The following is a 53,956-nucleotide window of genomic DNA, read 5'->3' on the forward strand; positions in this document are numbered from 1 at the left end:
CCGGAGTCTGCATTATAGTCAGGAGCCACAGCTGGGTATTGAATTCAGGTATTCTGATGTGAGACCCGGGTCTCTTCACAGGCATCTTAATGGCTCGGCCAAGCACTTGCCCCTCATTGCAGCTTTTGTAACAGCAAACGATAAGCCACCAGTGCATACAAGGAGACTTCAAAAAATTCATGGAAAGGCCGGCGCCGCGGCTCACTAGGCTAATCCTCTGCCTTGCGGCGCCAGCACACTGGGTTCTAGTCCCAGTCGGGGTGCCAGATTCTGTCCCGGTTGCCCCTCTTCCAGGCCAGCTCTCTGCTGTGGCCAGGGAGTGCAGTGGAGGATGGCCCAAGTCCTTGGGCCCTGCACCCCATGGGAGATCAGGATAAGCACCTGGCTCCTGCCATCGGATCAGCGCGGTGCGCCGGCCGCAGCACGCCGGCCATTGGAGGGTGAACCAACGGCTAAGGAAGACGTTTCTCTCTGTCTCTCTCTCTCACTGTCCACTCTGCCTGTCAAAAAAAAAAAAAAAAAAGATAAAAATTCATGGAAAATACCTGTAAAGGAAAAATTACGCATGGACTTCAAAAATTTTCTTGCACCAAGACAAACTTTTTTTTTTAATTCCATATTCCACAAGCATTTTTAAAGTCCCCTGGAATAGGAACAGGAATATGTTACATCCACCGACATTATGCTGCTTCAAGTACATGTTAACACACGTACTTGTTAAAAAGAAGGAGCTACGACGATACAGAATAAGCTCTCAGATACATCAGATGAAGAAAAGCAAGGTGCAGAACAATATATAGTATATATTACTGATGGGGTCCTGGACACACTATTCTAAAATATGGTGCCTTGGCCTATTGAATGTTTAGTAGAAGGAAATTGAGAGGTCTCTCTCTGACCTTCCTCCAACCCCTCTCTCCTAAAGGAGGCCATAAAACCTGGAAAGGATTTTTTGACTTTCTACTGCAGCAGCTCCTAAGAATGTGAGATGTCATCTTCCTAAACCAAGAGGCAAGGAACCTCCTTACCTCTGAAGGTCAAGAGATGAGAAGAAGAATCTGAACAAACAGGCTTTGCTAAGTTTCCCCTTTTTTTTAAAGATTTATTTATTTATTTGAAAGGCAGAGTTACAGGGAGGGAGGGAAGGAGAGAGAGAGAGAAAGAGAGATTGAGAGAGAGGTCTCCCATCTGCTGGTTCACTCCCCAGATGGCTTCAATAGCCGGAGCTGAGCCGATCAGAAACCAGGAGCCAGGAGCGTCTTCCAGGTCTCCCATGTGGGTGCAGGGGCCCAAGGACTTGGACCATGTTCTACTGCTTTCCCAGGTCATAGCAGAGAGCTGGATCGGAAGTGGAGCAGCCAGGACTCAAACCGGTGCCTATGTGGGATGCTGGCACTGCAGGTGGCGACTTTACCCACTACGTCACAGCGCCAGCCCCTCCCCTAGTTTATCACATTAGATCATACCTTTTTGCCCTATCATATTTCTCCATGATTATCCATTCTTCACCAAGTAGAAAAATTTCTCAGCATAGCTGTTTGAGTCTTCATTTCCTTATGAAGTCTCCCATGCCGTTAAGTAGTTATAAATTCATATGCTTTTCTCCTGTTAATATGTTAAAGGACCTCAACCTAAGATGGGTAGAAGAAGGAAAGATAATTTTTCCTTCCCCATATCATCATTTATATTTTTTGAAAGTGATGACAGGGGCCTGTGCTGTGGCGTAGTGGGTGAGGCTGCTGCCTGCAGTGCCAGCATTCTGTAGGGGCACCAGTTCGAGTCTCAGTTGCTCCACTTCCAATCCAGCTCTCTGCTATGGCCTGGGAAAGTAGAAGAAGATGGCCCAAGCCCTTGGGTCCCTGCACCCGCACGGGAGACCTGGAAGAAGCTCCTGGCTCCTGCCTTCGGATTGGCAGAACTCTGGCTGTTGCGGTCAATTGGGTAGTGAACCAGTGGATGGAAGATCTCTCTCTGCCTCTTCTCTCTCTGTGTAACTTTGACTTAAATAAATAAATCTTAAAAAAAAAAAAAGTGATGACAAAGAGTATGGGATGTGTGTGTGATGAGTATGAAATACTTTGCAAAGATAGCCGTGAAACTGCCCATACTGATTGGGGGACGGAGCTGAGTGCGTGGGGACAATGGTGTCATGCCTAGGGCTTACTATTGTTTTTGAGCTACAGAAATACAGTACTCATTCTAAGTAGTACTAGTGATGCTAATGAAAAAGAATGTCTTTTTGGTTTTAAGTTGGGGAGACAAAATATATGTATACTGCTTTCCTACAAGATGGGAAATGTTAAGTGTCCCCAAACAGGCAAAGATGAGATTGGGCTTGGCTACAAAGACAGGGTTGGTGAAAAGTTAGGCAGGAGTGTGAATTTGTATGTTGTTTAAATATACTTCAATAAAACTGGAACGAGGGCTCTAATCTCCAAATTCGGGTCATGTTAGTCTCTAACAAGTTTTTTTGTTTGTTTAAAAGCAGGAGCAGAAGATTTGAAGAGTTCCAAAAGAGCGCTGACACCATCTGGTCGAAGTCAAGAGTCTCAGGTGGCTAGTTAACATGGAGTGCTCGTCACCCTCCTCTGACCTGTTCCAGCGCTGAAGTAGCTGTGCTTACCGCCATGGCGCGCCAGCAGGAGCTAGGAAATGCATACTATTTTTAGATCCTAATACAAATGGTAGATGTTCCTGGCCTCTCAGCTCCTGGGAAGCCAAATTTATTGAAATTGCCATCCCTGTCTGTCATCTCAAATGGGGAAATGGACTTTTCTAGATTCCTCACACTGTGATGTGGTGGGTGAACAAAACCCCAAGGTGGCACCCTACTGGGGCTGGATTGAGAGCTCCAGGGTTTTTGCTTCCTTAAGTAGGAACACAAAGTTTCAATTCAGACTAACCACACAGAGCCCTTTGCCCTTTATATTCTAAATAGAGAAACCTCAGCAGCTCATTAACTCTAGCCCTTTCTGTATCATCTACTAGAAGCTATCTTAAAGAAAGATTATGGCATTATAACTTAAGAGGAAGAAATTATATTTCACTATTTTATTGGCTGAACCACCAAAAAGTCTTTTTAGAAATCCTTCTTTACTGTTCTTTTAAATGTATTATTTTTTTATCTGCAAGGGTCTTCAAAATGTTCATAGGAAACATGTTTTATTTAAAAAGTTTGCATGGATTTTGAAGGTTTCTTTGCAACAAAATAAATCCATCCTGACTTGTTATAACACACCTGAACAGGAGCAAGCTGGAGGCACCAGGAAGAATAAAACATCAGTTTGAAAAGAGCCTCCTATCAGAGCAACATGATTGCTAAAATCGGAGTAAGAAAAATATCAAATATATGGTGAAGCTTGGGTCAAAGAATGGTTAAATAATTGGTCTTTGCACAAAATTTATGGGGACCATGACCGAGAGAAATCAGGAGTTTACAAATGGATATGTTTGAAGAGAGCATGAGATGATGTTGAAGACGAAGCCAGCAAACCATCCACATCAATTTGCAGGGAAAAATTAATTATTCTGCCCCCTAATTGAAGAGGAGGAATGATTAACAGCAGAGACAAAAGCCAACACCATGGACATCTCAATTGGTTCAGCTTACACAATTCTGACTGAAAAATCAGAGAGGAGCAAATACTGCTTGATGGGTGCCAGCAGTTGAACCCACATCAGCTGCACACGAGAGCAGAACTTTCAGTGGATTTCAAGCAAGTGGGATCAAGACCTTAAGGAATTTCTTTAAATACTTGTAATAGGAGGCAGAATGTGGCTTTTGCAGTCAGGCAGAGCTCAATCAAAGCAATGTGGTCCATTCAAAGCAAAAGCGCACCAATCCCAAGCGAGGGTCTTGGTAACAGCTTTTTGGGATGTGCAGGACATTCGGCTCGCCTTTCTGGCAGGCCAGGCAACGCTCACCTTTGCTTACTTGGAGGGAGTTTTTGCGAAAGTCAGCCCCACAAGTGTCCGCAGGGAAATGCCTGGGATGGCATCCCAGAGACATTACACCACCGCCCCAGTGCACCTGCTCAATCCTCCCATCCAACAAGGGCCATTTTGTGAGCGTTCTGATGGGAAAGCATTAGGCATCCACCTTTGCAGTTCGGATTTGGCTCCTTCTGACTTCTTTTTGTCTCTTAAGCTTAGGATATCTTTCAAGGGTGAGTGAGTTAATGATGTAAAAAAGACTGTGTGTGATGTGGTTACATTCCTTACGGACTGACTAAATGGCTGGCATCGTCATTCACAAAAGCGCCTTGAACTTGATGGAGACTGTGTTGAGAAATAAAGTTGTATTTTATATTTTTAGCAATTAATTCCATTTTTCATGAATCATTTCAAGTCTCCTATTTCCCCTCATACATATACCTCTCTGCTTTCTTGCTCCACTCTCCAGAGGTAATTACCATCTTGAATTCTGTGCACTTGTAATTTCTGGTTTGTAGCCCGTCTTTTCACATTCTCCACAGGTCATTTTAGTTCTTTCTTTTCATAAGCAGAAGGTCTTCAATTCAGTGCAATCACACACATATCGGTGGTTTCTTTTATGAGTGTAGCCAAGTCTTGCTGTATTATGTGCTTAAAAAAAAATCCTTACAACCTGGAAGTCAGAAAGATTTTATTCTATATTTTCTTCTAAAAGTTGTAAAGGTTTCCTTTTCACATTTAAACCCTTAAGCCCTGTGGAACTGTTTTTCTGTGACTGGGGTGGGAAAAGGGTCCAATTTCAATTTTTCACCTTGTTTGTATTTAGCAACAATTCTGGGACAACTTTCTGATTCGTCTCTTCGTTTGGAAATGTCGCCTCTGTCACATAGCACGGTTCTGTAAATGCATGGATCTTTCCATTCTGTTTCATTGGTTGATTTGCCTATTATTAATTTAAGTACATACCTATCTTAATTATCATTATAAGATTTCTAATAAACTGGAGACCCCACAGGACAAGTTCCCTCCACCTCACCATGTTTTCTATTAGAGAATCCCGGCTTTTCTTCACCTGGATTCCTCCTAGAATTAGCTTGTGAAATACCACAAAAACAAGGTTGGCATTTAGATGAGAATTGCTTGAATCTACAAACCAGCACAGGCAGAACTGAAGTCTCTGTAATAGAAAGTCTATTTATAAACACAGGAACCTTTACTTTTTCAGGTTTTTATTAGTGTTTTCCACTACATTTTATAATTTTCTACATAGAGATCTTACACTATTTTGTCAGGTTTATTTCTAATTACCTCATAGTTTTTGCCATCATGAATATGCTTTTCCAAAATGTTTTCTAAACTGTTGCTGATGTACAGAAATATAGTTGACTTTTTTGCACTAATCTTTGTATTGAGTTTTCTGATGTATAATAAAGGCATTGGATTTTTTATATTGACCTTGGAGCCTGCTTATTTTACAGATAAAATCATTATCTACAGGTTCTTTTGAATGTTAATATAGATGACAGTATTTGTAGATACTGATAACTTTACTTTCTAATTTCCAAATATCATGCTTTTACCTTTTCTTGTATATTATACTTGCTACAAATTCCAGTACAATGTCGAACAGAAGCATTTAAAACAGAAGATTTTAATGAAATGCTTTAAAGTTTCTCCTTTGAGAATAACATTTGCTATTGAATTTTTGTAGATATCTTTTATCAGGACAATGAAGCTCTGGATCTCTCTGTGGTTTGCTTATTTTTTTTTAATCATGAATAGGTGTTGAGTTTTGTCAAGTGCTTCATTCTCCATCTATTTTAATATAATGTGGTTTGGGGCCGGCACTGTGATGTAGTAGGCTAAGCCCCTACCTGTTGCACCAGTATCCCATCTGGGTGACAGTTCATGTCCCAGCTGCTCCTCTTCCAATCTAGCTCTCTGCTTATGGCCTGGAAGGCAGTGAAAGATGGCCTGAGTGCTTGGCCCCTGCACCCTGGCTTCCTGGCCTCGGATCAGCTCAGCTCTGGCCACTGAGGTCATTTCAGGAGTGAACCAGCAAGCAGCAGATGGAAGACCTTTCTCTCTGTGTGTCTCTCCCTCTCGCTGTCTGTAACTCGACCTCTCAAATAAATAAGCAAACTTTTAAAAACAAATTATATATATTAAACTTTCTCCTTTGAGAATAACATTTCCTGCTAAATTTTTGTAGATATCTTTTATCAGGACAATGAATATATATATATGTATATATATATATATATACACACACAAATACATATACACATATATATATATATAATGTGGTTTTCTCCTTTGACTCTATTAATGTGATAACATGTATAGATTTTTTAAAATGCTAAATCACTCTTGCTCTCCTGTGGGGAGCAACTGAGACTAGACTAAGTTACTGGAATTAAGACTTATTCTATGCATCTGCTCTCCCACAATATGGCGCTGGGGAAGAGTAAACTTCTACGCAGCTGCCTCTCGCCAATTTGACTGATGAGCTTCAGGAGCTGATCCTGCTCCTGATTGGAGGAGAGCAGCGTGCTCGGCGTGTGGGTAGCAGAGTTGGGATTGGTGGAAGAGGACTATAAAGGAGGAGAGAGACAACATGCACAGGGAACATCTGGAGGAGCACTTGTGCAGCCCCCGAGAGAGCCGGCCGGCGGTGTGCCGCTCCTCCGAGGAAGCGGGGAAAGTGGCAGGGGGAACCACCCTTCCACGGAGGTGGAGGGGTCGGCAGCCAACCCGGGAAGGACCAGCAGCAAACCCGGGAAGGGCTGAGCAGACAAAAGAACAGCGCAGGGTCCAGTGTCGTTCCTCCGCGAATGGGGGAGCGACACTCTCCCTAAATAAACTCCATTTAGATACAGACTACTAGCTACTTCTTATACATTGGAATGATACATGCATATGTTCCTCAAAAGTTTAGACTTCACCTGTAAAACTGTATGGCCCTGGGGCCGGCACTGTGGTGTAGCTTCGGATCAGCACAGCCCTGGCCACTGTGGCCGTTTGGAGAGTGAACCAGTGGATGGAAGACCTCTCTCTCTACTTTTGCCTCTGCCTCTCTCTAATTCTGCCTTTCCAATAATAAATAAATTTTTAAAACAAAAACTGTATGGCCCAGGTATTTTATTCTTTAGAATATTTTATGTTATTACTTAATTTCTCTGTCCTGGAAATGTAGGCTTTCTATTTCTTCTTTAGGTACTTCTAGTAAATTATATTTTTCTAGGAATTTATTTCCAAATCACCTAAGGTTTCAAATTTATTGGTATGAAATGTTCCTAGTATTGTTTCATCCCTTTAACTCCTGCTATCCTGCTCTTATATTCCCCTTACATTCTTGATGCTGTTTGTGCCTTCTCACTTTTCAACTTGGTTCATCTCACCAGGGTTTTATTATTTCAGAAGAGGCTTTCAAAGAGCCAACTTGGGCTCTGTCAGACTTCAGTACTGTATATATCTTCCTACATTTAATTGATGCTTATTCTTTATTATCACCTTCTTGTTTTCCAAGGATTTATTTTTTATTCTTTTTTTAAAATTTATTTATTTATTTGAAAGAGTTACACAGAGATAGGAGAGGCAGAGAGTGAGAGAGAGAAAGGTCTTCCTTCCACTGGTTCACTCCCCAGATGGCCACAATGGCTGGAGCTGTGCCGATCTGAAGCCAGGAGCCAGGAGCTTCTTCCGGGTCTCCTACGCGGGAGCAGGGGCCTAAGTACTTGGGCCATCCTCTACTGCTTTCCCAGACCATAGCAGAGAGCTGGATTGGAAGAGGAGCAGCCTCTCCGGACTAGAACCAGCGCCCATATGTGATGCCGGCACTTCAGGCCAGGGCGTTAACCCACTGCACCACAGCGCCGGCTCCTTTTTATTCTTTTCTAAACTTATAAGGTTGGGTATTCAGTTGCTTAATTTTCATCCTTTCACATCCCACACTGCAGTTCCTGGGGTTAGTGCCCAGTTCTGGTTCCTGATTCTAGCTCTCTGCCACTGCAGACCCTTGGAGGTAGTGGAAATGAGTCACGTAATTGGGTTCCTGGATTGCAGTCCTGGCTCTGGCTCCTGATCAGTCCCAGGTATTGTGGACTTTTAGAGAGTAAACCAGCAGAAGGGAGCTTGTGTTAATAATTTTTTTTAAAAAAATATTTATTTTATTTATTTGAAAGAGTTAGAGAGAGAGAGACAGAAAGAGAGGTCTTCCTTCCACTGGTTCACTCCCCAGATGGCTGCAACGGCCGGAGCTGTGCTGATCCGAAGCCAGGAGCCAGGAGCTTCTTCCTGGTCTCCCACGCAGGTGCAGGGGCCCAAGGACTTGGGCCATCTTCCACTGCCTTCCCAGGCCATAGCAGAGAGCTGGATTGGAAGAGGAGCAGCTGGGACTTGAACTGGTGCCCACATGGGATGCTGGTGCTTTAGGCCAAGGCTTTAACCTGCTGTGCCACAGCGCCGGCCCCTGCTAATAATTTTTTTTAAAAGATAACCTTATTTTGGTGCAGTTTTGAAATCTAAGCATAGTTTTTCATAATATGCAATTTCACAATCTGTTGAAAATCCCTTATAAATGGATTTCATAACTTTTTACACCAAAATAAACTTTTTAAAAAAAATTATTATTTGGGAGACAGAGTTACAGAGAGAGAGAGAGAGACAGAGAGAGAGAGAGAGAGAGAGAGAGAGATCTTCCATCTGCTGGTTCACTCTCTAAATGGCTGCAATGATCAGAGCTGGGCCAGGCTGAAGCCAGGAGCCAGGAGCTTCTTCTGGGTCTCCCACACCGGTGCAGGGGTCCAAACACTTGGGCCATCCTCCACTGCTTTCCCAGGTGCATTAGCAGGGAGCTGGATTGGAAGTGGAACAGTCAGGACTTGAACTGATGCCCATATGGGATGCTGGTGTCGCAGGCCACAACACCAGCACCAATAAACTTATCTTTAAATTCCATTTCCCATGAATTTTTTGAAGTAGTCTTAAATAGCCGTTATTTTGGTTTTATAACATCATAAATAGCATAATTATTATATTTTTATACAAATAACATTTGTCTATTTAGATAACTGTTTGCCATTTTACATCCTTTTCTTATCATCATGCATCTCAGACTACCCTTCTGGGATAATACTTTCAGAAGTCCTTCACTGCCAGCTTGTGGTGGTTTGAAACTTCTTCTGTTTTTAAATTTATACACATACACATATATTGTATTCTTCTGCTTCAAAGATAGTTTAACTGGGTACACAGATCTAGTTTGAGAATTATTCCCTACCAGGCATTTGGAGATTATTCTCACATCTTCTGGCTGCCACTGCTGCTGTTGGAAGTTGGCCATCATTGTCATGTGTAGCAATATGCCTCTGGCTGCTGCCAAGGGCTACCATGGTATCCTCGAATTTTCCCTTTGATAAGTCTATGATAGCTTTTTTGTTATTTATCCTGCGGATTTGTCTTTCATCTTAAATTTTTCAGCCATTATCTCTTTTTTGCCTCTCATCCAATTTTCTGGGGTTGGGAGAGGATTCCAGTTAGGCAAAGTTAGGCCTTCTCATCATTCTACTTTTTTTTTTTTAGATAAATGTTTTTATTTGAAACAGTTACAGAGAGAGAGAGAGAGAGAGAGAGAGAGAGAGAGAGAGAGGTCTTCCATCCACTGGTTCACTCCCCAGATGGCCACAACGGCTGGAGCTGGACTGATCCAAAGCCAGGAGTTTCTTCCAGGTCTCCCACTCGGGTACATGGACCCAAGGACTTGGGCCATCTTCTACTGCTTTCCCAGGCCATAGCAGAGAGCTGGATCAGAAGTGGAACAGCCAGGACTTGAACCTGTGCCCATATGGGATGCCAGCACTGCAGACGGCAGCTTTACCTGCTATGCGACAGGACCGGCCCCTATTCCATGTATTTTATTATCTCTGTCTTATTTTCCATTCCATTTTCTCTCTTTTCTACAGTTGAGGTAATGCCTTCAGAATTGTCTTTCAAGTCAGTAAATTTCTTTTTAGCTGCAATTGTTGATTTTTTTCACTTCAACAATTATATATATTTTTTCACTTCCAGAAGTTGCATATTTGTGTTTTCAAGTGTGCCTATGCATCCAAACAGTCATTACTTGCTCTTTGTGAGTCTTTGAAACAGTTCATGCACAGCTGTTCCACGCTCCACATCTGCCAATGCAGCACAGCAGTCCTTGGGTGGATAATTCTCAATCTGTTAATCCCACTCGGACTGTGTCACCTTCTTCTGGACCTCACATGCTGAATGAGTTTACTGCTTGCTTTTAATCTAGAGGAATCTTGGAGAACTAAATCCCCCTCCCTCAATAGGGCTCTAACATAAACCAGTGCACTGGGCCTAGGAGCATACTCCCCATAGCCTTTTTTTTTTTTTTTTTTTAAGATTTCTTTATTTATTTGAGAGAGTTAGAGAGAGAGGGAAAGGCAGAGAGAGACATCTTCCATCTACTGGTTCACTCCCCAGAGCTGAGCCAATCCGAAGCCAGGAGCCAGGAACTTCCTCTGGGTCTCTCACGCGGGTGCAGGGGCCCAAGGACCTTGGCCATCTTCCACTGCCTTCCCAGGTTATAGCAGAGAGCTGGATCGGAAGCGGTGCAGCAGGGACTTGAAACGGCGCCCATATGGGATGGCGGTACTGCAGGCAGTGGCTTCAACCCCTACGCCACAGCTCTGGCCTGCCCCCACCTCCTTGGCATTTTTAACTCTATCTATCCTCATGAGTGAGGAGTCACAGAAACCCACTTCTCATTGAACAATCATAGCCTCAGCACCAGGATCTGCTTTGAGTCCAGCAGGACCAACATTCCTGGGCCTTTTATTCTTGTTTATGTCAGTTACCATTTAAATCTCCCGCAGGTTCTGTGCATCCCTATCTCTGCCCCTTCTACCACTCTCTTCTAGTGTCTGAACCCTTCTACCACATCCCTTGGAATTTACAGTTCATTATCAGCAAAACTGGTTTATTTTCCCTTTTTTTTCTGAGGGATCCCTTCACCATCTTGCTCTCACTGCAATCTGGCTCTCGCCTGAGAGCAGTCCCCTCTGCAGCTTTCTGGATGCTGGCCAGGTTTCTCTCTGATACCGCTTATCGCCAGGACCAGAGGCAGGGCACTGTCTGTGTTCCTCACTGCCACTTCCTCCCTTCCTTCTTCCTAAGGCCCCAAGCTTTGATTTTTCAGGTCACGGATGACATCACCCACCTCCTGTCATTCTGACGTCATCTACAAACCCTAGGGTTAAGGCACCCTCTTCACTGCTCAATTTTGGCTCCTGATTTACTTCCACTCTCTCCAATTCTCTCCATGTCCTAGTTACTGGCAATTTCAAGACACGTGGAGGTGATTCTTTCAACATGCGGGCCTCTCAGTTCCTTAAACTTCTCTTGCACAGGGATCCTGCTCTGCACCTCCCTCGGGAGCTCATCCCCAGCACAGTCCCTAGCTTCTGTCACGATCAGTAACTAACTCCTAAAAGCTGAACTTCACCCATTTCATCTTCTGATGACCATCTCCTTCCTCTTCCAGCTCACTCCCCCTGGTTCCACAAAACCCCATTTCCACTTCAATCTCACCTCCAACTCATTGACCATTCACCGTCACTCAGCTGAAGTTTCATTAAAAATCACCGTAATCATTCCCTTGCACATAACACTGACCTTAGCTTGCGAATCTCCTTCTCAGCAAAACCGCAAAGCTGGAGCATCCAGCTCTCCCTCAACTCTGCACCTAAGTGGCCGGATAAAACGTTAAGACCACGTTGACAAGTCATTGACTGTCCGTCCTATGTGTATGCCTTTCACACTGCAGGATATCATACTACACACATCCAGTCCTCACTCTCCTGATTTTCTAGAAAATGACTTCATAACTTTCTCAGTCCATGAGCCCCTCCTCATCCTCCATCTCAGATGATGGAACTCCCGGAAGTCTTGCCAACAGTAACCTCTCTCTAGTAACTTCCTCTCTAGGGATCATTTCTAGTGGTACGCCATCACACCACCACTTTCCTTGCCTGCTATTACCCCACTTTTTTCATTCCTCTTGCAGCAAAATTCCTCCAAGAAATTGTTCATACTCTCTGTGAACAATAAGTGAAGTCCAGTCAAGCTTCACCCTGTCACTCTGCAAGAACTGCCCTTGGCGAGGTCATGGAGAGAACTCAACATTGGTGACTCTGTCCTCATTTTACTGGACCAACAGGTAGCACTCTATGCAAATGACCACTTTCCCCTTTCATGCACTCACTTACTTCCAGAACACCACATTCGGTTTCCCTCTTCCTTGTCCCTTCTTAGTCTGCTTTGGCGATTCCTATTCTTTGCCCTGAACCTCCTTAATGCTGGAGTGGCGCAGGGCACAGCCCTTGGTCATTTGTTTGTCTACACTCACTACTTTGGTGATCATGTTGTGGTTCACCCTATGCTGGACCTCTCTCCCAAACTCCAGAATAGCATGGCATATTCAACAGCCTCTGTGCTATCACCATTCAGATGCCTAAAAGACACGCTAACTAAATGTAGCGAAACTAAACTCAGATATTTCCTCCAAAACTGTTCTACCAACACCTTCCCCATCTCAGTTGATGGCAATTTATCCTTCCAGTTTATGAAGCAAAAAATGTCATCCTTGACTCATATCCCATATCCAATCCATCAGGAAATAATGTTGACTCTTCTTTCAGAATATGCTAAGACTCCAAGTACTCCTCTCCAGTGTCACCACCATCTTATCTTACCCAGATGAATGCAAGTCTCCTAACTGCTGTACTTGCTTCTGCCCCTCTCTTTCTGCAATCTCTTCTCAACACAGCAGCCAGGGTGATCCAATTGAAACTTAATTCATTTCATGTCATCACTCTGATCAAAACCATATAATGGCTCCCATTCCGCTGAGTAAAAGCCAAGGACTTTACTATGCCCTATAATGAGCTTCATGATCTGATGGTTCTCATTGCTTTAAAGCAGTCTGACCACTCTTCTGCCACACCTGTCCTTCATTCTCTAGGTACAAGTGAGCATGCAGACCCCCTTGAATATCACCAGCCACGCCCGATACATTCACTGTGCTGGGAACACTGTCTTCCCGGATAGTTATGTGTGAAGTCTCACCTTTGTCAAACCTTCCCTTGACTCCTACTTTCTTCGTGAGGCTTACCCAGTGAGGAGGTAACAGCAGATGTGGTGGGAACAGCAAGAGAACTAAAAGTGAAACCAAAGATGTGACTGCATTGCTGCAATCTCACGATACAACTTCAGTAGGTTAGGAGTTGATTCTTCCGGATGAACAAAAATAGTGTTCTTGAGATGGAATCTACTCCTGGTGAAGATGCTATGAGCACTGTTGAGATGACAATAAAAGATTCAGGATATTTCATAAACTAAATTGATAAAGTAGCAGCAGAGACTGGAGTGCTGTGGGTAAGATGCTAACAAACAGTATCACATGCTATGAAGAATCTGTGAAAGGAAAAGTCAATTGATGGGGCAAACTTCATTGTTGTCTTATTTTTTTTTTTTTTTTAATTTGACAGGTAGCGTTATAGACAGTGAGAGACACAGAGAGACAGAGAGAAAGGTCTTCCTTTCGTTGGTTCACTCCCCAACGGCTGCCACGGCCAGCGCTGTGCCAATTAGAAGCCAGGAGCCAGGCGCCTCCTCCTGGTCTCCCATGCAGGTGCAGGGGCCCAAGCACCTGGGCCATCCTCCACTGCACTCCCAGGCCGCAGCAGAGAGCTGGACTGGAAGAGGAGCAACTGGGACTAGAACCTAGCGCCCATACGGGATGTCGGTGCCGCAAACGGAGGATCAACCGAGTGAGCCACAGCGCCGGCCCCAGCCACGGTGCCAGTCCCCATTGTTGTCTTATTTTAAGAAACTTTCACAACCACCTCAACCAACACTCTGATCAGTAGACAGCCATCAAATCAAGGCTAGACCTTTACCAGAAAAAATATTAGGACTCACCAAAGTCTCAGATGATCATTGGTGGGTTTTAGCAATGAAGTATTCCTAAATAATGCATTGTTTTCTTATAATGCTATTGCACTTAATAGACTATAGAATTAACCTTTTATAGATCACAGGAAACTAAAAAATGTGTAACTTGCTTTATTGTGCTACTTGCTTTATTGCAGTGGTTTGGAATTGAACATGTAATAACTCCAAGGCATGCCCGTAGCCTTCTAAATTCCTTAAATATTTTGAAGATATGGCTTCGTTGTTTTCTTGCAACCAGAAGTACTTACAAGAATTGTGATTCTCGGGAGCCAGTGCTGTGGCACAGGTTAATCCCTCGCCTGCTATACAGGCATCTCATACAGGTGCCGGTTCTAGTCCCAGCTGTTCCTCTTCTGATCTGGCTCTCTGCCTGGGAAAGCAGAAGAAAATGGCCCAAGTGCTTAGGCCCCTGCATCCGTGTGGGAGACACAGAAGCAGCTCCTGGCTCCTGGTTTCAGATCAGCTTAGCTCCAGCCGTTGCTGCCTTTTGGGGAGTGAATGAGTGGATGAAGACCTTTCTGTCTGTCTCTGCTTCTCATTGTAACTCTGCCTCTCAAATAAAAAAAAAATTTGTTTGAAAAAAAGTCTGATTATCTTACTTTGCAGATAATTTTTTCCTGCCTTTAATAATTTTCAGGATCTTTTAAGATCTTCTCTTTATACTTAATAGGACAAAGCTTGAGACAATAGGTCTTGGTGTTGTTTTTAATCTTATTTATGCTAATTGGCCTACAGTGGGCCTTTTCTTTTAGCAATTCCTCAATTCTAAATTTGTTTTAAAATTATTTACTTATTTTTAAGGCAGAGGCACAGAGGGACATCCACTGGTTCATTCCTCAAGTGACTGCAAAATCCAGGGCTAGGAGCCAGGCTGAAGTTAGGAGACAGAACTCCATCTGGGTCTCCCTTGGGTGGCAGGGATCCAAGTATTTGAGCCATCATCTGCTGCCTCCCAGGGTATACATTAAGTAGGAAGCTGGAATCAGAATCAGGGCTGACACCCAAACTCAGGCACTCCAACATGGAATGCAGGCATTCCAAGTTGTGACATAACTGCTGTGTCAAATGCCTGACCCTTCATTTTTAAAATGTGGCCTCTACCATCACCTTCAGTATTTCTGGGAGTTGAGGTAGACAGGTGCTTAGCACTGTATCCTGAAAGCCAGGTTCCAGGTTTCTTTCCATCAGCACAACAGCAAACTACTTGGCATGCTATAACTATCTGCTTTTCCACCTCTCCCTCATGAGGATCCCATGTTCAAATCATGAAAAAAATTTTTGAAGGTTTATTTGAGAGGCAGAGTTATAGACAGAGGTCTTCCACTGACTGGTTCACTTTCCAAATGGCTGCAACAGCTGGAGCTGGGTCAATCCGAGGCCAGGAGCTTCTTCCAGGTCTCCCATGTGGATGGAGGGGCCCAAGCATCTGGACCATCTTCCACTGCTTCGCCAGGCCATCAGCAGGGAATTGGATTGGAAATGGAGTAGCTGGACTCGAACCAGCGCCCATATGGAATGCCGGCTCCAGAGACAGAGGCTTAATCTACTATGCCATAGCACTGGTTCCCAAGAAAAACTGCTTCATTGCTCCATTTCATTTCAAATACCTACACATTAGCAAATTCTGTTAATTTCCTTTTCCCCATTTAGTCTATTTTTAAATTTTCTCTTTATGGCCCAACACATCTTTATATGAAATTATCCCAGACTAACCTTATTTTCTCTCTCCATAAAAAAAGTCAGTCATCCATTTGTCTACTACTTCATGGCATTTTTGTTGTTGAGAAATAATTCACACACCATAAAATTTACCTTTCGGTAGTGTATACTGGTAGCCTTGGGATCCGCATGGAAGGAAGGCCTATACTTCCAGGGAAGAAAAGTCCTTGTCAAGGTCCCTATGGGTGCCTAAAGGTCAACCAATGAGGATCAGACCTGCCTCAACCTTTAACCCCCAGGCCCTGGATCTATAAAACGAGCTCTCCCAATCTCTGACGTGCGACTTCCCCGGCCCCCGCTCTGTTGCTCTGTTGGGACCGGGGAACCTTGCCCGGGAGCGGAATCCTAATAAAAGCCTGTGAACTAATTGATTCGTCTGCCTGGGAAGATTTGTTATGCGCCAGACACCTTGCATATACCTCTAAGTATACAACATAGTGGTTTTTAACATATTCACAAGGTTTTAAAATCATCACTAGTTCCAGGGTATTTCCATCATACTTAAAAAAGGCAGCCTGTACCCAGTTAATCCTCCAACACCCCATCCTGACTAACTGGTAACTGCTCATCTACCGTCCCTGCTGTCTTTTCTGGACATGTCACATACAAATGGAATCATTTAATATGTAGCCTTGCATGTCTGGCTTCTTTCATTTATGAAACACTTTCAAGGTTCAGCCCTGTTGTGGTATAGGCTTCAGCACTTCAATCCTTTTGATGACTGAATACTACTCCACTATGTGGATGTATCACATTTTGTTTACCCATCTGTTGATGGACATTTGGAGACTTTTACAAATAACGCTTCTGTGAACGTTTGTGTGCAAGTTTCTGTAGGAACGTGTTTTCCATTCTCTTATGTATAAACCTAGGAATAGGATTGTTGGATCCTATGGTAACTGTTTAACTTTTTGAGGAACTGCCAATTTGTTTTCCCCAGCAGCTGTGCAATTTTACATTCCTGCCAGCAATGTATGGAGGGTTCCAACTTTCCCACATCCTACCAATACTTATTTTCCATTTTTTTTGATGACAGTCACACTACTTGGTGGCAAGTAGTATCTTTGTGATCTTGATTTGCATTTGCTAATGGCAAGGATGTGAAGCATGTTTTCGTATGTTTATTGACCATTTGTTATTTTCCCTGGGAGAAATATCCATTAAAATCCTTTGCACATCTTAAAACTGAATTCTTTCCATTGTTGCATTTTCAGAGTTCTTTTACACACACACAGGTCTTCAATCCACTGGTTCACTCCCCAAAGGACTGCAACAGCCAGAGCTGCGTTGATATGAAGCCAGGAGCCTCTTCTGGATCTCCCAGGCAGATGCGGGGGCCCAAGGATGTGGGCCATCTTCTGCTGCTTTCCCAGGTCATAGCAGAGAGCTGGATCGGAAGTGGAGCAGCGGGACTTGAACCGGCACCCATATGGGATGCTGGCACTACAGGTGGTGGCTTTACCCACTATGCCAAAACGCTGGCCCTGACAGTGTTCTCTTAATGCAGAAAGACACTTTTCTTTTGGACTTAATTCTGATGAATTCTAATTTATCTATCCTTGTTTTGTTCATGCTTTCAGGACCTAATCCTAGGTCGCAAAGACTTTTTTTTAAAATTGTATAGTTTTGGTTCTTTCCTTTAGGTCTTTGATCCATTTGAATTGATTTTGTTTATCGTACGAGGTAGGGACCTGTAGTAAGTTTGTGCTGCTACAGCAAGAAACCTGACTGGACAATGTATAAGGAATAGAACTTTTATTTCTCATGGTCCTGGAGGACGGGAAGCCCAAGATCAAAGTGCTGTATTCTTCAGAGATGGCATGCTGTGCCCTCACATGGTGGAAGGGATGGAAGGGCAAGCGAACACCCCTTCAACCGCAAGCCTTCCTGGAAGGGGTGCGCTGCCTCATCACTTAGTCACGTCCTCAGAGCCACACTTAGTACTGCTGCACTTTGGGTCTAACTTTTAATATGAGTGGGAGGGAATACCATCATTCAAACTGTAGCGGGTCCAAATTCTTTTTCTTTTATGTGGATATCCAGTCATACTAACACCTTTGTTGAAAAGACTGTTCTTTTACCCCTTTTATGGTTTTGGCACCCCTGTCAAAAATCAACATGACTTTATTTATGGAGTCTCAATTCTATTCCATTGATCTGAGTGTGTCTCTTTATGTTTAAGAACACGTTTTATTAGACACATGCTTGTTTATTACCCCCATAATTTTATTTCTTTGAGGTCAGGAACCCCATCTTTATTCATCTTAGTATTTTAACCCAGCATTTAACAGATCCTTAAAACATATTCATTGGACGAATAAAATTAACTTCTTATTTTTTATCAGAATGAGAATGGAGTCCACCTGGTCTCCTTTTCTCAGGGAATACTTTCCCTGATGAGATACTTTTGAAACTATGGCATCCCTTCTCCATCACCTGCAATACCAATTATTCATTCTAATGTTTACTGAACGTTTTCTCATTCACAAAAATATAAGCACCTCAAAATTTTCCACTGAGCAAAGGAGGTATGTCCTAAACCTAAACCAGCATTCAGTACGGCATTACTGTACAACTTTCACTGCTTCTGACTACAGCTTTTATAAGAGGGAGTTAGAGGGAACAGAAATTATAGTCAACAACGATATCAATGAGCATCCCAATCACTCATAAAGTCTTCTTGAAGGGTAATTAATATTTTCAATTCAATGCCAAAATAATTTGAGACAGAATCTGAATTATATTAATATGGTTTAGGGATTATTATCTCTAAAAGGAAAGATAAGTCATTCTAATAAATCCATGGAGACTACTGAAATTTTCATTTCCTTTCCTTCCGTTTAGACCTACACCTCAGACATCCAACTACAGTATTATTAAAATTTTAAACATAACTTGAAAACAGAGGATCAAAATCAGATGACACAGAACAAGACAGGTATCTGAAGCCATGGGTATGAATTATAACTTTAGGCCTGTCTTCCTTTTTCTCAGCCAACCCAAAGATTAACGTGCTAATATTTCAGGAGGATAAAACGGCTTCAAAGCTCGGAAATGAGATTAAGAAAAGCCTATTTGAAAATAAACAAACTTACAGCCCATGAGTTGTCTCTTATTCAGAGATCTAGTATCAGAAATTGATGAAAGGGAGAGGCAGAGCAGCGTGGTGCATTAGGAACATAGTCTGTGTGTGCACAAGAGACCTGCTTCAGAATAATTGTGACTTTAATCAGTAGCTTTGTGATCTGAGTCCTTGATTTATTTATTTTTGGTCTGTATATCTCTTCCTTCTTCAGAGCGGTGATAAGGATTTCACAAGGTATCATACAGAGCTGCTGCAGGGGCCAGCATTGGGGCACAGCAGGTTAAGCCACTGTCTGTGATGCTGGCATCCCGTGAGTGCTCCACCTGTAATCTAGTTCCCTGCTAATGTGCCTGGGAAAGCAACAGCAGATGGCTCAAGTCCTTGGGCCCCTGTCATCCATGTGGGAGACCTGCATGGGCTGCTTCCTAGCTTCAGCCTGGAACATCCCACAGACATTTGGGGAGTGAATCAGTGGATGGAGCCTTTCTCTCTCTCTCATTCTAACTCTGCCTTTCAAATAAATAAATCCATTTTTAAAAAATATATAATGTCCATGAAGTAGATACTCAATAGTTAGAAAACAATAATATGGCTAAGAAACACCAGATTCCCATGACAGACAGGTGCTTCTTCGTAATCAGGACGAAGGTTTTAGTTGGACAGAGCTCAAACAGAATGCTGTCTCTGCTGCTGCCACATGTGTTCCTGTTTGTATGTAAAGAGGTTACTATCTGTTTTCCTCCCCCCAGAACACGAGCTGGTTAACAGCAGGAATGCATAGGGTCAATACCCAACTCCATATATCTACTTGGTCTAAGTGCTTTGTGGTCCAATGTACCTGGAATTTGGTTACCATCTAGCCTTATGATTTGAGGTAAAACACATAACTTTTTTTGACTTTGGCTTCTCACCTTTCGAATTACTCCTTTTGCCAAAGTAATAAGTTTATTTCAAGGATTTTTAAAGTAGCAAAAAAATTTTTTTTTTATAAAGACTAACTTTCTTGGTTATTAGCAACAAAAACAATGTATGGGCCTTTAGTGTAAGGTTCATGTATCATAATGGGAGGAAGCAGATTAACAATGTTTTATAACTTTCCTAGGAGACAGTCAATACATTTACTTTAGATGGGAAAATTACTAATATAACATTTTCAAAAGCACAACTCTGAAAATAACAGTTTTATAAGGGACTCAAAACTTTAATGGCATACTCATCATACAGTCAGGAAGCAGAACAAGCCCTCAAGAAAACAAAAATACCAAGATCTTCTCTAACCACAATTACTTTTAATCTATGAAACAGTGTTTCCTTTACAGATTATATAGTTTTCACAGTAGTTCCATTCATCATTGATGTGATGTTTAATATGACTGTAGTCAGAAGGGGAAGTTGGGCCTGTTATTTTTCTAGAAATTGAAAAAAGTACCATCATTATGAAAAGGAAGAGAAAGATTTGTACCCATCTTTTTGGGACATGTAAGGTGAGAGTGAAGTCTCACAGTTGGAGAATTTGTTGATATTGCTGGAGGAATTGGAAATGCTCTCTAGCAAGCGGGTAATCCCTCTTCCCCGAACGCTGCTGTTTTGGCCAGAAATCTTCACCCCAGATGGGTAATCACCTATGGAATTGAAAATATAAGAGAAGTTTAGAAACTTTATGATTTTATTGTGGAGACACTTCATCATTAACTGGCCATAATCATATGAATCATGAATAGGAGAGAAGTAAAGGTCAAGTTGGACAAAAATGTTTCCTTTTGTTTTTTAGCTAAGAAACTAATTTTTTTTAAATTTATTTTTATTTTATTTGAGGGGCAGAGAGAGAGGGAGAGAGAGAGGGAGGAAGAGAGGGAGGGAAGGAGGGAGAGAGAGAGAATCTCCCCATCTCTGATTGACTTCCCAAATGCTTGCAATAACCAGCACTGAGTTAGGTCAAAGTCAGGAGCCTGGAACTCAATCCAGGTATCCGACATGGGTGGCAGGGACTCAAGTACTTCACCCACCCTTTGCTACTTGGAGGATGTGCATTAGCAGCGAACTGGATTTGAAGAGCAGCAGCCTTGACTGAAACTAGGCACTCTCAGTATGGGATGCAGGTATCCCAGGCAGCAACTTAAGCCATCGTGCCAAGTACCTGCCCCAGACCAGGAAACATCAACTGAAGTCTTCAGGTACCATTTGAAATCTCATACCACTCGCTTTGAAAGTTTATTTCCTAAAAGATATCATCACATCAAAACTATAAAACTGCAGTGCTACAAGAAAGACATGTTTTCAGTTAAGTGCCCTGAAAAAAAGTCTGAGGAATAAGTTACATGGTACCAGGGAGATGTAAAAACATACACATCCCAATTGCTTAAGGTGACAATGGACAACCAAATCCCCAATTCTATCAGCTTCTTCTATACTAAGGCTAATTTACAAGGATCTGTTTAAACACCTTGGGATCTTAAGGCCCTAACCGCCTTAAGGCGCATTCTTAAAATATTCATGAACTATCAGATACTTACCAGTGGGTGTGTATGATCTTTGGTCTTGATTAGAAGAGTTGAAATGAGAGAATCCTGGACTTTCAACCCTTAGCTTCTGTAAGAAAAATACCAAGAAAAAATGTTTATTTATTAGCAATTATTGGATGTACACCTTAAAATGCAAATTGAGAGGGAAGAGGAAGAAGAGTGGGAATGTGGGCAGAAGAGAGGGTAGCATGGGAAGCATCACTATGTTCCTAAATCTGTATATATGAAATGCATGAAATCTGTATACCTAAAATAAAAATTTAAAAAGTAAAAATAAACTAAAAAACTGCAAACTAACAACCAAATGCCTTTCCAATGTTTGATCTACTTTTGCTGTAAAGAGGAGGAGAGAAACATGGTAGACTTTGGAGAGGAATTATAAACTACAGGGTTTGCCTTTTATAATAAAAAAAAAAAAAGCAGCAGCTTGTTTGCTAAGAATGATTCAGAACAGAGAGAAACCACGATGATACAAGAAAGGGGAAATTACTGATGCCATGTCCTTCAGTGGCAAGAGAACAGATATGATACATGAATAGACCGGTTTTAGACACACAAGATAATCCACTCATTCAGCCAACAGTAAAAGCAAAGGATATGTCAGTTACAGGCAAAGGAAGGGGTGGAATACGTGGAAAATCTGATTGTTTCTATTTTCTCAGAGATGTAGAGGGCAAGACTACCAGGAAAAGTAAAGGAAAAGTGATGGAACTGTGAATGGGAAGAAGGTAAGAAATAATGGTCCAGGATGAGTGATTAATTAAGGAAATGGATAAAATATCCAAACACTAAGGGCCCACTTCAAGTTGGTGGTGATCAATATTCAAGTAAGACCAAGTCAGCATGGCAGTTTCTTCCTAGCCTTATTTAGCTTCACAGGTATATAGGAGAGAGTAGGTTAAGAAATTTAATCAGTGTTAGGATTTGTCAACCAAATATGATGAAGAACAGAGGGCTAACGATGTTGACAATGAATACAAGGTAGCAGAAATGCTAGTCCAAGGAATCTAAATTGGACAGGAAGGCAGTGAGCGGTGGGGATGGATGAGGCAAAGGAGAAGACCAGGGGCTACAACTTTAAAGGCAAGAATGGCGCTCTAGGGTTGTGAAATGCCAAGCCCTATAGGGGAAGGAGAAATGAACTGGGTCTAGTAGAGGTCAAAGAGTTGTAGGCACTGGGGTACTAGAAAGAAAATGGTGGTAACCAGAAAGGAGGATGTTTGAAATTGAGGTAACAGAGAAGGGACCACTGGGGTATGGGATATTATCACGGGAGTGTAAACTTGTATGACAAAAATAATACAGGAGGGAAGCCAAGGAGCTGAGAGGTCAGGCAGCTAAAAGGGTTACCTATGGAGAAATTGAAATAAAGAATTCTGATAGGAAAACTGTTTGCTCTCCTAAGAATGAGGAGGAACAACTTAGGTGGCTACTGACTCCAAAGGGGGGGGTTTATCAGCTACTCTAGCACAAATGGCATGAGATTCAAAGCCCAGCAATCTTAGGGAGAAATCTGGAAGGTACAATAAAGGACAAGTATTTAAACTGTATGCCCATGACAATGCGGGAGAAAAAGATGCTGTTGTTTGAAAGGGCTAACAGAGAAGCAGTGTCCTTAGAGGAGAGAGACAAATTTTCGTTCTAATCAAGAAAGCAGTCTTGGCCGGCACCGTGGCTCAATAGGCTAATCCTCCGCCTTATGGCACAGGCACACCGGGTTCTAGTCCTAGTCAGGGAGCCAGATTCTGTCCCGGTTGTTCCTCTTCCAGTCCAGCTCTCTGCTGTGGCCAGGGAGTGCAGTGGAGGATGGCCCAAGTGCTTGGGCCCTGCACCCCATGGGAGACCAGGAGAAGCACCTGGCTCCTGCCTTCGGATCAGCGCGATGCACAGGCTGCAGCACGCTGGCCGCGGCAGCCATTGGAGGGTGAACCAACAGAAAAGAAAGACCTTTCTCTCTGTCTCTCTCTCACACTGTCCACTCTGCCTGTCAAAAATTAAAAAAAAAAAAAAAAAAGGCAGTCTTTCACAAAAGTGCGTTTTAAGATACCTAGAATTTTGCTGATAACTAAGACTCCTTACCTGAAAACGTCCTGCATCCAACACAACCATTTTGGGTGTCACACTATTGCTGGCCTCGTAATCTTGTAGTGGTACATGAGCCCCTGTGAGCTGAATTCCAAAGAGAGTGGCCAGAGAATTACTGATGCAGTACCTTTAAAAGGAAAGAAGAAAAGGCTTGCTGAAAGAACCTCATCTAATTCACTCTAAAGGCATTCAAGAGCATCCGAGTGATAGTGTTCTAATTTGGGGGGAAAAACTAGAGATCCAGAGAAGGGATGGGAATGGATTACAACACATATCATAAATAAGTTACCACTGTTAAGTAATTTTCCAATTACCAGACACAATTTTAGATTCATCATTAAAGGCGAGGGCAAAGATGCCCAGAATTCTCAAATGTGTAAGGCCAAGGAGAGCAGGAGCAGCAGAAATAAACCACAGTTATGGACGCCTAACAGTCCTCAGAACCAACAGTCACCCGTGGTGTGAAGGAGCTAGCAGAGCACCCAGGGATCCGGGGTTCCAGGCGCCTTCACTACCAAAGGAGAAGGGCGGATCTATGTGTCCTGAGCACATCCGCCAGGAAGGGCTGTCCTTAAAGCCAGCACAGAATTCACCCTCCTGTACTACAGGAGTCCCGGAAGGAACACCTCCCGCAAGTGCTTCCTGAAGAGTCACCCAAACTGCTCAGGTGAGGAGTGACACAGACAGAAGTAACATGCAATTCAAAACAAAAACACCTTTGTCTAAAAGTAGAATTGCGGAAACAATGAGACCAGAGATTCACCCTGGCTGCTTAGGGACAAGAAGGCCCAGGAGAGTTCAATGCACAACACAGCCCCGTGAAGAAACTCTTTCCCCAACTTACGCAACCTTCTTGCAAACAGCTAAAGCACAGAAGAGAATATCGTTTTCTTCATGCCACTTGCACCTGTATAAAAAAGAAAACCCAGTGACTCCGACAGGAACTCTTCGCCATACAAAATTTACTTTCTAGTGGGGGCAGGGAAGGAAGAGCTGAGCATAACATAGTAAGTTAATGTGAGGTCTAAGGAGAAAATAAAGAAAAAGATGATACAGAACGCTGGGAAGGGGTAACATTTTAGATAAGGTGGCCAGGAAAGGCATCACGGAGAAGGTGATGCTGGAGGGGAAGCGCCCAAAGTTAAGTTGCATGGCAACACAAAAAGAGTTCATACACTGAAACACACTTGCATGATCAGAGGCACTGTAAACCTGTGTCCATCTTTCTAATAAATATACTGTCCACTGACTCAGAACAGCAGTACTTACATGATACAAAGCTTGCTTAAACTTAGCAAGAATCTTCATTTACAATCACAAACATGCTAAATAGTAAGTGTAAAAAGTCAGTTATGTGCACCAAATAGAGTGATTTAACTGAATGGGCCACTATGTAAAACTAAGATTAAATATTTCCCACTGCTTTTTCCAAAATACTGATCCAATAAATGTGATTCATAAAGTTCTAAAGTGAAGCCTAGGTTAAAACTAAATTCTTAGACAGCTACACAGAATCAAATAATTTTTGTTTCCTTGCCTAGAACTTAACCCCACAAAGTACCTGCCTCATAAACACATTTTTCATTGAAGATTGGATTTGAAAAACTATCAATATACATAAAGATTAAAAAAATAATAATAAACGGGGCTGGTATTGTGGCACAGGGATTAAGTTACCACCTGCAGTGCTGGCATCACTTATAGAGACTGGCTCAAGTCCCAGCTGCCCCACTTCTGATCCAGCTCCCTGCTAATGGACCTGGAAAAGCAGCACATGGGAAAGCCACCCATGTAGGAGATCTGCAAAGAGTTCCTGCTTCCTGGCCTAGATTGGGACACTGAGGAAATTCGAGGAATGAACCAGCAGATGGAAGCTCCAACTTTTTCAAACAAATAATTTTTTTTTAAAAAAAGGAAAAAAATCCTACCAAAACCCAATCTTAGGGACAAATGTGTCCAAATTCACATACTACTGAAAATGACAGTTTTGACCTGTTTTTACTCACACTTAATCCTCACCCTCCAAATCATCCTACAACTTCTAAAAACTTGAGTGTATTTTCTAGTAAAGTTCATTCTATTAATCTATTAAAAATCAGGCCTGCTCTGTATTCCTTGTTAAGCTCTTAATACTTGCTTTGTAGCCCCAAATTTACCTCTAACTCTCACACACACCAAATGTCTTTTTTTAAATGACATTCCAAAGTCCTAACTTTAGGCCACAAGTGAAACGTGCAGATTACTTCCGAAGTTCCCAACACGATTTCACTCACTCAATCCATGTGTAGCACAAAGGACTTTACATTCCTCTTTCCCTTTTTATCTCAAAAGGTCTCCAAAACCACGTCCTTTCCTCTCATCTCAGGTCGAGATTCCTCATTTTCAAGGACAACCCTACCTTTCCCTGCCCTGTGAGCCATCGTCATCCTACAGCTCTTGTCAAACTGTTTCACTGGTTTTCTTAAACAATCTGCAAGCTTTCATTCCTGAATCACTCTTCCAGACTTTTGTATTAAAAGGGTCCTTCCTTAAAACCATGCCCCGACTCACAGAAATTCTGACTTTCCAGAAGAACCAAATATTTATTCAATAAAGTCTCCCACAGTTCTTCAATCCTTACATGGAAGTGTCTGCTCCCTCATCTGATCTAGCATCACCTTTTGAAACCCTTTTAAGAATTACCAGAAATTACCAAATATTGATTCCAGTGTCTCCACATGTTTTACTACACGTACTAGGAGACTGAGGGCAAGGAGAGTCATATCCTTCTTCCCTGTTTCCTCAAGAGCTTTTTCTAGTGCCTTATGCACAAGAGTTATTTAAATTTCTTTTAAAGGTTTATTTATTTGAAAGGCAGAGTTAGAGAAAGGGAGAGACAGAGATCATCTTCCATCTGTTGATTCACTCCCCGAATGACCGCAAGAGCCAGGGCCAGGCCAAGCCAAAGCCAGGAGTCAGGAGCTGCATCCAGGTCTCCTACATGGGTGCAGGAACCTAAGCACTTGGGTCATCTTCCACTGCTTTCCTAGGCACATCAGCAGGGAGCTAGATTTGAAGTGGAGCAGCTGGGACCTGATTTGGAACACATACAGGATGTCAGCGTTGCAGGAGGTAGCTTAACCTACTATGTCACAATGCCGGCCCTATCAAATTTCTGATAAATATGAAAAGCTCATTAAGTGAGACTAAGGAAGACTATTCTAAAGTGATGTCAAAATGTAAAACTGCATCTGGTAATACTTCTATTGCTGGAGTTTCTGGTTCAAGAAGCTGAATTAAGTTCAAGCACAAATTTGTTTCCTCTTGCCCATGAGACCTTTTGAAAACAACAGCCTAGGGCCGATGCTGTGGTGCAGCAGGTTAAAGCCCTGGCCTGCAGTGCTGGCAGCCCAGATGGGCACTGGTTCAAGTCCCAGCTGCTCTACTTCCAATCCAGCTGTGGCCTGAGAAGGTAGTGGAGGATGGCCCAAGTGCTTGGGCCCCTGCACCCAAGTGGGAGACCCAAAAGAGGCTCTTGGCTTCGGATCGGCACAGCTCTGGCTGTTGTGACCAATTGAGGGTTAACCAGCAGATGCAAGATGTCTCTCTGCCTCTTCTCTCTGTGTAACTCTGACTTTCAAGTAAAAAAATTAATCTTTAAAAAGTAAAAAACAACAGTAAAAGAATAAAAATGGTAGGTATCTACAATAAATGAGAAAACAGGTAGAGGTCTCCATGAACGTGTTTACTACATTTGTGGAAAATAAAAAAAAGGAATGACAATTGACGCAGAATGGCCACTGATGAAGCTGGAGAGTTGTAACCTGTGGTGCTTACAACGGACACTCCAGCAGGAGGAGCTCTGCAGTCAGAGCCCCAGAGAGCCTCTGCACTTGTGGATGCCTGCTTTCCAGACAGCACAGCTAAGATGGAGGCCCAGCATCACACTAAGACTAGTCGACTCCCCAGCCCCATGCAAAGAAGCACACTGTTCCAGGAGGGCCAGAGAGCAGGAACGGCTGCTGGTACCCTAAAGCAAAGCCCTCCACACTCTGGTATTTAGGATTCCGCCTCCAGCTTACCCCTTGTTTGTCTTCCAGACAGCAAAGCCTTATCAGTCAATAATTCACACTGAACAACATGGAACACTTACTAGACTGTGTAGTCTTTAATTCCAAAGTAACATACATAAAAAACTAAAATTAATACAACATCATACAGTATAATACAAATGAATGTACAAAACAAATGGAGGCATTTTGCCTAGGTGGTATGTGGTCACAGATACTCCTTTATCTTAACTGGAAAACGTTAAGAGAAAAACAGAAAAAGCTTATCCAAATCTATCCTAACCAAGCCACACGGATTTAATGAAATATTGACTTTTCAAACTTTAAAAATCGGGTTTTAATATAGTACAATAAATAAGGCTTTTTAAAAATATTACGTCTGTCAAATAGAGTTGGAAGAAACCTTACTTCACACCCAATAAGCCTGAAGTTGTGCAGCCTTTTTTCTACAAATATGAACATAACCAAAAACAACCTGACATTCAATCAAGGAAAGCCTGCAATATGAAAAAGATAAAAATAGGAAGGCCACAACTCAAAAGAATGAGACAATCCAGGGGGCAGAGGCAGACTGACGGTCCTGCCCCACCAAGCACCTCAAGGAGATCTGTGGAATTACTGTGTTCCGGATCCCTGCTTTTCCCATCTCTTCAGTCCTCATTAACACTGATGATGGCTGCAGCGACTTCTGTAACATAACGACCGTTGGCTGAGAGGTACTGAGACCTCAAAAGTCGGCCTCTTGCCAAGTCTGAAAATGCCTCAGAGCTGTGCAGAGTGCGTTCCCCTTTCTGCCTTGAGGATCTCATCTACACACTGTTAGGTCCATAAAAGCAGAGGTCCTGTTCCTCTTCACTGTGTCTCACCGGTCAGCAGGCAGTGAAGAGGCTGACATCTTCAAACCTGTCCCCTGTGCTCCAGGCCTGGGGCTGCCCATGTATCCAGATCTGACACCTCACCCAGCGCCTCAGAACATTCTAAACCTGCTCTTCTCTGCCCCATCCACAACGATGTCGTCTGTTATTCTTTCTTTCCATTCTCTCTGTGCATAGTCCATCAGCAAGGTACACTGATTTTTAACCAACATGAAATCTATATATTTGTCTCCAACTCTATAGTTACTGCCTTAGTCCAAGTCATCACTTGCTTGGAATACAGAAACCATCAGGTAACCTCAGGATCTGTAAGTCCTTTCTTGCCTCTTTCCAATACTTAACACTAAAAACTCAGAGATCTTAAAAAGACAAACAAACAAAAACTCATCCATTACTTCCCTACCTGGTAAACTCCCCTCCCGTGGCTAATAAGACCTCATTTCTTCAACCTCAGCCTATGAATTCTCCTCTTTGCTCACCACTCCCCAGTCACAATGATGGTCTAACACTTTCCAGTAAACCCCAAGTTTGGGCCTCAAAGCCTTTCAATCTGTCTGCCCAAGACATTCTTCCCATTTTTTTGTCCTGGCTACATCCTTCTCCTGTTTCAGTTCTCAGCTTTCATGTTATACCCCCAAAACTCATCTTGGATCATTCTATAAAGTGGTCCACCTTTGTGCATACTCTTCGCTATGACAACACTCTGTTGATTTCCTTAACACTATGTCACAAGCTAAAATTAATTTTCTTTGTTATTTAATAAACACCTTTTTCCTACATTAACTGTTACTTTCATGAAGACAGGGACTACATTAACTCTGCTCACCAATGTACCTTCAGCCCAGCCCAAAAAAGAGGTTCAATACATGTTTGTTAATTCAATAAAGGCTATGATGTTTTAGTCAGCAGGTCAATAACAATGAATTTATCCCAGGACAATTATGATAAGAAACATTAGGAGAATGGGATTAAAAGCTATAATTCTAGTATCCAAAGTAACATGAACACTTACTAACAATCTGCTTAAGATTCTAATAATTACTTTATCAAACTGTACTCAATTTCACCAATATAAGGCATATCTACTTCTAGAGCTAGAAAGAACACTTAGCAAAAACTTACTACAAACTTTAAGATCTTCTGGTAGGGATTCAAGAAACCTACTTATACTATCAGATTCTAATCACAACTTCTACATTTCCTAACAACCCAAACTCCCTTGTACAACACCATATGCTGGAATCTTATATTGTGAAGCTCAATTAAAGACAGAGCCATCTGTCAAACAGTTCATTATGAGGGGCATTATGAGGGGCAGGTATTTTGGTAGAGTGAATTAAACTCCCACTTGGCACAACCACATCCCATATTAATGTGCCTGGGATTAAATCTCATCTTCATTACCTTAAAAAAATTTATTTATTCAAGAGTTAGAGTCACAGAGATGAGGAGACAAACACAGACACATATACACACACAAGGAGAGGGGTGTCTTCCATCTGATAGTTCACTCCCCAGATGGCCATAACAGCCAGTACTGGGGCCAGGCCAAAGGTAGGAGCCAGGAGACAGGAGCTTCATCCAGGTCTCCAACATGGGTAGGTGGTAGGGCCCCAAACACTGGGCCATCTTCCTCAACCCTCTCCAGGCCATCACCAGGTAGCCTGATCGGAAGCAGAGCAGCTGGGGAGCAAACCAGTGCCCATAAACGATGCCAGCATTGCAGGCAGAGGCCCCACCAGCAACACCACAAGACTGGCCCCAGTTCCGTCTTAATTTCTTTCTTTTTTTTTTATTTGAAAGGCAGAGTTACGGGGTGGGGGAGGGTCTTCCATTCCCCCAGTTTACTCCCCAGATGGCTGCAATGGCTGAAGCTCTGCCAATCCAAAGCCAGGATTTTGGGTCTCCCACTTGGGTGCAGGGCCCCAAGGACTTGGGCCATTTTCTACTGCTTTCCCAGGCCATAGCAGAGCTAGATTGGAAGTGGAGCAGCTGGGACTCAAATCAGCGCCCATATGGGACGGCAGCACTGCAGGCAATGGCTTAACCCATTAAGCCACAGCACCTGCCCCCCATCCTCATTTCTAATACAACTTTCTGTTCATGTGCCTAAGCAGCAGCAATAGCTGAGTTCCTGCCACCCATGTGAAAGATCTGGATAAAATTACTGGTTCCTGGCTTCAGCCTGGCCCCACCCCAACTGTTGGGGGCATTTGGGGAGGGAACCAGTGGATGGGATGGAAGGATGATCTCTCCTCCTTTTCTTTCCTTCTAATTTTAAATAAATAAATAAATCCTTTTTAAAAATATCCAGTTACATAACAGTTTTGCCTCTAACAATATCTCATGGCACAGATCACCTGAACAAAATATAACTAAACAACAATTAATGTGATCTTATATGGATATCTCTCAAATGCCATATCCTGAAAATAACATATTCTCAGATGTCCTTAAATAGTCACAAAAACTGATTACATACAAAGATAGCAAAATAAGACAAAACAAACAAAAACACCAGTAACTTCCATGGAGTAGAAATATTATAAACACTCTTTAATCACAATGCAAAAACACTAGAACTTACTAAGAAAAACAAAAACCAGAAAAGCCTTTCTATCTAGATTTTTATGCCCTGTTTTTAACTCCTGATTGAGTCTGAAATGACAAAATTTGTTAAAAATGACAATGAAAATATTAGATGTCAGAATGTACAGGATTCATTGTGAATACTTATAAGAAGGTTCACTCTACTAAACACTAGTAAAAATCAAACAAAAGATAATTAAATTCCTAGACCCCCAAAAATTAGTTTTAAAAGATCCAAAGTACAGAGAGAAAGATAAAAGAAATTCATGAAGAAGAGAATAAAGAGAAACACAGATCTAGACAATGCACTGGCAAAGGCAACAAAGGCGGGGGCACAAACACACACAACTGACAGGATAAACAACCACTGAGGCAGAAATACTTCCTAGTAGACCTTTACATAAATTTGAAAACAATTTAGCCATAAATATAAGTTTAAAATGCACAACTTCTAAGGAAAATACAGATTTTCAAACTTTATCAATTAGATTTAGAAAGCCTACTCAAACCAATTTCCACAAAATAAACAAAGTTATCAAGGAACTGTGCCATAAAGATGCATCTATCCAAGATATGCAGTCTGTGGGGGGAAAAACTTCAAAACATATGAAAGACACAAAGTAGATTTGAACAATCGAAAGAGATCCCTTTGGCTACAGTTTATATACAACTCAACATAAAGACTTTATTATTTTTTAAGATTTATTTATTTGAAAGAGTTACACATAGAGAGGAGAGGCAGAGAGAGAGGAGTCTTCCATCCGAGGTTCACTCTCTAATTGGCCGCAACAGCTGGGGCTGCGCCAACCTGAAGCCAGGAGCTTCTTCCAGGTCTCCCACATGGGTGCAGGGGCCCAAGTATGTAGGCCATCTTCTACTGCTTTCCCAGGCCACAGCAGAGAGCTGGATCAGAAGCGGAGCAGCCAGGTCTTGAACCGGTGCCCATACAGGATGACAGCGCTTCAGGCCAGGGCGTTAATCTGCTGCGCCGCAGTGCTAGCCCCTCAACATAAAGACTTCAGTTCTTCCCAAATTATCTTTTAATTTTAATTCCAACAAACTTTTTCATGGGGCTAGAATGAAATGAGTGACGTGTCTGAAAACACATTTTTGTTGAAATTGTTGTAACGTTTTACACATTCAAAAGATAAGGGGCTGGCATAGTGGGTTAAGCTGCTGCCTGCGATGCCAGAATCCCTTATGGTTGCTGATTAAGTCTCGGCTGCTCATCTTCTAATCCAGTTCCTGATTAATGTGCCTGGGAAAGCTGGGGAAGATGGCTCAAGTGCTTGGGATTCTGCACCCACGTGGGAGACCTGGAGGAAGCTCCTGGCTCCTGGTTTTCATGTGGCCCAGCAGCCCTTATGGCCATTTGGGGAGTGAACTGGTAGACAGATTTCTCTCTCTCTCCTTCCCTCCTTCTCCCTCTTTCTCTCCCTCTTTCTAAAACTCTACCTTTCAAATAAGATAAATAAATCTAAGTCAACAGAAATGGGAAAAACCAAACACTGAATGTAAACAATAAGATGTAATTCAACTATACCCAAGGGGGTTAAGACAAATATCCCAAATGACTTCTGAAACTATTATTCTGACTAAATATAAAATATAATCTCAGACTAAAACTAATGGCAAACAAACCCTAAACTATTGTTTGTATTTTTTTTTGTACATAGGTATCATCTCATTCTGCAACTTCTTTCAATGTATTGCATGACTGAACAAAGTAAAAATATTTATAGCAAGGTTTCTCTCTCTCAGAAACAGGAAATACAAAAACAGAAAAGTAGAAAACTAAGGAATTCCAGGGCATTGATTGTGAATTGTAAGTTCAGTATGAACTCATGGTGAGATAAAAGTGAGCAAGACGCCCAGCCACATAAAAATGTATCTGGAAGATGTATTTATACACACACATATATTTTCCATCTCTCTCAATTAAAGGGACCTTGTAAGGCATGAGTACATCTAGCACTCAGATCCTATCTCTCAAAATACTCAGTACCTCAACCCTGTCTTAAAGAAACCGGGGATCGCTGGAGAAATGGCTAATCCAAGGTTGGAGCAAAGTACAAGTACAAAGTACAAGATAAGTCTAGAAAATACTGTGATGGAAAGCAAAGAAGTGCTCAAAGGATGAGGAACTGTCAAAATGATAAAACCCACTGCTTGAAGGGATTCCGCTGGCCATATATGGAACAACTTGAGCATAAAAATAAGTTATGAAAGTAATAGATTATAATCCTTTTAATAAAATAGGAATTTGGGACTGGCACGGTGGCAAGTGGGTCAAGCAGCCATCTGCAGCAACAGCGTCCCAAATGGGTGGCTGTTCGAGTCCTGGCTGCACCACTTCTGATCCAGCTCCCTGTTAATGTGCCTGAGAAAGCAGCAGAAGATGGCCTAAGTGCTTGGACCCCTGCGCTCACGTGAGAGACTCAGATGGAGCTCCTGGCTCTTGGCTTTGGTGTGGCCCAGCCCTGGCCCCTGTGGCCATTTGGGGAATGAACCAGTAGATGAAGATCTCTGTCTCTCCCTTTCTATATGTAATTCTGACTTTCAAATAAATAAATCAATCTTTTAAAAAAATCCAGGAATTCATGAGTCCAAACCTCATATAACTATAAATGAGTGAAAATTAAAAGCTCTCCCTTACAGCAGAATGCCAACTAATAAGTGGGGAAATAACTGAATTAGAATAATTACCATTTCAGACAACATTTGATTCAGGCAAATCAACAATGGATGCTAAAGATCACACTTGAAAACTTGAGGAATAGAGTATCTACCTAAACTCAAAGTATTTTTCCACAAGATACTTACCTATTATATAAGGTGGAAAACAGAACTTTTTCAGAGAAACCTGACAGACACTATCCTAAGTGATCAGTTTATTAGTTATTGGACAAAGTAACATCATAGTTCCAGATATGATATACTGAAAGGAGAAACATTTTTGTGGCATTCTAGCCCAAAATACACAGCCCCATCTAACCATGAGGAAATGCAGACCAACTCAAACTGAAAAACATTATATGAAATGAATGTACTGTATCCTTCAAAAATATCACAATAGTGAAAGTCAAATTAAGACAAAAATGTTGTATATTAAAGGACTTAAAACAGACATAAACACAATAACAGTGTAACATGTGATCTTGGACTGGACTCTACTATAGATTTTTTTTTGGTTATAAAAGACATTATTGCAACAAGTAACAAAATATGGTCTTCAGGTTAGATAATAGTATTATGTCAATGATAATATCCTGATTATGATAATTATACTATGGAATTTAGGAAACACATCTGAAGTATTTTGATAAGGACATGATGAGAGCAACTTACTCTCAAGTGGTTTAGAAAAAGTATGTATGAGGGTACTTCAAAACAGCTTGTGGAAAAATGCGATCAAAAGACAAGTTCATTATATGCAAAAGAATTTTGAGGTTCTTGTACATAGTTTTTTCATAATATGTATTTTCCATGAACATTTTGAAGTACTTCAGTGTATGTTTAGAAGCAAAATTATAAAGAAAATCTATTAAAATGTTTAAATTGGGGAACATGAGAGATTTAATTTTGTACTATTCTTGCAATTTTTAAGTCTAAAATTATTTTTAGAAACAATTTACCCATTTGTTTCACTTACATATTCCTTTATTCATAAGGACAAATGTTCTATATAACAACTATCTATATAACAAAAAACTGTCTAAATAAATCTAAAACCATTCTTTCAGTAGTATAGAAATAGCAGGTGATAAGAAAGGAGAATCGGTCTATCTGGTAGGTTTTTAGTGGTACAAAGTAACAATATATCTGGAAATCAATCTAATCTTATATTCAAGGAAATACAATACTGCCAAGGTTTCATAGGAAAGTATTGTATAGAAAGGCAAAAATGGCTAGTCCTACCACATTTTCTCAGCTCAGAAAAGATGTCAAAATCACTACACATTACAAAATCACTCTCAATACCTTGTGTTGCTAGAATAATCCCACATGGCCACTTCTAGGAGGCTTCGAACCCAAGTCTTGGAGGGCTCCTTATGGAATTTTTTCTGGTAGATTCCCACTACGAGGTCCTCTACGGTGAGAAGTTCTAGATTCTGCCTTATTTCTTCCATTAGTAAAGAGAAAAACATATACGATTAGTAAGTTTAGATACCAAGAACATGTCTATCAAAATGAAAAAATACAGATGCTACACACCACTCTTCTGAGTGACGCAGAGTTTTACTTACCTGATGCCCTCGCCATATGCTTCAAACACCAGTTGACTCGGGCTCTGTCATCAGACTGCAGAAAGGGAAAAAAATTACTTGTATTTTTTTCTTGCCTTATTTTTAATTAATGCTGTCCTACATGCTGGGGTAGGGGGATTACAAGAGGGAGACACTGCAGTCTGGGATAACTAAATGAGAATTTTTTTAAAAACCACACACATTAGAAAAGACTACTGCTGTTATTACTCAAGTACATTTATACAGCAATATTAACATACTTTATGAAAACAAAGTGAATGTTAGGGTAGATAAATGAACAAATTAATGTTCAGAAAAAAGTAGGTAATCTACTCATAGTTATTAGTAGCAAGGTTAAAACCCAATTCTTTGACTCCTGGCCTTGAATAATTTAGACAAAATAAAGGACACAGTCTGTAAATAATACAAATATAGAGACAACAGAGTGCTACAAGGTTTGGATAGAGTGCTACAAAGTTTGCTTGGAAGGATAGATGTACAGAATGGATCATCCACTTGTCAGGGTAAAAAGACATTATAGATATACCAAAAGTAGGAATTAGAAAACCATGAGATCTATCAAAGGAGAAACACATGCAATTTTTATAGTCTTCAAAATCCATCTGGAATCAGAGGAATTTGAAAGAAAAGGCACTATACTTAATTACAATGAAAACAATTTTTAACACACATAGCGACTACACAGGCAAAAATTCCTTCTTTTGTAGATTTGTATGGATCTTCTATTTTCTAAATGGGTATTTCAAAAGGACTTAACTGGAAATTACCTTGCAGTAGATGGGTGGCCAGTTCCCTGAGTTTGGATGAATAAATCTATAAAGACTTTTTAACACAGTTGCTTGGTCACGCCCGAATTCAAAGTTTGAAATAGGAATCTTGTGACTAGAATCACCTGAAGGAAATAAAGGATGAAGTTCAAACTCCGAGCAAGACAAATATTATGAGGAAAGTCTGGAAGTAGGGGTCTAAGAAGAGACCAGTGGTTAATGCATATTGAAGCACTTGCACCAAGCTGTTTATGCTAGGTATTTTGTGTATTTTAACTCATAATCTTGCAATCACTCTATGAAACAGATGATACATGCATAATAGGGAAGAGCATCATAACTGAGCAACATAACTGAGCAGAGAAATTAGTAGTACTAGTTAAGGGCTTGTAAACAGTAGAGTTATGACTCAAACCCTAGTTAAGTGACCAAGCCTGCAGTGTTTTTACTATTCCTGTGCTGCCTTTCATGAATGTTTTATCAATAAAGTCAAGGAACATGGTAGTAATGACTGCTTTTTAAAAGGCTCTATGTTGGAGATTCTCACTTCCATGGCGGGGGGGGGGGGGCGGCGGGGAATGCACCAGGTAAATTCAGATCAATCTTCCCACAAAAAATAAAAGAGCTTGCAGATATTAAGAACACACACAAACACATAGCAGTAAGGAAGTTTTGGTCAAGATGTGAAAGAACACAGAAATTCAGAGGGTTAAGAACAACTTGGCGGTTTTTCCTGTGGGTCATTTGCTAATTTCAGAACAGGAATCTGAAAGGCTGAGCAGAGGGCTTTTGACAGCTAGGGAGGCCAGGATTTTTAGGCTCCCCAGGTGCTAAAAGCAGCAAATATAAATGCTATCTGGAAGAAGATCACATCGCTGTAAATCCCAAATTACTCTAAAGTAATATTTTTCAGACACTTCATATGAATAATAAGCTACACAAAGAGAAAATAATGAGAACCAAAAAAAGTTGAAAGATACCTACAGGTACTCCAGATACTGAATTTACTATAAGGTTTTAAATAATTATGCTTAGGTTTGAAGAGACCAAATTACAAATTTCAGCATAAAATTGGAGACTATAATAGAAGATGCAGAAGGAATTCAACTTTTGATCATGACAGACTGGGGAAAAGCTGAACACATCAAACACCTGTTTGTAAGTACTGCAGATACAAAAATGATTGAAGAATTAGTGTCCTAAAATCTTGGAGAGGAGAAATTCCACAGAGCTGATATGGCATTTGGATTTGTTTCTCCCAAGGTGCTCTTATCAACTGTGGAAAATTGTGAGCTGAGAAACTGGACAGTCTTTCAACAGGTCCAGACAGGAAGAATTAAAAACATTATTCTAGTATTACTTGTGTAAATCAAAAATTATAATTAAGAACATTTCATTGCCTTCTGGCTTCCATCATTTATGCTGACATCAACTGTAAATTTTACGGATGTTTGGGCTTACCTAGAACCAAAGCCAAAACAAACCAACTGATACCCTGAATTCCATTTAAACTCTTTTCCAATAAAACCTACTTCATAAAGAAGGAACTATTATGCTAAATGTGCAGATGTCAACAGAGGGACATGGAAAACACAAAGAAGGAAGCATGACACCTCCAAATGAACACAATAGTTCTCCAGAATTAGATCCTGATCAGAAGGAAATATGAGATGCCAGAAATAGAATTTAAAGTAGTGATTACAAGGAAGCTCAACATGATACAAGAGAATAGACAGCTTAAAGAAATGAAGACATCAATGAGTGATGTGAATGAAAAACTCACTAATGAGACAGAAATCATTAAGAAATAAACAGAGATTTTGGAGATGAAATTTTCAATGAAATAAAAATAAAACGGACAGCTTTAATAGAAGAATAGACCAAGTGGATGAAAGAACTTCTGACATGCAGGACAAGACTTTTGAAATAACCCAATCACACAAAAATAAAGAGAAATGAATGAAGAAAGTCTCCATAAAATATAGGATATCATCAAATGACCAAATATTTGTGTTCAAGGGATTCCTGAAGAAGAGGAGAAAAATGTCGTTGAGAACCTGCTAAATGAACTTAATAGTTGAAATTCCCCAGGTCTTGAGAGAGACATACACACTCAGATAAAGGAAGCTCAAAAGACTTCACGCAGACTCAACCAAAAAAGACTTCTCCGAGGCATATTGTCATCAAATTGTCAAAAGTTGAGAAAAAAGCATCCAAATTACACATAAAGGAAAACCAATTAGACTAACAGCAGACTTTTCAGCAGAAACCCTACAAGCTAGAAGAGAACTGGATGATATATTCAAGGTCTTAAAACTTCTAGTCAAGAATAGCGTACCCAGTGAAGCCATCTTTTTAGAAGCGAAGAAGAAATCAGGTATTTTCCAGGTAAGGAAATACTGAGAGAATTCACCACCACCAGACCAGCCTTAAAGCAAACTGTGAAGGAAATTATTACATTAGAAGTAAACATAATGAAAACACATGATACCACCAAATTACTAACAGAGTACAATCAGCAACCAATCAACAAAATGACAGGTGTTGGTTCTTATCAATCAATACTAACCTTGAACGCAAATGGGTTAAATTCCCCAGCCAAAAGATACAGATGGGCAGAACTGATTAAAACAACAACAACAACTATATTTCACTATATGCTGCCTCCAAGAAACTCACTTCACAAATAAAGATACACATAAACTGAGAGTGAAGGGCTGGAAAAATATATACCAGGCAGGTAAATGGAAACCAAAACCAAGGAGGAGTAGCTATTCTCATATCAAACAAAACAGATTTTAAATTAAAAGGAGAACATTATATTTTGATAAATGGATTGATTAATCAAGAAAACATAGCAATCATAAATATATACACACCCAATACAAGACCACCAGATATGTACAGCAAATATTATGACCTTCAGGGTTCAGAGAAAGACTCCAATAAAATAATTGTGGATGGTTTCAACACCCCACTCTCATCAACAGACAGATTACCCAGACTGAAAATCAACAAAGACACACTGTAGTTGAAGTAAACTATCAAGCAAATGGACTTAACAGACCTTTACAGAACATTTCACCCAACAGCTACAGAATATATATTCATCTCATCAGCACGTGGAACATTATCTAGGACAGACTATACATTGGGCCACAAATCAAGTCTCAGCAAATTTAAAAAGACTGAAATCATACCACTTACCTTCTCAGACACAAAACTAAAAACAACAGAACATTCACTAATATATGGGAACTAAACAACATACTACTGAAAGATCAATGGGTCACTGAAAAAATTAAAATCTATTTTCTTGAAATAAAAATGCAACATATCAAAAATCTGTTACACACAGCAAAAGCAATATTGAGAGAAGTTATAACAAGTGTTTGTGTTAATAAAAGAGAAATATCTCAAATAAATGATCTAATGATGCATGAAGAAGATAGAAAAACATGAACCAAATCCAAAATCAGCAGGAAGAGAGAAATATTAGAAAGCAGAGCAGAAATAAATGTAATTGAAACTAAAAAGAGAGCTGGTTTTTTGAGATTAAAAAAAATAAGTAGACCTTTGGCCAGACTAACAAAGAAAAGAAACCTCAAAATTAGAGCTAGAAAACATTACAGCTGACACCACTGAAACAGAAAGGATCTTAAACTACCATGAAAAACTATATACTAAAAACCTGGAAAATTCCAGGACACAAATAACCTACCAAACTAAATATAGAAGATACAGAAAATCTAAACAGCCCCATAACTAACAACAAGACTGAAGCATAACTAAAAGTCTTCCATCACGGGAAAGTCCAGGACCCAATGGCTTTACTATTGAATGCTATAAAATATTTAAAGAGGGACTAACTCCAACGCTTTTTATACTATTCCATAATATTGAATAAGATTAAAAGAAGGGTTGGGGCATGGGTGGAAGGAGAGTAAGATGGGAAGTATCACTATGTTCCTAAGTCTGTATATATGAAATATATGAAACTTGTACAACTTAAATAAAAAGATTAAACTCTGCCAAAGTTTTTATGAGGTCAGCATCACTAATATCAAAACTGAACAAAGACACAGAATGAAAGTTACCAACCAATATCCTTGATGAACAGATGCAAAAATTCTCAACAAAATACTACACACTAAATCCAAAACCACATTAAAAAGACCATACATCATCCTCAAGTTGGATTTATCCTGGAGATGCAAGGGTGGGTCAACATTCACAAATCAATGTCATAAATCACAGCAAAAGAATGAAGATAAAAACCATACAGTATTCAATAGATGCATAGAAAAGATTTTGATTCAACATCCCTTCATGATAAAAAAAAACAAACCTTCCATAAATAAGGTACAGAAGGAACATACTTCAAAGTTATAAAGGTTTTATATAACAAACCAACAGCCAATATCATATTGAACATGGAAAAGCTAAAAACATTTCCCTTCAAATCTGGAACAAGCCAAGGATGTCAATATAGTAGTGGAAGTATTAACACAAGCAATTGGGGAGGAGAAAGAAAGAAAGGGCATCAGAATTGGAAAGGAGGAAGTCAAAATATTCATGTTTGCAGGTGACATGATGCTGCTGTACATGGAAAAACCCAATAACTCCACCAAAAGCTATTAGAAAAGTGATATTAATGTGTTGTTCAATGTGAATTAATGCTATAACTAGTACTGAAACAGTATTTTACACTTAATGTTTCTGTGTGGGTGCAAACTGATGAAATCTTTACTTAATATACACTAAATTGATCTTCTGTATATAAAGAGAATTGAAAATGAATCTTGATGTGAATGGAATGGGAGAGGGAGCGGGAGATGGGAGGGTTGCAGGTGGGAAGGAAGTTATGGGGGGGAGCCATTGTAATCCATAAGCTGTACTTTGGAAATTTATATTTATTTAATAAAAAAATCATGAAAAAAAGAAAAGTGATATTAAGTATGGAACTGATCATATATATAGGACCATTAGTCAAAGGGATCACATAAATAAGATCAAGTGCTTGGTAATAACAATAGATAGAATTACAAAGGAGATAAAGTTCCAACATGGGAAGCAGTCCACGCAGCAGACTCACAGAATGACAAACACCCTAAATAGCACTGTGACCTCAGAAGCAGTCCTTAAGGCCTGACTGAAAACACCACGAGAGCATTTCAGGCATTGGAAGCCAAGACATAGTGGCAAAAACAGTTCTGCATGAAGGATCTCTGTGAGTGAGACCCCAGTGGAAAGAAGGGGCCATCAAAGAAGGATGTACTTTTCTCTGAAGGGAGGAGAGAACTTCCACTTTGCATATGGCCCTGTCTAAAAACCAACGGAGTTTGTGAATTCAAAAGGCTTTCACAGCCTTGGCAGCTCATGTCAACAGCCTCATGTGATCACTGACATCATGAATAAGAGTGTCAGTTGTTAAATCAACAGGAGTTACTGTGCACTTGCTTCCCATGCTGGACCTCTGTCCTTAATGAGTTATACTATGAGAATTAATCATAAAACTTGTCTTCTAACTGTACTTTATACTTTGTGTGTCTGTGTGGGTGCAAACAGTTGAAATCTGTCCTTAGTAAAGAGTTGGTCTGCTGTATATAAAGTCAATTAAAAATGAATCTTAATGGAAAATGGAATGGAAAGGGAGTGGGAGGTGGTATGGGAGTGCAAGTGGGAAGGTAAGAATGGGGGGAAGAAACACTATATCCCTAAAAGCTGTACATATGAAAATTTGTACTCATTAAATAAAAACCTTCAAAATAAAGCTATTAGAACTGATAAACCAATTTAGTCATTTCAGGTTACAAAAAATGCAAAAAAAGTACATTTTTATATACTAATGATGAACTCAGTGAAAGAGAAATCAAGAAAGAAATTCCATTCACAATAGCCACTAAAAAATCAAATACTTATGAATAAATTTAACCGAAGAAACGAAAGATCTTTACAATGAAAATTATAAAATACTAGTGAAAGAAATCAAGGACACAAAAAAATGGAAATATATTCCTTGCTCACAAATTAGACAAATCAGCATCATTAAGATGTCTATTTACCCAAAGCAATCAGATTCAAGCAATTTCTATCAAAATACCAATTACATTATTTATAGAATAAAAAAAATCCTAAAACTCATACAGAATCACAAAAGCCAACCAATCCCAAACAAATAAAATCAAGTTGGAAGCATATGACTTCAGAGCATACTATAAAGCTCTAGTAATGAAAACAGCATAATACTGGCATTAAAAATGGACACTATATTGTTGGAATAGAATAGAAAGTTCAGAAATTAATCCACATACAGCCAACTGATTTTGACAAAAGTGCTGAGACCATACATTGGAGAAAGAATAATCTCTGATAAATGGTGCTGGCAGAAAGAATGAAATTAGATCCCTACCTTTCACAATATACAAAAATCAACTCAAAATGGATCAAAGACCTCAAAGTCTCATAGTACCCAGGATTATGAAGTTGCTGGAAGAAAACGGAGAAGAAACACTTGAAGACATTGGTGTAGGTGATTAGTTGTTAGATAAGACCCCCCAAAGCACAGGCAGCAAGAGTAAAAGTAGACAAGTGGGATTATATCAAACTTCAGAAACTTCCATATGGTAATAAAGTGAAAAGACATCCAGCAGAATGGGAAAAGATATGTGTAGGCTACTTACCCAACAAAAGATTGGTATTTAGAACATATGAGAAACTCAAAAACTTAACAAAAAAAAAAAAAAAACTAGTTATGGAATGGGTAAAGGACCTAAAGAAATGGTTCTCAAAAGAAGTACAAGTGGCCAACAAATATATGAAAAATACTCAGTATCACTAGCCATTACAGAAATGCAAATCAAAACCACAATGAGGTATCATCTCACCTCTATTACAGAAAGTAACAAATGAAGTACAGGATGTGGAGAATGGGGAACTCTTACACACTACTGGTGGGACTATAAATTAGTGCAGCCATTATGGAAAACAATATGGAGATTTCTTTAAAAACTAGAAACAGACTTGACATATGAAACAGAAATCCTACTTACTGGGCATACATCCAAAAGACATGAACGTGCGGTATCAAAGAGATACCTACACCACCATGTTCACAGCAGCACTGGTCACAATAGCCAAAATATGCAATCAACTAAAGTGTCCATTATCAGATGAATGTATAAAGAAAATGTGGTGTGTACACACACACACGCATACACACACATACAGTGGAATTATTAGCTATAAAAAACAATGAACATTTAGATTTTATCATCTGAATAAAAAATAGATGCAAATGGAGGACATCACGTTGAGCGAAATAAGTTCGACATATAAGACAAATACTACAAATTCTCCCATATATGTGGGACCTCAAAGAAAAAGAAAAGGAAAGAAATGCACTGCTGCAAGTATAGTTTTGCAAACTATTTTATATCTTTATCAAACCAAGGGTTAAGAATAATATATAGCTTTGATGATCTGTGACTAATTTAAAATTTACTATACATGAGTGAAATTGTTATCTTTTCATTTGGTTATTGTTTATAACCCTTGCCTATATTCCTGCTGAACTAGGGTCTCTTTACTTGTTGAACTCTTTATTTAGTGGAGCCTTAACATTTTTAATTTACATTATAATAAAAGGCTTATCTCAAAAATTAAGAATAAAAGAAAGGGAGAGAGAGCTGGAGGGAGGGAGGAAGGGAGAGAGAGGAAGTATCATTACAGTCTCAGAATCCTATCTGTGAACTACAATAAATCTGTTCTCTTTGTATTAATATCACATTAAAATGAGAACCATATTATAGTAATTATGCATTTGTGTGTTGTAGTAACTATCATGCATTTGCTGTGACCCAAAGAATCTAATGTACTAATACATTTCTTAAAAAATTAAATAAAATGAGAAAAAAACCCAAAACCAACCAGATACATGAAGAGATTGGGCTACTTGACTGAACACTAAGATAACCAACACATTATGAAAACAGAACTAAAAAGAAAATCCCCATTACAGGACTATAGGACTGACTCAGCTTCTTCATATTCAGGGAAATAAAAGACAGTAACTTACACAAATCATAAAAATCAATGAACTTCAGATACTCAAGCCATATTTCTCAATCCATTTTATGGCAGCAAAATAACCTTGATAACAAAATTAGACAAGGTTATTTTCAGTCTTTAACATAAATGCACAAATCCTGTAACAAAACAGTAGCAAACCAAACTCGGTAATTTCTTTGAGAGAGAACAGTGACCATGTTGGGTTTGTTCTGAAAATACAAGGTCAATTTAGCATTAATAAATCACCATCTGAACAACAGACACAAATCACCTACAAAGCAGAAGAATCCTTCATTAACATGTGCAACTGCTATGTCCTTAGTCTAACTGGGAACAGAAGCAAACTTCTTTACCAAAGATAAGAGGACTGTGAGCAGCCAAGGCAAAAAGGAAAAAGAAAGCTACAGCAGATGGCACACTCTAACCGGTGAAACATTAGCGGTCATAGCAAACTTAAAGATACATACATTAGAAAGAATGAAGTTATTTGGCAGAAATGATTATAAGAATTTACTAAAAACTGAAAAGAGTTTAGCAAAGGGTAGGATACAACCAAATATATAAGTAAACAACGAGAAAAGTCTTAATTTTAACTTATTTATTTGAAAGGCAGAGCTATAGAAACAGAGGAGAGAGACTGATCTTCAATCTGCTGGTTTGCTCCCCAAATGGCTGCAATGGCCAGTCCTGGCCAGGCCAAAGCCAGGATATTCTTCCAAGTCTCCAATGCAGGTGCAGGGACCCTCTCTGCTGCTTTCCCAGGCACATCAGCAGGGAGCTGGGTTGCAAGTGGAGCAGATAGGACTTGAACCAGCACCCAAGTAAGATGCCAGTGCTACAGAAAGCAGTTTAACGCTCTGCACCATAGCACCAGCCCAGAAAATGGTTCTAAAGAGCTATAAAACGGTAGGCACTTGGCCTTGCAGTTAAGACATCTATATCCCATACTGGAATGTGTTCAAGTTCCAGTTTTACTCCTGACTGCAACTTCCGGATGTGCACCCTAGGAGACAGCAGTTAGGTCCCTTCTGTCCATGTGGGAGACCTGGGTTGAGTTTCCAGCTCGTAGCTACATCCTGGCCCAGCACCAGCTGTTGTGGGCATTTGATGAGTGAACCAGCAGACATGAGCACCTTGTCTCTCAAAATAAGCAAATAAATAAGCTCTAGCTCACAACTTCAATAAAAAATATATAAATCTAAAAAAAGATATTAAGACCATTATAACGATAGTTATATAATTTTACTCAAAGACATTACAGACCTAAAAAATAAGATAGTCCCATGTTTACTGAAAGTATAAAGATAGTTTTTCCTAAAAGAATCTCAAGATTTAAAGGTGATTCCCATCAAAATCCCAACCAGGTTTTTTGTAAACACACACACACACACACACACACTCAAGGGAAAGAACAGATTCTAATTTGTGCGGCCCAGGGTTCTAACAGCCCCTGGACCAAACGCAGGCCCAGAAAAAAAAAAAAGAACAAAGGGTCAACATTTTCCATAAAATTCCTGAAGAACAAGATCAGAGGACTTGTCTAACTATTATCAAACTGTTGCGTTTAAGAATATCTTGACACTGTAACACTGACACCAAAAAACAAATAGACCTATAATAATAAGAACAAAAAGACTCACACATAAAACAGAAGAGTGATATTAATATAGGTGGTACTACCTGTTGGGAAAACAAATTGATAAAATAAGTGATGTTACAGCAACTGATTATTCATGTGGGGAAAGACTAAATCACATCTCTATCTCATACCATACACATTCCTGGTGGAATAAGGTAGAAGGAGGACTTGAATTCAAAAACAAACTTTGTAACTTTTAGAAGAAAACAGACTAAAAGTTAGAGAATTCTTAAGACATAAAAACTCACAATAAAAGATTCATACACTTTCTAAATCAAAAATAAAAGTACCTTTTCATTGAAAGACACTACAGAGTGGAAACTACAAGGCACAAAGTGAAACTAGGTATCTATACACAATTTTTGAAAATCAGTAAGCAGATAAAATATATAATACATTCTCAAAAACAGTTAAAACAGCCCAGCAGAAAATGGGTAAAAGCTATCAAGTCTAAAAAAAAAAAAAAAAAAAAAAAAAAGGTAGAGAAATATAAAAGGTCAAATAAGCAAAACTAAACACATCACTTAAACAATTATGTGATTATAAATGGTAAACTATTTGGAAAAGTAAGGAAGTAAGTAATACAAAATTCACAGTAGTAGTTCTCTTATAAAGAAAGAAGAGGGGAAAATCCAGGAGAGGGCAGGGATCTTCAATGGTATTGGCAAGGTGCCACTTTTTTTTTTTTTTTTTTTCAGTTGACTGGTGGGAGAGGTGTTCATTTATAATCTCATATCCTAGGTGAATATGTTATTTTTGTGTGTATATGAAGCTTCATTTAAGAACCGGGTGAATCTTTAGTATAGGAAGCTAAAATTACTTTGCAAAGCTTTGTTCCTTTTAAAGCAGCATTCCTCTAAAGAAAATCATTAAGCAGCAGAATGGACAGAGGCAGAGCACTTCTGGTTGAAACGTAGAAAAGAGCTAAGACCTCTTACCCCAACACTAATAAACCCTGAAGCACCTCTTCAGAGAAACACAACCCTTCAAATCCTGAAATTCTTTACAGTTTTAATGTGCTAAACTGCAATGTCCAGGAAGCACTTGTTTAACTTCACTTAAACATACTTCATAAAAAAATCACACAGTGCAGGAGCATTTGAGAGATCTACATGCATTTTCCTTAGCTTTAACTCAAACTGGTCCTATTCACATGTGTACTCCAATGTGCTACTCTATGAAGCAACAGTCTTCTCCAAATCAGCTCAGTTACATTTGCTTGGGCATTTTCAGTTATTACATCAACATATCTGTCATTCTAACAGTGACTTATTTAATTGGCACACTTCCCAAGGTTATTGGCAATTTAAAACATACTTAAGGTGATCAGCTCCAAACATTTTAAATTTCCCTAAATGAGAAACACAGCTCAGTTTCAATTAAATTGAATAATACATTAACAAAATATGCCTTGAATCTCAAATGGGCTTAAATCCTCCATCACACATATATAATAGCACCTGTTAATCTTAATTTGAAATGTTGAGAAAATGAGCTTTTAGAAATATATTTTAAAAGATATTTTAAAAATAGATTTTTATAAGAATTTATCAAACTCAAAATAGCAAAGAAATAGTAAGCTAGTGAATGACTCTCACAAATGAGCACCTTGGCACATAGGAGGAATTTCAATGTATTCAACATAATAACTAAGCAGAAACAGAGCTTAAGTAAAAATGTGAAAATCAAATCCACAGCTACGTTTCTATTTATGGTTTTTTACTAGCATCCACTTAGTTTAATAACCTCAGATAATGTAATACTTGGGGAGATAAGCTAAGGTCAAACTTCAAAGCAACTACTGGATTTTTATTAGTTTTCCACTAAAAGCTACAAACGGTGACTACTAAAAAAAATTCCCCCTTAAACTCTTTATTCCATAGCCTATAGCCCTGGCCCCAGATAACAAAAAATGGATATGACATATTTTTCACTAAGACTGGAAAAAAAATACCAGCAAAAATGAGTCCCAAATTATCTCATTTATAAAGAACATCCTTAGAATTACAGCTAAGTATAGCAGACTTAAACTCATTTCTAATTTCAAATATTTCTATAACCTAGGCATTCATGTTTTTAAGTAAAAAAAAATTAAAATACAGGAATCATCATACGCTCCCTAACAATAGCACTTTTAAATTAACATAAATTTTAAAATAAACCTATTATGATTTTTATTCTAATCAAAGGGGAAAGTGCTGAAAACTTAGTTTTTAGGCTGGCGCCGCGGCTCACTAGGCTAATCCTCCGCCTAGTGGCGCCGGCACACCGGGTTCTAGTCCCAGTCAGGGCGCCGGATTCTGTCCTGGTTGCCCCTCTTCCAGGCCAGCTCTCTGCTCTGGCCAGGGAGTGCAGTGGAGGATGGCCCAAGTACTTGGTCCCTGCACCCCATGGGAGACCAGGATAAGTACCTGGCTCCTGCCACCAGATCAGCGCGCCAGCCGCGGCGGCCATTGGAGGGTGAACCAACAACAAAGGAAGACCTTTCTCTCTGTCTCTCTCACTGTCCACTCTGCCTGTCAAAAAATAAAATAAATAAATAAAAACAAAACACTTAGTTTTTAGAAGAGCTTGGGTCTGTACAGCCATGTTCTGTGGTTGAAGACTTAAAATTGTTTCCCTCAAGTAGAAAAATGCTGAACTGTTTTGTCTACTTACCATTATTTTTGAAGTATACCATTTTTGAACTATACACTATTTTTATTTTAAATTTTGGACATTCCTCATAAATGACTCTAAATATAGATAACCTGAGACCTTTTTAAAAACTAAGTACCGAGCTACTAAAAGCAGCTGACCTTGAAGTCAAAGAACGTGAAAGGACAGTATACAGAAAATAAAACCACAATACTCTGAAAAGGAATATGACACGAGTGCATACAAATTCTGGTTTTTAAAGATCTCTGACAGTCTCTGACGTCTATGAAGAGTCTCCAATAACGTGAGGTTCTCCTTCCCCAATTTAGGTCTTACATGTAACAAGAGTAAGTCTTAACCAGGTCTGCATACATTGAACTCATACTCTACCCTGTTCCTCTTTACTTACTCGCAGCCTGACAGTGAAAGCGGAACCCTCGTGGAATTTCACCTGTAACAGAAAATATCTTCTTACAGAAGCAAAAATCTGGATGTTCTATAGTTACACTACAGTTAACACTCCATAGATGTGACAAAGTCATATCATAGGTGGGAAATTTTTACTATGTGAAAGTACAAAAGATTAAACCCTCATAGCATTTTTTGAAATGAAAGTTATGATGATTGCAAAGAAAACGTGGTATTCCGTCCAAGCTACTTTTAAAAGCAAGTTAATTGGGGCCGGTGCTGTGGCGTAGCGGGTAAAACCGCCGCCTGCAGTGCCGGCATGTCTTATGGGCGCCAGTTTGAGTCCTGGCTGCTCCACTTCCAATCTGGTTCTCTGCTATGACCTGGGAAAGCAATGGAGGATGGCCCAAGTCCTTGGGCCCCTGCACCTGTATGGGAGATCTGGAAGAAGCTCCTGGCTTCGGACTGGCGCAGCTCCAGCTGTTGTGGCCAACTGGGGAGTCAACCAGCACATGGAAGACCTCTCTCTCTCTCTGCCTCTCTTTCCTCTGTAACTCTTTCAAATAAATAATTTTTTTTTTTTTTTTAAAAAAGCAAGGTAATCTTTTCAGAGAAAGAAATTCTAGGTAAGGAACACTTGTGCCAAATGAGTCTTGGCTATAGGTCTACAATTGGACATCAGGGTTGTGAGGCCTTTGATACAGTGAGGTATACATGTGCATGTGTCAGAGAGAAAAAGCCTCCAAATTCTACCTTTTAATGTTTTAACCAACCACAGGAAAAACTGGAGCTATTCAGTCACACTAACAAATCTGAGTAGAATGATTAATTTTTCTGTCATCTGAGAATGAGAAAAAAGTGCTGGGATGTCCTGATTAATTTTACAGTAATTAACAAAACCAAAGAAGTAGTCCTTTCCCCAAGTTCTCCTCCCTACCTACAAGGGTACTTCCAAAGTATGCGGAAAATGGAATTAAAAGATAAGTTTATTCTGGCGTAAAATAATTTTAAATCTTCAAAATCCATTCATATTTCCATGTTTTTTTAAGCCCTCTTGAATTTCTCCTGCTTACCTTTAAGGGCATGTTTTTTTTTTCACTATCTATTCTCATGGGAAGTGTACCATATCCTATGTCTTTGTGACTATCTAACTTTTAATGGGGTGATAACATCTGAGGTCTATTAAATACTAGGATTCCCCCTATTTTCTCAATTACTCCTTAGAACAGCCCTCCAGCAGGTATTACCCCCACTTTGTAAGTGAGCTACTAGGCTCACAGAGGTTAAGTAGTTTCCTCAAGGTCACAGAGCAATAGCCACTGAGGCGACTGATGGGGTAGAGAAAGAAAAGAGGAAACCATAAAAACCTTTTCGAAAAGTCCTAAAATGTAAAGCTGCAGGTAAGCAGACAGCAAGCTATGCATTTTTCAGGGATTCTATCCACCCAGTTCTAATGCTTTATTTTGAGGTTAAAAACCTAAACCCCAAACCCTGTGTCAATACCCCATTTCTAGCAATTTTTCAATAAAATATTATGAAGTCTTGTTAGATTTTAGGAACTCAGCTATGCATCAAATAGTATTAACAAATGAAGATTTAAAAAACAATACACCTTTTTAAGATCTATCATCTAAGCCTTCACCTATAGTGCCAGCATCCCATATGGGTGCTGCTTCAAATCCTGGCTGCTCCTCTTCCAATCCAGCTCCCTGCTAATGCACCTGGGAAAGCAGCAGAAGACAGGCTTCTGGCAGGCTTCTGGCTTTGACCTGGCCCAACCCCAGCTGTTGCAGCCATCTGGGGAGTGAACCAGTGGATATAAGATCTCTGTCTCTTTCTCTCTTATCTCTGCCTTTGAAATAAATATTTTTTTTCCTAAAAGATCTAACATCTATTCAAAACTGGCCACTTACCAGGATTTATAAAACTGTGGAAATCCGCCATAATACCTTCTTGGAGAGAATATTTAACACAGCCGATTTCACAAGGGAGGAAGCGCTGTTCACAATGAGGAGGTAGCTCACCATGGCTAAAAATATTCAAAAAATAAAAAATGCTTCCAAGGAGAGCTAAAAAGAAAATAGTAAGACAAAAATGAACAAATAAATGTCTCAAATTTACTCCCTCTCAAAAGCTTCAGTAGTTCAAAGGGGAAAAAGGTGCTAGAACCATTTTCTTTGTGTTGCTATATGCTAAAATGAGCCGGCAAAGGGAAAACTAATCAACTGCACCAGATAAATATATCAATATTTTTATAATTATATTTATCAAGTATTAAAGTAGTAACCACTCTTTGTATGAGGGAACAAAATTATCCAAGCTTGCAGCCAGCTCTACATAAGTGAACTGCAGATAAGCCCTCAATCTCAGCAATGACAGAAGAAAAGCTGTGACCCATATTCAACAATGACAAGGCTTGGGAAATGAGTCAAGCAGAATCTGTGTAGAAAAACTGTAAAATGGACAATTTATTTTTTCCTAAACTTCTTACAATACATACAAGACCACCTATAAATTCTCTAAAGGAAGAAAGGAACCTGAGGATGTATGAAGTGATCATACCAGGCTTGGCCACATTAAAAACTAGGGAAGTTTTTAGTTTAAAGACAGAACACAATAAAAACAGCTAAAAGGAACACCAAGAATCCACTTAGCCATGTTCTGTTCTGGCTAGCTCAATAATTCATATTTATCTTTATAACTTACCCCCCAAGAATATGTTTTAAATATTTAATGGAAGGATAATTATATATATATATATTTAGGAGGAATAAAACTGTTTTGATACATGTATATGAGATGATTACATCCAGCTAATAACATATTCATCACTTCACATAGCTTTTTTGGGGTGTGGATATTTAAAATCTATTGCTAGCAATTTTGAAATATATATCTTATTAACTACAGTCACAGTGCCATGAAACAGATCTCAAAAATGAATTCCTTCTGTTCATCTTATAACTTTGAAGTATGTAGGTACAAATAAGTCTAAGAAATATTTATGTTTAATAACATACGAAGTGGTAGAAACCAAGAGACTAGATCTTTTGCCAAAAAACTTCATATTTAATTTCAACAAAGGCAAATTACCCAATCTTTTAAAACTTCAGTACCATAATATTTAAACACTGTAGTCAATTACTTTGAAATGATGGATCAAAATGAACAAAAAACATTTTTACTGATCAATATCCCATGGTATCTTTAGTATGCAAATTCATCTAAGCAAAATGTTTTAGGGTTACTGTACCTTGATCACTTTTTAGAGTCAAAGTTGACATATCAGGGGGTGAAACAGCCTGCCTTGGTGCAAGCATGCCTGGCCGCCTCAGTGGTATAGAAACATTTGGTTTCTAAAGTGAAGAGAATGATGGCCCCATATTACACTCCTGCTAGGCACTTTAGAAAACATATTTCAATTTAGCAAAAATAACTGTAAAACAGCCTACAGACGACTTTAGAAGAATCTTTCAAGGCCAATGAACATATTTGCCCACAATACCAACAGGCCACATCTATAAATATTCTGAATCAGGTGGTGAGTAAGTAATCAATTCACTGCCACCATCTGCCCACTACTGAGTAAGCTGATCTTCCCGAGCCTGGCCAATGATCAAAAGAATACCATTTGCCAAAGTATTCTAATACTCTTGTTTTTCCTTTACAGTAGCAACCGGATCATGTTGACTCCAAGTCTCACACATCAGGTATACAAACAACACAGCCTAAATGTTGAGGGAAAATGCCTTATATGAAATCACAGAAGAAAAACCAAAGCTTGCAAGTGTAACTATGTTCAAATTCAACTCACTAGGGCTTCTACTCAAACATAAACCCACAAAATAAAAATCTGCAAAACCTAAAACGAGCAAAGATCTCTTAAATGTCAATCTACCTGGACCGTTTAAGAATCGAATTGTACTCTGTAAGAAAAAAAAACAGCGAGAGAAGCAAAGAACCCACAATCACCCCATACTCTTCCTGATTCAAGGCAGGAAAACGAATTTCACTTGCTACTTCAGCATTCTCCTACACAGAAATTTACCCAAATACACCTTCTTCAACATTTTTACCTGTGAGGTAAAGAAACATTGACCAACATCTTCAAGCCTGCTTACTCCCCGCCTCGGTCCCAACTACTTTTGAGCATCTCACACAAGGCACTTAACCACCAAAGGACCGAAAGGGGCACTCAGAAGTCCCACAGCCCCATCGCCCCTCAGTAACAGCACTCCTGTGGCTGATCAAGGTTCATTCACAGCGATTCCCCAGGCCTTTCCCCGACCAATTATAACAATGAGTGTGCTACCTACGGAGCCTGTTGGTTTTTTAGCAGGCATTCCGACACTAGGAAAAAAAAAAAAAATGAAAACACCCTTCTCGACACCAACCCAGATCACTACTCGCAGTTTGCCCTTGACGTTCACACATGCACCCATCGTCTGCAGAACACGCCAGGCAGGCGGCAGCGGCCCATCGCTAGCCTCACCTGCTTCTCCAAGGGCCCAGTGTCCTTCCCCTGGGCCGCCTTCCACTCGCGAGCCATTTCTGCGTATTTCTCCTTCTCCTCCTCCCTCAGGAGCTTGGGGAAATTAAAGGGGAGACAAGCAAGACAGGCGACGGTGAGCACCCAGTGCCCGAGCTCCCACAGGTAATGTCTGCGCAATACCGGGAGCCGTCGGTTTGCCCCCAGGGCCGCAACAGGGACGTCCCCCCACCCCCAAGCAGGGCCTAAGGTCCGAGGCCCGAGGGTCACTGGCCTCGTCGAGGCCTCCTGCCTTCCCGCTTGCCCAACTCCCTCTTCCAGCCTCACCGCCCAGTCTGCGGAGCAGTAGGGGATGGCGTCCGGCACACGAGCCACGGGCAGACCTCGCCGGCGCAGTTCGGGGATCTTCTCCTGCACAAAGAAGTAGTAGGCATTACGGCTGGCCCTGCGGTTCGGCATGGCTAGCGCGGCCAGGCTTCGACCTGCGCCTCAGACCGCACAAGCCGCCGGCGCCCTCGCCGGGCTCCCGCCCTTAGTAACCGAGGTGGGCGCTTGCGCACGCAGCCCCGCAGCTCTCAACCAATCAGGGCGCGGCGCGCAGCCGCATTGGCCCCTTTGGGGACAAACAGCCTGAGACCGGAAGATTACACCTCGTGCAGCTGTTGGGGTAGGAGAGTGGGGGGAGGGCAGGCAAGGTGCGAAGCATTCTGATTGGCTGGAATGAGTCATGCGGCGGGGTGATGTTGTCACGTGGAAGGCGTGCCGCACTTTGGGTACATTATTACGGAACACGCGTCCAAG

The 53,956-nt window shown here is 40.3% G+C and overlaps 1 protein-coding gene across 3 annotated transcripts; it reads right to left on the reverse strand.

Moving 5' to 3' along the window:
- Window positions 1-19,945: 19,945 nt before the first annotated feature.
- Window positions 19,946-53,748, reverse strand: MAEL (maelstrom spermatogenic transposon silencer). Of its 3 annotated transcripts, XM_002715789.5 has the most exons (12): window positions 53,483-53,748; window positions 53,159-53,251; window positions 51,920-52,022; window positions 50,580-50,735; window positions 48,668-48,709; window positions 35,913-36,037; window positions 35,125-35,179; window positions 34,859-35,000; window positions 24,209-24,271; window positions 23,359-23,491; window positions 21,271-21,346; window positions 19,946-20,379 (listed from the first exon to the last, which is right to left on the reverse strand). In XM_002715789.5, the coding sequence occupies exons 1-12, from the start codon at window positions 53,612-53,614 to the stop codon at window positions 20,192-20,194; spliced, it is 1,308 nt and encodes a 435-aa protein (XP_002715835.1). In that variant the 5' UTR covers window positions 53,615-53,748; the 3' UTR covers window positions 19,946-20,191. The 3 variants fall into 3 exon arrangements, with proteins under 3 accessions (XP_002715835.1, XP_089155766.1, XP_089155767.1); XM_089299640.1 differs by lacking the exon at window positions 48,668-48,709; XM_089299641.1 differs by lacking the exons at window positions 48,668-48,709; window positions 50,580-50,735; window positions 51,920-52,022; window positions 53,159-53,251; window positions 53,483-53,748 and adding an exon at window positions 38,251-38,278.
- Window positions 53,749-53,956: the final 208 nt, after the last annotated feature.

This window comes from Oryctolagus cuniculus, chromosome 7 (assembly GCF_051225735.1).
Source record: "Oryctolagus cuniculus isolate XC-2025 breed Fujian yellow rabbit chromosome 7, ASM5122573v1, whole genome shotgun sequence".
Classification (NCBI taxonomy): Eukaryota; Metazoa; Chordata; class Mammalia; order Lagomorpha; family Leporidae; genus Oryctolagus; species Oryctolagus cuniculus.

What these genes read in the sequence shown, in the direction of transcription:
- MAEL (XM_002715789.5), bottom strand. Translation starts at nt 53,614, where the DNA reads ATGCCGAACCGCAGGGCCAGCCGTAATGCCTACTACTTCTTTGTGCAG. An exon ending in ACTGCTCCGCAGACTGGGCG is followed by an intron (nt 53,252 to 53,482) that starts GTGAGGCTGGAA and finishes AATTTCCCCAAG; the next exon opens with CTCCTGAGGGAGGAGGAGAA. An exon ending in CTTTCACTGTCAGGCTGCGA is followed by an intron (nt 36,038 to 48,667) that starts GTAAGTAAAGAG and finishes TATTTCCTTCAG; the next exon opens with GTGATTCTAGTCACAAGATT.